Source organism: Tenrec ecaudatus, chromosome 1 (assembly GCF_050624435.1).
Source record: "Tenrec ecaudatus isolate mTenEca1 chromosome 1, mTenEca1.hap1, whole genome shotgun sequence".
In the NCBI taxonomy this organism is placed as follows: Eukaryota; Metazoa; Chordata; class Mammalia; order Afrosoricida; family Tenrecidae; genus Tenrec; species Tenrec ecaudatus.
Genome location: NC_134530.1, coordinates 208171607 through 208243695, shown reverse-complemented (window position 1 = coordinate 208243695; position 72089 = coordinate 208171607). Strand labels below are relative to the sequence as shown.

Sequence of the window (72089 nt, the reverse complement as noted above, 5' to 3'; positions counted from 1 at the left end):
AGAGGAAGATCTAATTTATAGCTTTCAGATGAAATCTGTTGAGTGTGATCATTAACAAGCCAAAACATTCTCCATCATCACAAATATTTGTACAGATAAATTGTCCCAGAGACAGATAACTAAATACTTAAATGTATAAATTAGATGTTGGTAAGCTTTAGTCTTACTTGAGACTACAGACATTATTATCTTGGTATCAAACAATAATTTTCAGATTTATTAAATTTACTGAGACTTTGGCTGAGTATTTTTAGCTCTTCTTAGACTTTTTGTTCACTCTAGTTTAGTAACTGTTATTACAAAGGCATTTGATAATCTGCAGCTGTGTAATTTTCTGGATACCAAACTCAAGAATTGATTGCAATATTGTCACAGTCTGGGAAAATCTACTCAGCCGAAATCCTTTTTGGTAAAAAGTCTTAGTTAGGTTAGCTTTTAGCTGTCTGTCTTTTAACTAACTAAGGGCGTGGAGAGCTGTGTGTTTTTCAGAGTAGTCTGTTGCTCAGCAACCGAGCCTTCCATCCTAGGAAACAAGTCAGGAAATAGGAAGAGAGATGAGTGGGTGATTAAATGTTTGCCCGGCATCTATGATAAAGCAGAGATCCTGTGAAAAGAAATCATTTTGGACGGATATTTCCAAGCCATATGAGAACAAATTAGTGTCATTAGGAAAAGGATTAATATGTGAATGTTAGAGATGTTTTCTCCATCACCTTAGGGGAGTTTTCCTGCTGTTTCTAAGGGCAATAACATCAGATTCAGTAAAGTTAGACATTTTAGTACCAGCATCTCCACATTCATTCTTGGAACATAAGGAAGAATATTGCCTTGATATACTTATCTTTTTATTCATTTCCAAATGGAGAGTTATGAAATAAAAATATAGTCTTTAAAAAATTCTTTCGTGATATTAAATAATCTGACTTTCTGATTATTATGTCATTTGCTATATATACAACTTAGAAGAATTAAAAATTAGAACTGCAAACATATGGTAAAACAGAGACATTTAAGTTAGCAATTGTAGGTAGAAAACCAAAATCATATTCTTTAAAAATCTACTCTTTTCATTCCTCTTAAATCAAACTTTCTTTTTCTTACATATTTTTCTCAGTTGGCAAAATTATACATGTGAAAATCATAAAAAATTTATATTGCTTGACCTATATTTAAAAGGGAAAAATGCGACTTCAAGTAATGTTTCAGTTATAATCTTTAGTGCTCTCAGAAAGTAAGACGTTTTCATTGTAAGGGGGTCCAGTTCCGAAAGCCTACACTGATACTACAACGAATAGCAGCAGAACATCAACAGAGGGCACTGCGCATGTGCTCCCAGAATCTGAGCCCAGGTCTCTCAATTTCCTACGCATCCATTTGCTTATAATTCAATCATTTAGTCATTACTTCACTTATTATTCAGCTTTTACAAGGCCAATAAAATATGAATAAAGTAATTTGACAATAATTTAATGTCTTTAATTTTGTTTTCTCCGAATAGAATCTATCAGTCTTGATAATTGAAGGCAACCAAACATATTTATAAATCAGAGAAAACACAGTGTAATGTAACCCTTCCCTATGAACGCACTATGTTGCACACTCAGCTCAGTCACTACTTTGGCTTCTGTACAACAGGGTTTACACTTCCTTCATCCTATAGCTTTGTTGGTATATTGGAATGTCATGTGAGATCTTATTTTTGAAAGTGTTTATGATAACGTAAGTTTTGTGTCCGCGTGGTTGGACCAGAATTCAATGCTTTGGCACTTAAGATGTAGTCTCCCCCATGATGTGACCTAAGATAACCACTTCCACAATAAGACCTGCTATGAAGAGTCCCTCAGTTGTAAGAAGATTAGGGTGGGACACAATACCACTAATCAGGTCATGGTCCTGATGCTGTCAATTGAAAGGAGGATTCATTGAGGGTGTGTTCAGCTTCCACTGTAAGTGGACTCTGGAAAGGTATATGTGCTTTGTACTGCGTCTGGATCATGCTTCTGTCTCGTTGACCTCCATTTCTTTTGCCGTGAGCCAATGGTCTTCATATTGCCTGTGAGTTGTGAGCAGCCTGTCATCTGACCTGCTGACCTTAGATTCCCTCATCTCTGTAGCCATCAGTCTGCCATCTTCCTGTTGAACTTGGGTTCATCAGACCCTGCAACTATACAAATCAAGTTTCTAGCCCAATATTTGTCTCACAGATTTGGAAACCACCCGAACTTGGACTTGTCTATCTGTACAACTTTGTTAGTTATTTTATTGATATACATTTTTCTCATGTTCTCTCTATATATGTAAGTTTCATTGGTTTTACTTCTCTGGAAAACCCAGCCTAATACAATGTTTTAGATCTTAGTGATTGCTAAAGTCTTAATTAAGAATAATGTAGCTATATGACTAGTAATAAATATTTTTTACCTATAGGTAATAGATATATTTATATTTGAATTGGCCCATTTGAATTTTGATCAACTGGTTCTCATTTTTCTGTGATTTTCATAGAATTACCTGATGAGTAATAAAAAATTGGTACCACATGTATTTATATATTTGATCCTGGTCCTATAAAAACAATGGGCAATTATGATTTTGCTGCATGTATGTGTGCATCTATTTCAATATTTCAATATCTGTAGAACTGGAACATTTTCGGCCACACTCTTTCCTCATTCTCTCTTTTCACTTCTCACACTGTTAAACCCCTGAGAAGGAGGGAGCAGAGGAATTCTGCCTCCTTCCAGGACCATTTTTGGACTTCTTGTGTTATCTCCTCAGCTCTGATCACAGCAAGATAGATAAATCTCATTATATGGGAGGGAGAGAGTTCTCAAGACACAAATTAAGACTAATTTCTCATTAAGCACACACACACACACACACACACACACACACACAAAACGACAAACCCATTGTCATCAAGTCAAACTGATTAACGACTCATAAGTGACCACATAGAACAGTACAGCACTACTTCACAGAGTTCCTAAGGCAGGAATTCTTTATGGAAGAAAAGAGCCTAATCTTCTCCCTGTACACCATCAAACAGCCAACCTTCGGGTGAGCTGCTGCGGAACTGCCATGGATTCTTTATTTCCCCAAGGATATATGCATTTTAACAAGTTCTGGTTGAGGTTAGTTGGGAGAAAAGTTGACTTTAATGTATGCATATGTTATTTATAAGAAACTAGCACAAGCTTAGATAAGTTTTGCAGACATACTTTACCTAAGAAATCTCTTTCTTTATAAGATTTCCTCACAACTGTAACAGTCTAGCAGTGTATCAAACAATTTGCATTTAAACGTGATAATCAGAGGGGGGAAAAGATGCTTTAACGTATAAAGCTCAGATCAAGAATATATTGTACATGCAAATGTGCTGATTTAGATGCAGAGGGTGAATTCTAACAGTGGGGCAACTATAGAAATTAAGACTAACGCTTTCTTGAGTGCCCAGTAATGTCAAATTGCAATTGAACACCTATAGAAATAAATGTGACAGCCAAATGGTGATCAAATGAATATATTATGCTCTGTGATGTTTCGCTGCATTCTAAATGAATTCAGAATGATGACATTCCAAGAGGTGCTGAAGTGCTTTAGACACACACTCTTAGTCAACCGCATGTGGTTAAATAAAACTCCATGGAGTGTTCCTTATATAAAATTAGTTTTTTTCTATTCAGAAGGAGAACAAATTTATTTTTTCCTTATACAGTCTCATCACAGTGATGAGTTGTCTTCAATGTCCTTGGTTTGTTTTATTTTAAAGGAACTCTGGCAATTTGAAATCTATTGCACAGTGTTCTTGTAGCCCTAGTGTGCTAAACTTGTGACCTCGTCTTTATTGTGCCCAGTAGCATTTATTAAGCTGCATTCTCTGTGTTTAATATGGAAAGGAGTGATGACCTAGTTAAGTGAACTTAGAGACAGGAGATTTTATGTTACCAATTGATTTTCCAGTAAACTGAGGATGTGGGACACTTTGATGAGCCAAACAGAATTTAATTAAATTGTAACACTCTTTATAGAAGAGATACAAATAATCATAGAAATAACTTAGAGAAGTAAATTACAAAATAAACATAGAAATAAATTACAGTAAATTCTACTTATATTTCAAGTTGTTATTTTTTTGTGAAAGATGTGAGTTCAAAACTATGGAGCAAATTTCAAAGTGTAAAGTTAGAAATAGTGGCCCCCCAGAGGGTGATTTACCAGGGGTGGTAAGTATGCTTTTACCATAGTTTGAAGAAGCAGGCATTGAACGAGGGCACCCAGTGAGTCACAGTGCAAGAAATGAGGCTGGGTCCACGGAGATAGCAGGAAAGAGTATGGAACTGGAATAGGACACTAATTCTGGTGTCAATAGAGGGGGGACCAAATGAAGCAGGAAATGCAATGTTTTTGTCGCCCAAGTGTGCTAAACTTGTGACCTTACCTTTATTGTCCCCAGTAGAATTTATTAAACCTCTCTCATGTTTTCCCCGCGTTGACTACCAAGGAATTAGAACCAGCAATATCATCCAAGATTTTAAAATTCTGAATCTGTCATTTACTCAATATGAGATGACATGGCTGGGGTTGCAAAACCCCTCTCAAAGAAAGTTTTCCATGCTGAAATGTAAAGATGCCACTACGAGATGAAACAGGAAATGTACATGGTCCTTCTAGTCATAATTCAGGACTCGGTGCCTGTGTCTATTATCCCATTTGGAGGGAGTTCTCCATTACAGGTTTCCCAAACTCAACCAAGCCCACTCCCAGCATTTCAGTTCTGACTCACAGTGACTCTTTAGGACAGGGTAGAACTTTCCCTGTGGGGTACCAAGGTTGTAACTCTTTTTTATTATTTTTTTTTTTGTGGCTTGCAGTCTTTATTGATCGGTAATGGCGAGACAAGGGGGGTATGACCGCTCCCGCTTCCGAGGCGGCGTCCAGAACCCTGAAATCAGAGAGGGTGAAGTGAGCAGCCCGGAGCGGAACCTCGCTTCCGGCCTGCTCTCCCGGGTCCTTGTCCTGGCGCTTGAGGATAGAACCCGTGGATGGGCAGCCGCCGGCACCGAAGACATGACGCCGAGGGGACCGGAGTCCGCTCCCTCTGCCTCCGTACATAACGGGGACCGGGACTGCACACCCGGCCCCCGCCAAGAAAAGGAGGGTGCCAAGGTTGTAACTCTTTATAGAAATTGAACACTTCATCTTTCTCCTGGTTACAGGATTAAGGAGGTGAGGCTAAATTCAGACCTTAGTAGAAACAGTGTGTCCTGATACCACCTTTGCTTCCTTGTGGACATCCTTAAGGCTAGTTGATTAACTCATAGGACTTTAGGCATCATCTCCATCAAAGTCATTCCTAGGTATAACACAGCCTCTGGGACACAAAGAGACATGTCAGCAGCATTGGTAGACCATGCCAAGATCTCTGTCTGAAGTGGTGGGGGCTGCCAAGAACAGGCACACCAGAGACAGTGGCACAGAGACTAAGACGATGGATGCTAAGATATGAAATACCTGCTCTTCATCTGGCCCAAGATTACAAGGCTATAAGACAGAGCCACTGGTGTTCTGCTCTCCTGGTTTACAGGGCAGAGCCAAGGGATCACTTGGTTGAGAGGATGAGGACCAGAGAAGGCCTTGGTTGCTGGTTAAGGAGAGGTGTAGTTGTGCATCATTGATTATATCCTTATTGTTCACTAAACCTGAGTGATTGTAAACTATTAACCCTCCCAAGAGACTCCCTTATTTTGTTTGTTTGTTAATCGTTTTATTAGGGGCTCATACACCTCTTATCGCAATCCATACATACATCAATTGTGTAAAGCACATTTGTACATTCATTGCCCTCATCATTCTCAAAACATCTGCTCCCCACTCAATCCCCTGGCATCAGCTCCTCATTTTTTGCTCTCCCTTCCCGCTCCCCCCTCTCTCATGAACCCTTAATCATTTACACGTTATTATTTTGTCATATCTTGCCCTGTCCAAGGTCTCCCTTCACCTACTTTTCTGTTGTCCAGCCCACAAGAAGGAGGTTATATGTAGATCCTTGTAATCGGTTCGCCTTTTCCATCCCACCCTCTCTCTACCCTCTCAGTGTTGCCACTCACATCACTGGTCCCGAAGGGATCATCTGCCCTGGATTTCCTGTGTTTCCAGTTCCTTATCTGTACCAGTGTCCATCCTCTGGTCTAGCCAGATTTGTGAGGTAGAATTGAGATCATGATAGTGGCAGGGAAGAAGCATTTAGGAACTAGAGGAAAGTTGTATGTTTCTTCATTGCTACAACACATCCTGACTGACTTGTCTGCTTCCGGAGACCCTTCTGTAAGGTGCTGTCCAGTGGCCTACAAATGGGATTTGGGTCTCCACTCCGCACTACCCCCCCATTCACAATGATATGATTTTTTTGTTCTGATGATGCCTGATACCTGATCCCTTCGACACCTCGTGATAACACAGGATGGTGTGCTTCTTCCATGTGGACTTTGTTGCTTCAGAGCTAGATGGCTGCTTGTTTACCATCAAGCCTTTAAGACCCCAGATGCTATATCTTTTGATAGCCGGGCACCATCAGCTTACTTCGCTACATTTGCTTATGCACCCATTGGTCTTCAGCGATTGTATCAGGGAGGTGAGCACACAATGAGTATTTTCTGTGAGTTATGTGTGGCCATTGCAAGGAATCATGAAGTCCAGCATAGCTGTAGAGTGGTGTGAGAGGAACGATCCCTGTGAGAATAGGTAAAGAATGATGGAGCATGGTGGCATGGCTGATAATTGCCTCGTGGCAATAGGGTATCCACCCCCTTCCTCTCCTCCCCGAACACTGTTTACTGCACACTAAGGTGTTGAATTTTTTAAAGTTTAGCAAGGTAAACACTTGTAAGTTAAGTTGTCTAGATATTACATAGCTATGGTTGTTGTACCCATTATTTTAATGGGTTTCCCCAAACCTAGGTATTCAACAGCTAACTATCTCTGCAGGCTGAATTGCTTTAGAATTTGGACCCCTTGAATCATGGTTTCTCCCCTGTTTTGAATTTCCCAATACTCTTACAGACCCCGTTTCATTCAAGGGTGTTCTAAAAAGTGTATGGAAAAATTAACTTACAATGTGGTGATATTTTTTCACGAACATTTTAAGGCCCTGTCACACAAACAGGAGCAATATGTTTATCAAGAAAGCCCACCAGCACAGAGGTCTAAGCATTGGGCTGCTAACAAGGCCAGTGTTCCAAATCTACCCACTTGCTCAAAGGAAGGAAAAACGCTGTCTGTTTTCCTGAAGATTTACCACCTCAAAAACCCTACGAAGCAGCATTTTCTGTCCTATATGTTAAACCCTATACCACTGCTATCAAATTGATTCTGACTCATGATGACCTTACATGGGCTTTTTGAGGTTGCAAATCTTGAGAAAGGAGAGTCTCATCTTTCTCCTACCGAAGGCTAGTGGATTTGAACCACTCATCTTGTAGTTACCAACCCAATCCTTACTGACCAGTGCTACCAGGTCTTCTTTTGAGTTTCTATAAGTGGTAATATTTTTACTGCATGTACTTATCTCTGAAAAAGACACTAATTATTCCATGTACCTTATCTACTTATTTTCCAGATTTTCCTTTGTATCTTTAATATTTACTTTTACAAAGAATATCTGTGCCCCAGTGGCATAGAAAATTCTCATATTTCCCTGAGCCCTCTAAATCCATAGATAGACATATACCCCATATCATAAACTACACTGTAATAATGGTTTTGATAAGCATGGCTGATACCTTTAAAAGAATGCAACCCAGCATTAAGAGATTATTCTAGAATGCCGAGGCTGTTCATAGAAATTAATTTTGTCAGGATTATCTCCTATGATTCCAATCAGGCAGAGAAAAGCCCAGAGAGGACAGGGTTTTCCCACCAACTTTTTGAAGCCCCTACCTCCCTCTTAATCTATAAATCTATACATATACTTTTCCTACACACACGGCATTGATAATGTCTGCTGTTTCAATCTTTAAAATGATTCCTTGTCCTTTTAGCTTAAAAAGCTACCTTTTGGTTAATTGTTCCATGAGCAGCATATCTAATAATAAAAATATGAGAGTTTCTGGGGTTTTCCCCCCCAAATTACTTGGTTCGGTCTTTCTCCAGAACCGTTTTCTGACGCCTTAGCTTAACTACTCATCAGCTATCCGAACACTCAAGAGAGGTCAATTTCTGTGTGAGAAACTGCATTGAGAGTCACACAGCTCCAGACGTATTTCCCATGGGATGGATTCTAGCAATTTTTATTTTCTCACATTTTCTTGTTTGTTTTATTGATCGACCAGTTTACTAACTAGAACATAAGATCCATGAGAGCAGGGCCTGCATCAGTCTTGTTTACTTTCAGCTCCCTTCTAACTCCTCTGATAGTGGACATACCTGTTGTGCTCTTAATATCGACTGTATGAAATAAATATATGCTGTAAGCTGGGTGTGGAGGGTAATAAACACATTTGCGAAGTGTGGGGCAGCCCACTCCTTTGGGCAGTCATTATTTTCACAGCTGCGTAGATGGAGAGTTTAAGATCTTTTTAGGATATTCTGAGGGCTTTAGTTTCCCTAACAAAAGTTCAATGCTAGCAGAACTTTCCTGTCTTCTGAAGAACAGGTACAGACTCAACTGTATGTCAGGAGACCCAATTTCAATTTTGCCTGTGCAGTCAGTGTAGCAAGCAGCATCTTGGTATTCTAGTTGACAAGGAATGCATTCAAAATAAAATGCTTGCGAACTCAGGTTTCCATTCAGGACTCTTAAAATAAAGTATAGAACTATGAATCGCCCTGTACCCACTAAAGAAGACAGCCTCCTTTGGTAGAAAGAAGAAAATTGTATTTATCAGATTCGACCTCTGTTTTTCAAGCTACACATAGAAGTACGCTAGAAAAAGGACTAGGTCTCTCACCAGCCCAAGACAAGTTGGCTGATAACCCGCCTGAAGACAGTAGAAGAAGTCCACTGAATTTCTAAAACAGAACAGAGCTTAAGAAGTGTTGCTTACCTGGAAGACATAATTTATTATTTAAATCAGCAACATTCTGACTTGTGAGAACTCTCATTTAATCCAGAGAACCACAGTGTATTAATTTCTTATAAGGAACATAAATAAATATGCAATATTGGTAAGCAGCAAAATAACAATCCACGCTCTTCCCCTGATTAATAAAATGAATAGATGCCATAGTATTAACCTGCCCCGATGCTGATCTTGCTCCCTCGCTGCTGCTTCCCTGCCTTTCTTTCAGAATTTACTTTCCTAGTGAATGAAACTCTGTTCCTGTTCTCTCTGGTGCTCCTTTGTCTCTCCTGTTTAAATCCTCTTACTTTGGGTTGTGCTTCCAACATAGACAATGAAGATGAAATACTTTCCAGAATTACACAAGTGGAACATTTTCAGCCACATTCATCCCACACTCCCTCTTTCTCAGTCCTAATGCTGGCAGTTAATACCCTGAAAATCATGCAGTCTAGTGTGCTTCTTCCATGTGGGCTTTGTTGCTTCTGAGCTAGTTGGCCACTTGTTTACCTTCAAGTCTTTAAGACCCTAGATGCTATATCTTTTGGTAGCCAGGCACCATCAGCTTTCTTCTCCACATTTGCTTATGCACCCGCTTTGTCTTCAGCTATTGTTTCAGGAAGGTGAGCATCTTGGAAGGCCAGTTTAATAGAACAAAGTTTTCTTTCATTGAGGTAGCAAGTGAGTTGAGGCCCAATGTCCATCTGCTACCTTAATACTAAACATATATATATATATATATAAGCACATAGATCTATTTCCACATCCTCATATATAAATATATTTCCATATGTACATGCCTTTCATGAGGTGTTGAAGGGCTCAGTTATCAGGTATCAAAGAACAAAAAATCATATCATTGCGTGCTCACCTCCTAGATATGATCACTGAAGACAAATGGGTGCATAAGCAAATGTGGTGAAGAAAGCTGATGGTACCCAGCTATCAAAAAATATAGCATCTGGGGTTTTAAAGGCTTGAAGATAAACAAGTGACCATCCACCTGAGAAGCAACAAAGCCCACATAGAAGAAGCACACTAGCCTGTGTGATCATGACGTATCAAAGGGATCAGGTATCATCAGAACAAAAAACGATATCATTGTGAATGAGGGGGATTGTGGAGGGGAGACCAAAACCCATCTGCCTATCTGTAGGCAATCAGAAATCCCCTTATGGAAGGGTCTCGGGGAGGAGAGGAGCCAGTTAGGGTGCAGTGTAGCAACGAAGAAACACACAACATTCCTCTAGTTCCTAAATTCTCTCCACTCCCCCCACCCCGCCCCAACTATCTTGATCCTAATTCTATCTTACAAATCTGGCTAGACCAGAGGATGTACACTTGTACAGATAGGAACTGGAAACACAGGGAATCCAGGGTGAATGATCCCTTCAGGACCAGTGGTGAGAGTGGCGATACCTGGAGGGTGGAGGGTAGGTGGGGTGGAAAGGGGAAACCGATTACAAGGATCTATATATAACCTCCTCCCTGGGGGATGGACAACAGAAAAGTGGGTGAAGGGAGATGTCAGACATTGTAAGATATGACAAAATAATAATTTATAAATTATCAAGGGTTTATGAGGGAGGGGCGAGTGGGGAGGGATGGGAAAAATGAGGACATGATGCCAGGGACTTAAGTGGAGAGCAAATGTTTTGAGAATGATGAGGGCAATGAATATACAAATGTACTTTACACAATTGATGTATGTATGGATTGTGATAAGAGTTGTATGAGCCCCTACTAAAATGATTTTTTTTAATTATGAAAATCAGAGACCAGAGCCCTTCTACCGTCTTTCTGATCCGTTTTCTGATCCCTTGTGTGCAGGGCTTTGTTGCACTGTTCCAGTACCGAGAGAGCCTCCTGTGTGTGGAATCACAGTCCTTAAACCTTCACTGAGCTTTAGAGCCAATGTCCCTCAAGACTAAGCCTAGGGCATCTTGTAACTGGAGGCTAATTTTGTAACCATGTTGCCCAAATTTTGCTTTTGTTTTCTCCCTTTTTACTTGCCTGACGTGAAGATTTGGGCTAACTTAGAGGTGTGTCTGACTTAATGGCATATTTATTTTCTTTGCTCTCTCTAAAATATCACAGAGTGCACTTTCCCAAATTAACAGCGCAGTAAATTGTGTTGTTCATGACAGTCCTCATAGTGGTTTTCCATATTATCTTGCGTTTTACTGTGATTAATTTTAAGCACTTTTGCTAACACTATCATTGTCACTTGATGAATGCCTATATAACATTACCCTCTATATATAGTATTGCTATTTATGGTAAATAATACCCTGTTGGTAGCCAAAGTCATCTGTATAAGTTTGTATATATATAAACAACAGCTTGGATCATAAAATACCGTCAACGTTTAGAAATGTATATTTCCCAGCAAACATACTGCCTCTATGGGTGTGAGCAGGGTTCTAAGCTTAAGCCAGTTTTATGATTCATTTGACCTGCCAACTTTGTGATTTTGCCATTCTCAACTGAACTTTGAAATCATTTTGAGTTTTCTACTCTTGAAATTTTGCACAGAAAGTGAGAACATATTCTAAACTTTGCACAGAAAGTGAGGCAGGGTATTTTAGAATGTCTTAGTGTCAATTTGCTAAATCTCATTTCCATGAAATAGGCTGATCTACGGCAATTGTGGCTCCACATTTTAATTTACAAATCACATATCTATACCTGAGTTAGAGGTGATCACAATTAGTTACAACTTCAAAGAACAGAAAAAAAGTCTCTAATTTCCTAGGCTCCAGTGCAGAAATGCCGACAGCATGTATTTGAGGTGGTTGATAACAGTTCTCTTTCTGAGTACCACAGTACTAATGATGCTGATTCCTGGGCATTAGCTAGGGACATACTTGCCTTCGTTTACCTGACATGTTCAGTGAAGATGTCTGTCCTTTGCATAGCTCTTTATTTGCACAGCTGTTAATTATTTCATTTTATTGTTCATTACATATTTACAAGTTGTGGTCACTCTTTTATTTCATATGGTTTCTTATTTGAATTATCGAATGACAATCAGGGAAGTATGAGGCTGTATGCATTATATATATATATATAAATATATATGAATCATGGTGAAAATATACATCACTAGCAAAACATACACTATCTCAATAACTGCAGCAAGTATGATTTGGTGACAGGGATTGTGTTCCCCAAGTTATCCTTTTAACTTTAAAAGGATCCTTCTCCGATCTTTCAACTATCATTAGCAAATCAGTCCATTATCACCAACATTCACTCAGTCACGCCCGGTAACTATAATCTTTGGTTTCCATATATTTGCTTACTTTATATAAGAGAACTTGTACATTTTCATCTGTTTGTGATTGACTTAATCCACTGGATATAATGTTGTTTTCAAGGTTCATCCATATTGCTGAATGGCTGATTTTAATGACTATCTAACTTCATTTAACTGATCTTTTCATTGCCGTTGGATTAATTACTCAGATGACTAATAATTATAATTAATAAGTCTTTATATTAAACTTTTTTCTCTGTAGGTCTCTCTTACCTGTGTGGATGCAGGCTCACAATGTAGGTTCTCCGTACAACTATATTCTCTTTTGTCAGAGAGGAAGACATTAGGGAGAGGGTATCATCTGTGATGCATTCAGAAATCAAAAGACTACTGTAGTTGTCAGATGCATGTTCAGATTCTGAATGGTGGAGAAAATAATCATCCTTATTATGACCAATTTGTGTTGCTAATTTAAATTTAATATTTTTATGCTTATGTGATTTTAAGTTTAGTTTGATTCTTTAGTGTGGTAGTCAGCTAACCTGGTGTCAATATAAGGATTAAGAGTGAAGGGGTGGAGTCTAGGTTTTCAATCTGGAGATAGCCATAGACTTCTGTGTGGGCATGACCTTCTGAGAATTCTGGGAAGTCTGGTACTTCCTCCTTGGAGGCGGAAGACACTTCTCTCTGCTACTTCCTGGGAGACATTGCAGAAGACAAGTCACAGGGATGCAACTGGACCTCAGAAGCTGGAGAAGCCACAGAGAGACCCCTGCCAGCACTGAGATGCTTACAATGCCATTGGACCCAAAGACTTTCTACCCACTGGTTTGTGATCGTCCTGCATTTTGCTTCATTGCATGTGTTTCATGAGTCTGAAGGGGGCTTTATAGATTGGTATCAGACATATGGGCTAAATCAGATGTGTGGCCTTGGACTAGACTGGGTTGGGATATTTTCTCCATATTCAATTCCTCTTGTATATAAACCTCTCCCTGATATACATATGCATGCTTTTTAAATTTGTTTCTCTAATCTACCCAGACTAACACATTTAGTATTTTGTGAATTATGAAAACAAGACACAAATGTACACTTTGCTTTGTTTCTTTCAGGTAACATGAAAATTAAAAGATAATTTGTCAATGTTGGTTTTCTTAGGCACTCCCTTGTCCATGCTCATTCACAGTAACTCTACCTATCAGAGTAGGTTCTTCATCATAGTTTCGAAGCTGCAATATTGTAGAGAGTGAGCCAGGAGGCACAATGAGGGAAACACTGCGCTGCAAAGTGAGAGGTCCGTGGCATACACTCATCACGGGTTCTGTGGGCGAAAATGAGACTGTATGCTCCCATCCTGAGTTCAAGCCTCAGATGCCCGAAGGAGCAGCTCTGTCCCATTCTATGGCATCCCCAAGAGTTGGAATTAGCCAAATGGCCGTGGGTTCCATTGGGTTACTCTTTCGAGAAACAGATCACAGTGTATTTCTCCCATGGAGCTGCTGGAGCTGCTACGTTGGTTTGGACAACCAAGCTTTCATTTAGCAGCTGAGGTCTTACCCATTGTGCACCAGGGCTCCCTTAGTGTTATGTTCCTGGGAGTCAATTTTCCTTTGAAAAGAAGTTCATTCATGATTGGCTTTCATAACAATCTTATTTTTTAATTTCCCCATGTGAATTTGCTCAATGTTCTTGAAGTTGTCTGAGACAACTGATGCTTAGCTAGATAAAATCGCATGAATTTGCTTAATCCCCAGTTGTCCCATCCACGACCCATTTGTCAATTTGTCTCCCTGTGGTGGCTTCTCTGTTTCTATGGTACTCGATGCTTTCCCAAGGGGATTTCAAATACTATCAGGGTCAACCAAGGCACAGGTTTCAGCAGAGCTTCCAGATCTCTGTGAACTGAATTGTGTCACCTAAAAGATATGCTGTAAATTCTAACTTTGTGTAGTAATTATGGGTCAAGGCGCCCTTGTGGTGCAATGGTATCAGGGTCGGGGGCTAACCAAAAGGTAGACAGTTCTCACCTGCCAAGGGCTCTGTGGCTGAAAATAACTTGTAACTGCTTTGATAATGACCCCTTGCCATCAAATTCCTTGTGAGTAGAAACAAGGTAATATATGGCTTCTTAGACCAGAAGTCTTCCCCAGAGCAGGTCACAGCATCTTCCTCCAAGGGCAGTGACGACAGGGTTGGCAGCACCAGCCTTGTCGTTAGCAGCCCATGTCTATCCCCATGCCACCGATGGTACTGCGTGTGGCCACATCTCAAAGAGCCCTTGTGTCAGAATCAAGTCTCCCGGGGCAGATGAAAGGGTTGCTATGAGTTGGAATAAATGTCAGGGCACATGGCAGCAATACACTCTGGGGATCCCATTTGGAAATAGAATTTTCTCATGTTGACAAAATCACATCAGTGTAGGATGTGTCTTAACTTTATCACTTTTGAAGAATAACATGAATGGATTAGATTCAGGGCTCGGGTGGGGGTGGGGTGAGGAGGAGGGGGAACTAATCACTGAAACAGGAAGATAGATACCATGCCACCTGAAGCTCATCAAGAAAACAGAAGCCAAAAAAGAGATGTATCTTTTGACAAAACTTAGCCAACAGAGTGGGGAAATCTTCCTCTAGACCTGGTACCCTGAATTTGGACAGCTAGCCTCTGAAACAATGAGAATACCAATTTCTGTTTGTTAAACCATCTACTTGCGGTATTTATGCTGTGGTAGCACTAAGTAACCAAGACACAGAGTAATGCAAACTAGGATACAGATCTGGGGTTCAATTTTTGAAAATCAGCCAATGAAAGTCTTAAGGATGACAAGAGAACATTTCTTGATAAAGGGTCAACTGACGAGCACCTGAGATTGGAAAGCACTCAGAAATACAGCGTAACACCTACATCAATGAACTCAAACAAACCAAGGAACATGAAGGTGACTCCAGACCCAGAAACAGTTCAGTTTGTTATACATAAAGTTGTCATGGGAAAGAGATAACTCAAAGGGAAATAATAACAACAGCTGGCCTGTGAATTTTCTCGTAACATTATTGTTTATTCAATTTAAAGTTTGAAAGGATCTGATCTACAGTAGTCTTCATGGTGCTATCTTCTTTTCTGCCCAGGTTTCCTTTTTAACACTTTCAAGTGATTTTAGAGAGTCAAGCACTTTGGCACCAGGGGATTAGCAGATAGCAACATCAATGTGTAGTGTGTCTGCCTAGGCTCTGTCACCAAGAACAATAGCACGTCTACAAAGAATGCAAAGTAGGGTGCATTGCATGCATTCTGTCATCATAATTGGGAGAGTACTTACATCACAGGCCATGCCCTTTTTGGCCTCTTCCTTTCTTATCCTTTCTCGTCATCTCTGCATCGATACATCAGAACATTGGTATCTTCTTTTCCCTGCATGGGTTCTCATGTGTATGCCCTCTTTTCATGTAGAACTCATAAATAAATCTGATCATTTCATTATATTTCAGCAAGCATCATGCTGATCATTTATGTTTTTAGAACTAAGGAAAAAGAGGAAGGAGGTCACGGAATCAATAATACCACAAGAAAGAAAGAAATTTGCCTCTTGATTCAATCATTTCCTATGAATCATATTTGCTTGTTACCATGACTAATGAATGCGGTATGGAAATTATTCACACTCTAGTAGCAAACTGGATGCAAAGCCATTTGGTGAGAGCCTTGAATAAGAATAAAATTCAGCATTCATTTATTTTAAATGCAAATTGTAGAATCTGAGTTGGACCAGAGTGTCAGGGTAAAAGGGCGTGTTTTCAAGCATTGCAGAAAGCTGTCATGGTGACGAGAGGGCATAGCAACTTACTTCATACAAATAAATCTGAAAAAGACAGTGAGTCTGGCATAGGGATATGATTTTCCTCCTGTCGATGGTAGATGGAAAATATATCCTTATCTTCTTTTAGTTATCAGGATCTGAGTAGAAAAGCATTTACAGACTAAGATAATAACAAAATCATACCTTACAGTGGTACAGATGAAAATAGGATTCATATAGCTGTTTATTTTTTTTGAATATTTTACAATTTACAGGTTAGGACTAATTTTTTTAGTGTCAAAATTTCTTTCTTTCCCTCCCACCCATAATAAATCTAGTGAATTCTGACTTTCATTTATTTGAATGTCGTGGGTTCTGTAATGAAAATTTTGCATGCTACCTCCCCCGCCCCCCGGGGGTATTTTTTAATAACGCTTCTCTTGATTATAATACACTTGAATAAGTAGCAAAGGCAAAGGGATATGTTGGAACTTAGAGAAGAAAATTAATTGGAAATCAATCCTAAATAATAGGGCAATAGTCTAAAGGTGGGTTATGCCCTCTCTAGGTTTGAACGCATTAGAGTAAACTGTCGCTGAGATTCGTTTGAGAAGCCTGGGGTTGGAACTCTGCTCTGGGCAACGAAGTTCCTGCAGCTACTGCTTTGATTTCTGTAGGGGCCAGACCCCAAGGCCCTAGTGCTCAGCAATTAAGCTTAATTGGCTAGCAAGTATCCTTGGGGGAATTTAGAGGCGTCTAATTAGCAGCAAACAGTTGATATTCAATCAGTGTGTTCTTTCACTTTCACCCATAGTTAGACTTTGAACTGGGTGGAAGTCTAAAGGTCATTTTCCTCATCATGGTCTGAATTTTGATGTGAAATGACCAGGTAGACAGGCAGTGTCCTCTCCACGATGGAAATATTGGTTTCCACTCTCAAATAACAGAGGTGGATTCCACTCGGAATCTTATGTGCCCCTTAGTGGGACAATTAGACTTAAAAATTTATTCTGTCATACATTTTTTGTGATGACTGATTTGATTCTTCACCCAAAACTTTACCCTTGTATTAAAAAAACAGTTGTCACAATGTAAAATTCTAATTGTAGAAATACACACACATTGAAGTAGAAATGCAGTCCATGGAGACTTGAAAGGCTGACTCTTCCTCAGAAGTCGAACACCAGGCCTTTCTTTGGAGGGATCTAGGAAGTGGAGTAGAGGATATAAACTTCCAGCCTTTATGGAAGGGGTCCAGCATGTTAAGCATTTACACACTTTCAGCAGGCTTGATTGATAAGCTTTGGAGTGCTAAGCTCAAAGTCCACAGTTCAAACCCCTGAGGGGCTCTGTGGGAAGAGAGTATTTGTTCTGATGAGGATTTACAACCTCAAAAACCTGAGTCAGGATTGACTCAATGACAGCGAGAAAAAGGATTCTTTCTAGGATATTTTTATTTGTTTGTTTGTTAACTGCTCTCAGGATGACCCCAACATATGGTGATTACATGCCAACAGAAGGAAACCCTGCCGGGTCATACACTATCCTCATGAGAGTTTGAGGCTTGGACCATTATGATGAATACATGATCCATTGATAAATGTTAGGAAGTTGATTGGTAGGCTTTTCTTTCTCGTCAGCCTTAATTTGGGTGCTTCACTGAAACTTGTTCAACAATATGTTCTTCACCATTGACTGACAGGCCATTGTTGCACAAGAGGTTCTTTGACTGAGAAGAGAAGCCAGATCGCCTGAATGAAAAGGGAGAATCCCGCCACTGCCAGCCTCCATCAGGGTACAAAGAAGACCGAACTAACTGCCATTGAGTCCGTTCCAACTCATGTGCAGAAGAGAACTGTGGGTGGGTTTGAACTACAGTCCTCAAGGTAATGGTGCTGTTCTTTACTGCGTGCACAATCTAGTACTAAGGGGAAAAGATAAAAGAGATGCTTGTTACTATTTCCAAGGAATTGATCATGGACTTTTAGTCCAGCGTTGATCTAATTTTAAGCCAATGGCATATGGAACATGGACGGTTTACAAAACCCAGGTGTTTTTAATCATGGCAATGCCACATGCAACCATGTTCAGGGTTGTGATCCACTTATGTATCATTTTCAAGAAAGCAAATGTATATCCTATGTTCAATTTGTGGTTTATAGGTTGAACCTTCCCTGAACATTTTGAACGTACTTGCTGTGTATGCAGCACTGTCACACTGCTTTGGAAAAGAGAGTAGCTTTCTTTGGAGGAGGCTGCCATTTGTATGTATGCCATTTGTCAAAGTGAAAGAAGAATGTTTCGCTGATTATTTGTACATTTACAAGATCGTATGTAAAATTTGATGGAAAGTCTAGAAGGAGCACATTGTTAATGTCCAAGACATTTCAACACTGCAGGCATGTATCTTTCTGAAATAACAGTTTGCTTTTTCCCTTCCATTGCTTCAAACCCTTCAGCAGATTATTTTACACTCGGACACATAGAACTTTAGATACCCTTTACAAAGCTTTATCTGAGCACTTCATCCCTGCCCAAGGCCTCACTATGCCCTTCCTTGAATCCTGCCCTTTCCCTTAACAGAACATCTCTTGGGCTTGAATCATTTTCTCTCCACACTGAATTTCCAAAGAGTCATGTAGTCTGTATACTTTTTAAAATGTTCTTTTACTAGAAACTAGCTTTTTAAGCCTTATTCTAAGTATTCAATGGAAATATCTGGAATACTTGAATATTAACACCTGCAGCTGGTGACAAAGCAGAACCATGGGCATGTTTATTTCTCTTGTCTGTGGACACTGACCCTCTTGCTTTGATCAGGGTTTTGTTGTGGAGGGGAGTGGGTGTATTTTTAGGAGCCCTATATGTCTCTACTTTCACATTTATCTGTCAAAAAGAAGAAGTTGATGCCGATAACAGGTCTAACAAGACTAAGAATTCATTCAGCCATAGAGTTGACTGGACATTAGGCTTTCCTAAATCCATATGCTTTCTTCTTTTTTATATTTTTCACATTCTCTCTTACTGTCCTGGTGGCATAGTGGTTCTATGTTGGTCTGATAACAGAAACCACCAGCTGCTCCTCAGGAGAAATATGGGGCTCTCCAGTTCTGTGAAGAATTACAGTCTTGGAAACCCACAGGGGCAGTTCTACCCTGTCCTACAGGGTTGCTATGAATTAATATCAACTCGAAGGCAATGCGTTTGGTTTTTGATTATCTGGTATGTTATTAGGAATGGGCATCAGCCTAATTGCTTCAGATGCATTTCTTAAATTAGATTCTTCCTGTTCCAGAAAAGCACACCCATAATTAGTGTCTTTTTAACTCACTGTTCTTACTCCAGCAGATGCACACCAACACGGTTTTCTATGACTGTATTCTTGAAATGCTTTTCCTGTAATGTTGTCTGTCAAAGTGGAATACACTATTTAACTCTTAGAAAAGGTTCCTTATCTACTTTCTATGAAGCACACCAATCAAACAGTCTGACAGTTAATCCTTTTCTAAGTTAATTAATGATTGAAAGGGTCATATAGATAACTGGCTAAATGGATGGGTGAATGGATGAATAAATAAATGGATCAAAGTAGTAGCTTCTCTTTTATGTTATCAATTTGAGTTTTTATCTTGCCCTGACAATAGAATAGTGGGTGAGTATGAAAACCCTTTAGGAAGCAATTAGTAGAGAAATGGTAAACAATAAACTACATAAAAGAAAAACTCATTAGAAACATTCTGATTATTATTTTGAGACATTCATATTGCACAAGAGTGCTTATAATTGCTTAAAACATTTCTCTACATTATGGAGAATTTTGCAAGGCTTGAAGTGAAAAATAACATAACATTTTAAGAAGAGAACTAGAAGCAAAACAAACTCAGTTAATGTATTCTTTTGCTTATGGTCTTCCTTAGAGCTTAATATGCTAGTTTATTTTAGTGCATACAACAATTGTATCTGTGCACTTGATGAATTAACGAAGTAAAAAGGAACTATCCTGTGCCAGACACTTACAGTGGACATGTATTTAATTTTTAAAAAAACATGTATTATCCTCAACAAACACAAACTAAGTTCATCGAAATTGAATGATAGTTTGGTATCCTATTACCTAGGATTTACAAGACTATATAACAATGCAGTAAATACAGCTGACGCTCAGGTTAGCAACATAGTTCAACTGTGATAGCGCATAACTAACATATGAAGCCACAAATGGTCCAGCACAAAACATTTGCATGGTAAATTTAGGACGTGCAATGGTGTTTCTTGTGTATGTGTGTGTGTGTGTGTGTGCGCGTGTGTGTGAAGACAGAAAACAGCAGATCTGGGCATAGAGAAGTTATAGTTGAGTCATCTCACTTGTAACGTTTAATAAAATTCAATCTGTTTGATACATAGTAATATCATCTTTATAAAATGTAGGGCATTTTTAATACATCTATGGGCTGCTTTTAAAAGAATTCCTAAGGAGAAAAGAAAGTCTCACTTCATACAAATCAATGTATTTTTTAACTTATTTACAGAGAGTACCTTCATAGCAAAAAGGGTGATTGCTATTTTTCTTTGTTGACTATTCCCTCCTGGCTTTAGGGGGTTATTTTCTGCAAGTCCAATGCAATTGCACATTAACAGCACCCAGAGCAAAAATGCTAAACAGGCTTCCTCTGGTTTTTTGAAATAAGGCTAGTTTTCACTCTTTGGATGTTTATTGGGAGACTATTTTCGATAGGTGTTCTTCACATAATGTCCACTGTCTCAGATTCAGGAGACTTCTGTCTTCTGCCAGCTTTCATGAAATTGTAGTAAACTAATTTGTTAGTTGGAAAATAGGGTAATATGCTTCACACCAATGGAGAGCAAACTCAAACCAATGCCACAGCATAGAGTCTCTTCTGCCTCACAGTGAGCCTGTAGAACAACAAAGAACTGGCCCCAGAGGGCTTCAAGGATATACTCGTTACAAAAGAAGACTGTCATGTGCACAAGGGGGTACTCCCCCCAAACAGGAATTGTTATTATTTTTCATTAAAATTTCCCCCAAAACAGTCTTATCATCTTCAAAGTACTTTCCATTGCACTTACTACATTTGTCAAATCTGTGATTCCATTCTTGGAAACATTTTTCAAACTCGTCGATTTGGATGGCTGACAGCACCTCCCACGCTTTTATCTTCACTTCTAGGTTGTCAAATTGCTGTCCTTTCAGGTTCTTCTTCACTCATGGAAGCCAAAAGAAGCTTCACGGCATGACGTCAGGTGAGTAAGGCGCATGGGGCAAGGGAGACAGGCTGTTTTTGCCACAAACTGGCTCACTGAGACGGCTGCGTGACGAGTAGGTTCAATGTCGTGGTGGCAAACCAAGTCTTCTGTCTGCCACCAATCAGGCCGTTTTTGTAGCACGCTGCTACACAGTCTTTTCAGAAATTCTAAATAGAAAGCTTGATGGATAGTTTGAACTGGTGAAATGAACTCGAAATACACTATCCCCTCACATCACCAAAAAAACAAATGAGCATAAGGTCTTCTTGTCTTCTTGTGTACCTCTTCGTGTGTGTGTGTGTGTGAATAGACTGATGCATATACATATGCAGACACAGACACATACACACACGCACATGCATGCACACATACTCACATAAACATAGACACGTACATACACATCTACATACACACATGGGTAGGTTAAGCATTGAGCTGCTAATCCTCAGGTCAGCAGTTCATATCCACTAACGACTTGGCGAGACAAAAAGCAGACTATCTGCCTGCAGAAAGATTTACATCTTGGAAACCTTAGAGAGAGTTCCTATGATTCAGAATCGAATAAGTGGCTTTTAGAGAGAGAGACATCAATTTATTTCAAGAAAGTGACTGAAACGGTTGTAAAGACAAGTAAGTTACAAGCCCTTGGATCAGACATCAGGCTGAATGCTCCTCCCCACTCACACATCTGCAGGGACTGCTGACCCCCAACTCAGTATGTCAGATAGCAGGCTCACAGCTAATGTCACTGATGGTTCAGGTTGCAGGTCTGAAGGTAAGCTGCATGACCAGCTACATACAGGATCCAAAATAAGCAAGAGCCAGAGAGCATTGCCAGAAACAATCACACATTATTGGCTACTTCCAAGAGATCTCCTCCTATAAATGTTTACATTATATTAGCTCTGAACAAGGGAGTCAACTGCAACGCAAGTAAGTGACAAACTACTGAGAATCATAGCCTGGCCAAATTGACACACAATGTTAACCATCATAGCAGCCAAGGGCTTTAACCACTCTGCCACCAGGACTCTTTAATTTTGAGTATATTCTTTTTAGTATTGTGATGCAGAATAAATTAATTCCTGCTTTGATTCTAACAAATTCTCATCATATGTTGACAAGCCTTTTATTGATGACTGAGCTGTTTTATAGTAAGTTTAAAATAGTGCTAAAAAGAAATGCTTTATTATGATATGGTATGTACATTTATTCAGCGTTGCAATGAGGGTAAATTCATTTACATAATGTATTGCATAGCGCCTAAAAGTCAGTACATTGTATCTTTTAAAAAAACATGGTGCTATTTTTTGGTTTAACATTTTATGTTGAACTAAAAGTAATCTTAAAGTAGAACAATTCCAGATTTTAAAAAAATGTTAAAGTTTTGAGACTTTCTACTAAAAGGAAACCAAAATCAGCCTATTGCTTTCCTGTCAGTTCCCACTCAAAGTTATTCTATGGAGCAGATTACAATTGCCCTCTGGGGCGTTCAAGGCTATAATCTGTGTGGAAACAGCCTGACATGTGTTTCTGTGAAGCAGCTGGAGTACTTGAACTCCAGACCTCTCAGGTAAATACATTAGCATGTAACCACTGTACCATCAGTTATCTTCTATAAAATTCTTCAAATTTTTTTATTTTTCATTACCCCCAAATCATCATTTTCACAAGACTATGGTTGAAATAATGTGTACAAAATGATCTCACTATTAAAATCTTGATGTTGGATCACATTCAAATGTGATTATATATTCAAAGTTAAAGTGTGTATGTTCTATTCCTGATAAATATTGATGGTAAATTTATGAAATAGCAATATTTCTTCATAACTTTGAGGATAATTGTTTAACATTGTCATATTGGTAACACTTTAATATTCCTCCAAATACAATTTTAAAACATATACATTGGTTAAAAAATCTTTCCTTAAGGATTTAAATAAAGACATAATTATCTTTTTATTTAATCTATGGATTTCAGTAATTAAGCATGACAATTTTGTTATTATACTATCTGCTTCATTGTGTTTTCTCCTCACTTGCTTCTCTTTGGTTCTTGTTACATTTTTCACTTCTAAATTCCTAGTTAATTTAATTTCCTCTCCTATTTTTTTCCAGAAAAACTCTTTCTTTTACTTGTGTGTTAATACTTGAAAATTAGAAATCCATTGATGTACGGGTGGTTTTTTTCAGTATGCGAGTTGGGATTTTAGCGTTAATGTTGGTAACTGCTATCATGCTGGTGGTTATTGCCTCAGCTATTTTGGGCTGCTTTAAGAGAAATACCACAAGTGAATGTCTTAACATACATTTATTAGTTCACAGTTTAGGAGATTAGAGATCTGAATTCAGCATGTCACTTCTAAAGGAAGCTTTTCCCCTCTGTCATCTCTGGAAAAAGATCCTTGTCCGATTTCAACAGCCATAAATCTGGTGTTGCATGAATTTCTCCTTATTTCTAGACATTAATCTTGCCTTTGGTTTAAGAGGTTCTCAGCAGAGGGACAGATGGTCCCCAAGGACATGCTGCCTGTTTGTGTGTATGTATGATGAAGAGAAATGAGAGCAAATGGTATAATGAAATAAAAGTGCAGGATATTTGAAATCACACTCAAGTCGCCTCTATGTATCTCTCTTTGGATCTATGATCTAAAGAGTCTTTTGGCTTCTGTTTTTAACATTTGGACAATTAAACATTATAACAAATTTTGGATAAAAAACAAGGCTACACCACTTTTCAAAGTTACTCTAGAAAGTTGTATAAAAGACTAACTCAAAGATTATTTTTATATTGTAGGCCAGGACTTGAAAATAACCCACAGTGGGAATTGGCCTAACATATGTGTTTTTGTGACCCCTGAACTAAGATTAGAATTTAAATTTAAGTAAAAAATAAGAACGATTTAAAAAAGCAACTAAGAATATATGAAAGTGATTTATATAGTCTACTAAGTCTGAAATTTTTTTCCTATCCCTCTATAGGAGAAGTTTGCCAATCTTCCTCTAGGGCACTACACTATTGTCTGATTTACTATTTACTTTTTATTTATTTTCAGGATTCCGACACAATGAAGGTAATGATAGCTTACAGACTGAAGCAGGAAAATTACTTCTGCCCATTGGAGAGGCACTGGATTTTTGCCTGGTAGAAAAGATAATGCTAAAGGTTATAGCCGTATTGCTCTCTAGGACATTGACCAATTTCTTCCATGATTTGTGATAATATTTCAGCATTTTCAAGTGGCTGCAAATACTTCAGTCTCTTCCACTAACAGCTTTCCAGCCCTGCTGTTTCTTTATTAATAAGTCAAATAACATGGTTGACATGTATTAATTTTATATTTATAACAGGATCATATATATAGCTTTTAGAAAATAAAGGCTTGACAGTAAACAGACCACTTTCAGTTCCACATTTAGCTGTAAGCTGATTCGTATTTTCAATACAATATTGTATTGGCTGATTGAACATAGATTTTCCTTTTATTGCTCTATATAACAATCTTTAGAAATATGGTGTAGCATTCCAGTTAAGAACCTTTCTGGTCTAATTTTCTTTCTTCTCTCTCTCTCTCTCTCTCTCTCTCTCTCTCAGGCAGTGGCACAGACTGGCATTTGGGTGATAGCAACCCCCCGCTCATTTTGAAAACCAGTGTGTTGCAGACAGTCCCTCTGTGCCATCGGAAATGTCTACTTTGAAAACAGCTTGGAAGCTTACTACCTTTTGTCTGATGTGGTACTCAGAGGACAGTTACATTTTTATCTTAGGAGGGGCTTGGGGGCTAATTGGGGTTATTTGGGGTAAAAAACCCATTGACAGAGAAACTGCTCTCTTGTACCACATCAGCCCACAGATCCAGAGTGAGAAATATGCTGAAGGCGTGAAGGGGCAGGTGGCCCTTTTGCCTAAATAGTTCTGTTCATTCCCTTCTCTCAGTTAAGAAAATCTAGGGAGCTACCATAAGTAGTCAGAGTGTTGAGCCCACAGCTGCAAAATAAGATTGGACTCCTACATGTGGAAAATAAAATCCTGGAAAAATTATTACTTTTAGTTCTTATTCACTTTAAAGAAACTCCAACTGTAAATTGTGAAGTTTTAGTATGGGTATAATGTTAAAAGGCAGAAGGGATGAAGATGGAATCAGAAAAAAGTCTTTATCATATATTAAGTTTAAAAATCATTAGGTCATACATATATATTTAATTATCTTTATGATTCCCTACTTTAACTGGTTTGATTATGTTCAACAAAACAAATTGCAAGCCAACAAGCCCACTAGTTCTTAAAATGTACAATGGTATTAGAGTTGACAGTTTGTGATCCCTTTATTAAATTCAGTTTTCATGATGATTCCACAAATACCTTCTGCTTTCATAGGAAAATTATCTTATCACTTCTCAAGGAATCATTAACTAAATATCAATATGTTATTATGTGCAATTATGACCAAGACATCACAATTTCCTTTTATTGTTAGAGAATTGCTCAATATTGTAATGGATTTTTAAAAATGTAAGCATAGATAGTAGTCAGTATTGAGTTTTACCTGAATCCCATAATATCGGAAAAACTGCTGTGGTTAAAGAACTCCTCCCACCTTTGTGTACAGAGAGATGTTATTATCTTACTGCCAATAACCACATTTTCTCTATAACTTAGATCAGACTCATGGGTGCCCTGTGTTTATTTCTGTGAGGGCAGACACAGACCCTCCGAATTCCTATTCATTGTCTCATAAATTAATAACTGAGTCACTTGTTGCTATCGATCAATCAGAAACAAAAGGCATAATGACCTGACAGGAGTTAAGCTTCTCTTCTTCAATCAAACTCCTGAATTTGGGTCTACCCTAAGACTGAACCAATGCATTTCCCCCTTAAAAGTCAGTTCCCAGAAAGGAGGTTCAAAGGACTGCAGGAATTGAACCCAGTTAAATTTCAGGTATTGATATTTTAGTTAGAAAGATCGATTAGTGAAACACTTGTGTTTTTGAGAATTACACAGCTTGAATATTGGGATGTAGGATGGCACATGCACAGTCAGAGGACTGAGGATAGATGAGAGAAGAGACCGAAGAGATACACAGGAACTCTGTTTGGAAAGGTTTTATGTGCCAGACAGAGGTGTGGAATTGATGCTGAGTATAATGAGGGGCCACTAAAAAGTTTAGGTAAGGGAGTGACAGCACTCGATCCAGTAGAGATAGCTTTCTGGCAAAATAAAAAGTGTATCATAGTGTGGTGTCCAAAACAGAGCTTATTTGGCTATCGGGTTGGCACAAGAAATGATGAAACTAGGAAATATACAAGGGGTTACCTACCCCCCAAAAAATATCCCAGAACTTTTTCCCCAAGCTATGTATTTTTTGTTGTTGTTACAAAACAACCTTATCACCGTCAAAATATTCTCCATCGCACTTAATACATTTTTAAAATCTGTGATTCTGTTCTTGGAAATATTTTTCAAACTTATCTATTTGGAAGGTTGTAGCAATTGCATAACCTCCTGTCAACTTGAGGGTAAGGGTGGAGTCTAGCTTGTCAACCAGGTCATAACCTATGGTATCTCTGTGTGGGCATGGCCCTCTCTGGAAGATTCTGGGAGCTCCTGTTTTCTTCCCTGGAGGCAGACACACTCACTCTTTGCTATATTTTATTGCTGACAGGACATATAGAGCCACACTGATCCCAGCTAGATCTCTGCAGCTGGAGGAGCCACATGGAGACCCAACCCAGTAGAGAGGCTTCCACTGCCCTTGGATCCATGACTTTCCACCCATAGATCTGCGATCTTCCTGCATTTGGAGTCATTGCATGTGTTGTATGAGTCTGCAGAGGAATTTGTAAATTGGTATTGGACATCTGAGCTAATATCGGACTTATGGACCTGATCTGGACTGGATTGGGGTGTTTTCTTGATATTAAGTTCTCTCTTCTATACATATTGTTTCTCTAGTCAACCTGGACTAACACAATGGCTGACAGCACCTCCCTCTTTTTTTCTTCCCTCTTCCCTTTATGTCACTCTTCTGCAAAAACAAAACAAAGTCACACAGAGTGAGGTCAGGTAAGTAAGCTATGTGAGGCAAGAGAGGTATGCTGCTTTCTTGCCCAAAACTGACACACTGAGATGGCTGCGTGAGCTGGTGCATTGTCATGGTGGCAAATCCAGTCTCCTGTCTGCCACAAATCAGGGATTTTTTTTGGTCACACACTGCTACACAATCTCTTCAGAACCTCTAAAGAGAAAGCTTTATTAGAAGTCTGACCCAGTGTAACGAACTCCAAACTCACAATCCCCTCCCATCCCAAAATCCAAATGAGCATCATCTTGATCATTGATTTCACTTGATGAGCTTTTGTTGGGTGAGGTGATGATGGTGTTTTCCACTGACTTCATTGATGCTTGCTTTTGGGGTCCTAAGAATAGCACCATGTCTCCTCGCCAGTAATGACCTTGGGAAAATAGCTGGGGCACTTCAGAGCTGTGCTTTCAAAGCAAAGCGTGTTTCCCCTCAGTGCTCTTCCCTGGTCAGTCAGAACGTGAGGCACAAAATTCACAGAAACTCTTCTTATTCCCAAATCTTCTCTTAAGATTGACTGATAACTTCTCCATCTCTTTACTGGTCTGTTGACAGTCTTCAAGCACAAGCGTACAAATTTTGTTGATATTTTCATCCATTTGGGCATCCATAAGGTTTGTCATCAACCAACATTTCATATTTTTGGAAATGAGGAAATCACTCATACGCTTGAGTTTTTCCCGTAGAGCTATCCTTGTAAGCTGTATTCAACATTACATCAGTTTCTGTGGCAATTTTCTTGAGCAAGTAGCACAATTTCACAGCTGCACACTGTTATCTTCAATCAGCCATCACAAAAATGAGGTTCAAGCAAAACTGCTTTAACCAAGAAATTCACAATGGCCAGAGAGAACCTTCCCAGGCAATGCCACTGGGTGCACAAACTCAGGGCGAGTTGCTCCAAACTTGCCTAGCAGGAAGAATTCACACTAAAAAAGCTTCACCCAGTGGAACTTTTTTCTGGTTTTGGTTTTGTTTGTTTTGGGTGGGGGCCTGGGAGGGTACCACTTCATATAGTTACAATGCTGGTGGAAATGAATTGGAGAGTCAATGGTGGTGCTGTTAAGTGTCATTGAGTCAGTTCCGACTCCTAGTGATCCTATATGTACCACAGAATGAAACACCACCCAGTCCTGTGCATTTTCATAATTGTTCCTATGTTTGAGTCCATTGCAGCAGCCTCTGTGTCAATCCACCTTGTGGAGGCCCTTTGTCTTTTTCTATGCTCCTCTTCTGTACCAAGCATGATGCCCTTCTCCAGTGACTGGCCCTTCCTGATAACACGCAGAATCAATAGAAATTAGCAATTAATTTGTCATATGCTAAAGGAGAAATATTAAGAATAATGTTCTACTTTTTCCTTGGGCATCTGGGTGATAAATGACTCGACACAGGGAATACAGGGTATTATCAAAGAAATATCAGATGGTTGCCTGGGTGATCATCGAGCCATTTTTTAATAAATAGTATTTAAAGTGTATGTGTAAAGACCAGGTCAAGATGTACATTTTAAACGTAATTGTCTAAGTACATTGCCTCTTTGCACTTCCTCCCACCACACATTGCCTTTTGATTGCATTGAAGTAACCTGGCTAAATGGGTTTCACATTAATCCACCAGCTGCTCCAAAGGGAAAGTGTGAGGCTGTTTTGTTCCCACAAAGGCATATAGTGCCACGCAACAGAATGGGGTAACGAGGCAGTTCTACTTTTCCTGTAAGGTTACTCTGAGTTGAAATTGGCTATGTGGCAGTGAGTTTGGGTTTACTTTTGAAATGAGGTAGTGGGTAATAGGTTTAGGATGACATATTTATGGACCTTTAGTCACATTTCTGATTTATTGCTAGGCTTTCTGGCTCTAAAAAGTCTTTCGGGAACAAGTCTACTACCTGGGAAAATCTTGAAAATAATAGAATTTTTTGTTCCAAGATGCAAACCTGGTTGACCTTGTTTCATTTGTTAATTTCAGATGATCTTTTCCCCTTCTGCTTCCTTCTTTCCTCAGACAGTGTTCTTCGTATGCAGTGTGGTAGTTACATAATCTGGGCATCAATGTGTGATTTGAGAGGATTAAGAGAGAAGGGGCAGAGTCTAGTCTGTCAATCAGGTCATAGCCAATGAGGCCTCTGTTTGAGCATGGCCTTCACCTGAGGATTCTGGGAACTCCTGGAGGGGACGCACCCTTTCTTAGCTCATTCCCTGAGTGACTCTCAGCTGATAAGATACATGGAGCTATGCTAGACCTCTGGAGCTGGAGAGGCCACATGGAGACCTGTGTCGAAGCTGAAATGCTTATGCCACCACTGGATCCACAAGACTTTCCACCACTAGCCTGTGATTTTCCTGCAATCAGTGTCATTGCATTTGTTTCGTGAGTCAGAAGAGGACTATTGATTACTTTTGGACACATGGGCTAATATAGAACTTATGGACCTGATCTGTACAGGGCTGGGATGTTTTCTCAATATTCAATTGCTCTTGTATATAAACCTCTTTCTTATACACATGTGTGTCCATCCATTTGTTTCTCTAGTCCACCCAAACTAATACATGTGGTTTCCTGCTTTCATAGTGGTTTTTTCTCTAGAAGATGGCCTTAGTGTTTTCTTAACATTGGCTCACAAGTCCTCTTCTTGTAGTATCAGCCAAACCCATTTTAACTGGCCTATATCTTTATTTCTCCACGTTGATTATCAATATTTATATTCATATAGTTATCTTCCAAAGATTCATTATATATTATATATTAGATAAGATGACTTGTTCCCTATTAAAATATTTTAAACTATTACCTGCTACATAAAAGCTGACTTTAATATTACAGTGCTTCTAGTTTATGTCATACTTTTTGAAGGATTTTTTTTCTTTCTTTTTTCTACACTGCTTTCCAAATTATTGATTTAGTGAGTAATTCTTATTTGTAAAACTAACTACTGAGGAAATAGTTAATAAATAGTTATGCTGTAAAAACTCTTCCAATATTGATTTAAGAAATACCCATTCATTTATTTAGGGCTAATACTTGCATTTTAATTAATCACAGTGATCAAAGAATCATATTTGGCTTATATTTAACATCTATTTTTCAAAGTTTATTGATTTAGAAAATAGATTCTATTTGATTAACCCCGCCTTTGATTTTTTTAAACATTTTATTAGGGGCTCATAAAACTCTTATCACAGTCCATACATACATCAATTGTAAAAAGCACATCTGTACAGTCTTTGCCCTAATCATTTTCTTTTTTTAAATTTTCTCTTTTTACATTTTATTAGGGGCTCATACAACTCTCATCACAATCCACACATATAAATACATCAATTGTATAAAGCACATCCATACATTCTTTGCCCTAATCACTCTCAAAGCATTTGCTCTCCACTTAAGCCCTCTGCATCAGGTCCTCTTTTTTTTCCCCTCCCTCCCCGCTCCCCCCTCCCTCATGAGCCCTTGATAATCCACAGATTGTTATTTTGTCATATCTTGCCCTATCCGGAGTCTCCCTTCCACCCCTTCTCTGCCGTCTATCTCTCAGGGAGGAGGTCACATGCGGATCCTTATAATCAGTTCCCCCTTTTCAACCCACTCACCCTCCTCTCTCCCAGCATCGCCCCTCACACCTCTGGTCCTGAAGGTATCGTCCACCCTGGATTCCCTGTGCCTCCAGCTCCCATATGCATCAGTGTACAACCTCTGCCCTATCTAGTCCTGCAAGGTAGAATTTGGATCATGGTAGTTGGGGGAGGAAGAATCCAGGATCTGGGGGAAAGCTGTGTTCTTCATCGGTACTACATAGCACCCTAATTAACCCATCTCTCCTAAACCCCTCTGTGAGTGGATCTCCAGTGGTCGACACTTGGGCCTGATGCCTTATACCTGGTCCCTTTGGCACTTTGTGATCGCACCGGCTGGTGTGCTTCTTCCATGTGGGCTTTATTGCTTCTGAGCTAGATGGCCGCTTGTTTTTGTAAGGCTTTATTCTTATTTGAAAGAGGCAGTAGAACACACAATTAATATTTACTTAAAAGTAGCCCACTGAAATATCATGAATACTTTAAAAATGAAAAACTGCCTTAAGGGAAAAGTAATAGGTTCCCTCCCAGCAGAATTCCGTAGATGGAATCACTGCCTGCATGTCTTTCCTTAGACTTCAGAATAAAGTCCTGACTTTACTTAAAGTCACTATGCAGTGATACTTTCTACTGTCTCCTGGCTTATACCATTTATTTTAACTGTTGGTGCCCCACAAGGTTTCTAGATTGTAATCTCTATAAGAGTGAATTATCTCCATTGAACTACTGGGTGAGTTAGAACTGCCGACCTCTTGTCAGAGCAGAACACTTAACCACACAGGGTCACTGTGAGTGTAAAATCAACATGACTACAAAATAAAAGTGATTTTTTTTTCAGTCATTACAACCAGGTAAATGACCTTGATTTTGAATGAAATGTAGTTAGGGTAAATGATTTGAAGTTTCCAATCAATCTTTAATTTTCAGGTTTAGGAGTTACTTATATATTTTTTCAAGCACTGCTTCTAGCAAAAAGATGGAAAAAAAACTACAGAAGAATCTACAGAATTGTTGGACAAGAAATAAGCCTATAAAAGCAAAATTTATGTACATCAATCAAATTCAACAGTCTAAATCTCCCTTGAAATGCTTTTGGTTTTTAATAATGGATTATGGTATGGTCCCATAAATGATTTATGTCCAGATATTAAACAAACACTGCTTTGGATGATTAATTTTAAAACAGAATTTTTTCCTGTACCACAGAATAGACATTCCCCCTGTATTTTTACTTTATATGGAGGAAGCAATATCAGCCTTATGGTTTTGAATTCATGATTTTGTCTTTGTGGGATCTTCTTTGGAAAGGAAAGCAAAAATAATAATTCAAAGACATCATGCACAAAGTTATTTACTTTTTAAAGGCCTACCTGAATTTAAGCAATAAAATATTTCAATTAAAATCTGTATGAAGTGAATGTCAAGAATAATCAATATATTCACATTGAAACATTACACATTTTTAATTGTAAGTTTTACAAAAAATGTCAGCTCTTTATTATGTTTTATTTCTAAGTAATTATGATTTACAATATTGGTGATCCTATTATTACAACATATTTTTCTACATGTACAAAACCAATACAAATATTAAAATAAATGACCCACACCATATTCATAAGGAATTTACAACTTCTAAATTTATTTATAAAAATATTAACAATAAAATGGTATTTCACTTGATATTCCTAGACATAGTTCAAACAGTCATAATAGCAGAAAAAATGAATCGCTAAGATTTTATTTCTAAAGATACTCATAATCGAATTTAACTTGGGTGTTACATAAAACATACATGTTTAATGACTAAAGAGTAAATTGTTTAAGATCACTGCACTTTTTCTTTTTCTGCTACGTACCTAGTCCTGTTTCATACTTTAACAAACAAAATGGGGGGAAAAAATGAAAACAAATCCCGAGTAAGTGTTGTTTCAGAAAGTAAATGAGGTCTTTAAAAATTTTTTTTCCAACCTCTGTTACCCTTAGAAACAAACTATCTGCTACTATCAGAAATCATTATGCAAAGATATTACATATTCAAATACAAACTCTAATTATACAAATACACCAAATAGTAAAAACAAATTATAAGTAATTATTATAATGTATAACAAAATATTTCTGTTTTTATATAACATCTAAAGTAAACAGCTATTAAGCTGAATTCCTGATGACTCCCCATTAAATTGTAATTGCAAACTAACAAAATGAGAGGATCAGTGACTGTGTAACTCTTTATTCTTATGATAATTGATTATTTCAGTGACACATCCTCACTTTTTTTTAAGCACAGTTATGAAAAGAGTTCTCTTTAAATTAATTGGTATCACCATGAAATAAGTTGCATGAGCGTGCCGTTGGAATGTAAATCAGTTCCGCATTAGATATAATTGTGGAAAATTGTTTTGTAGAGTTTGCATAGATGAGGGCTATAGAAGAGAATTATGTAAGTAATAAATGTGTGAAATCTATGATACAAAGACTGAGTTATCTGATTTTCTTTTTAAATACACACCCTCATGCACCATATATGGCTTAAAAGGCTAAGATGACACTAAATTTTATTAGAAGGGATATTGAAAATTTAACAGAAAACACTTTAATCTATTCCATTATATCAACATGTGCCTTCATCAATACTATTGGTAGATATCGATATCACATTACAAAAACTCCACAGAAAATTCACTAAATGAAAGAGTGTGCACTAGATGGTGCATATCAACAGACAAAACCAACAACAACAAAAAGGTTTAGTAAACAAAGATTGAGAGTAGACCGTGCTTGAAATGGCCTAAAGAGTTTACAGTTTTAGATATATTATTACAAAAGAAATCAGTTATATCTTGAAACTTAATTATATATGTTGCAGAGAAACATAAGAAATATTTTCATAAATGTGTAGGGATCATCATTGTTAAAATCGTTAATATCTGAAATATATAAAAATTCCAGAAGGGTTTCTAGAAGTTTATGGATTGTACCTTTATATGAAATTATAAAGAAGCTGGGATTTTAAAATAAATATATCATTTAACTCCTTCAGTTTTGATATAATAGATTATGAGTATCAATTACCTAAAAAAATGACAGAAAATGGTGACCAGTGTGCATCGGAAAACTCTTCTTGTAATTTGAAGATAATTTCTACTTAATTGCCTTGTAATTTTAATTACTGTTTAGCTTAGTTTTTAACATAAACACTTCTTAAATTCAATGTCCATGTTGTTTAGAAAAATATATTACCCAATCATTTAACATTTAAATAATCAAGAATATTTAGGTCTCTATTTTTGAAAATTATTTTTTTAAGTTTTATGATTCCACTCATAAAATCATTGAATAAAGAACTGATAAATAAAACATTGTATATAAAGAGTTTGCATATGAATACTGCCAAGTATTCAAAAAAACATGAAATTATTTTCCTTTCTTTCCTGTTAAATCAGAAGACCTAGAAAAATCATTTGAGGGGTGGACAGCCTTGAGGTGTGGAGTGGTGGTGCCTGCTTAGTGAGTGTCTTCGGTTGGGGTCCTACTAAAGGTAACGTACATTCTTTTGACCACCGTTGCTGCCCAGGTACTCGCCAGCATCTCCTGCTTCTAGGTGGGGAAGGCCTCACTTGTGGGGACTTTAAACCAGATAGAGAAGAAAAAAAGTTGAGAGGCAATTACTGATGAACATAACATCTTGCTGTGTGCTACCAAGACAGACAATTATTGAACATGAAGTCTTGTGCTATAGTACAAGACAGATGTTGAATATTGTCAAGCAGGAAATAGCGAGAACATCGACAGAAGCTTGGGTATTGGAGATTAATAAAACTTCAGATTTCCAGGGCTCAGCACAGCGGTGAGTTGCTGAGAGAGCTACATTGCTTCAAAGGGACCAAGGAGCTTTTGTGGCACCTGGAGAGAACCATTGTCCTCACCAGCTCTGTGCCTTAAGACCTCTCTGAGCCTAGATGTAACTGAGTAGTCTTTATTTTCATGTCTGAAAAGAGAGATATAATTTTAATTATAAGCTTCTCCTAGCTTGAGTCTTTTCATTTCCTGGAGCAATTTAAAATGTTCCATTTGATAGACTAAATTAAAGCTGGGGCCCTCCAGAATAAACATGGAGAAGAATATAGCTATTTTCCCCTATGTGACTAATATACCTTATGATGCATTGCTTCAGGACCAGCTTTGTATTGTGCTTCCTTGAGCAGGCACTATGCCGCTTGCATGTGTTAAATGCTCAATACACTCGATTAAAAATGAGGCAATTTTCTCGCTTTTAAATGAATGGTTTGTGGACATATAAGTAAGTCATGCAATGAAGGGGCTTCATAAAGTTTGTAGGAACAATGGGATTGAAAAATAATGAAACCTGTCATGATGTTTTTGAAGCGCCCTCATATTTTTTCTCCAGTTTTTAATGTTCAAATAATCTCCAAGATAGGGATATCAATAAGAAAAATAAAATAAAATGGAAATATGGAAGAATTGTTGAATATTTATAGTTTCTAACATAAACAATTTGATATTTAAATATCCATACTAATCATAGGACATTTAAATACAGATACAAACAATTTTGGAGATATTATAAAATAAATACATCAAACATTTTTTCAAACATCAATCACTATTAGGCACCAGAGCATCACCATGTGACAGAATAGATGTGCCCTGCAAGGTTCACTCGGCCGTGTCTGAGCAGATTGCCAGGTCTAGGGTTCTACGGGTCCCCTGCCGTGCCACGGTGCGTGTTCACATCGCCAACCTAGCACTTAGCAAACAAACATTTCATCTTTGCACTACCAGGCTTCCTTTACAGACAGTACCAGTACTTCCTAAGTGACTAGGATAGCAATTTAACTACACAATTATTTTAAATAGATCATGCTGCCGTACTTTGGATTTTTGGAACTATTCAGACTTTTCTATGTTCCATATTCTTCTTTATTACTGTACATATTTTTTGAGACGAAATTCTTCTACAAACTCAAGACCCTTTACTTACTTACATGTGCCTATGGTGATGCCATTGAATTGAGCCAAGTGATTTGTTGTTGTTGTTGTTAAAGTTTGACTCATGATGTTTTAAGGCCTACATAAAGATGTACATGTGTGCTGGTGATTTCTACTTAATTAATGTGAGTCCTTAGTCAGTTATATAACCAACACTTTATAACACAGTTTATCTTGTTTGTTGAGGAATAGTTAAATAAATTAAATGGAAGGTTGTGTTTCAGCTCAGAATTTCTCTTTTCACAGAAGTAAGGTTTTGAATAATGCAAATGGTGCTTAAACTCACGTATATGATGCTAAGCAGTCTCCCACACTGCAACATAACAATATATAGTTCTTTGAATTTTTAATGCCATAAGAAATCAACGTATGGCTTATGAGTGTATTATATCTCTATAAACCCCTTCTGTCTACTTCAAGTAGGAGATGCATAAGTACCTGGGGAAAATGAATAAATTCTAAACAAACGACTTAGAAATTCAAGTTTGATACACAAAAATTTTATTTTTTGTTTCATTAAAATGTTTTGTAAACTCTAAAAAGTGTATGTTGTCACAGAAATTTTTTAATAGCCTGGAAATATAGTGCTTTAGAGTTGATCTCTTCCATTACTTATTTCCCCCAAAATTATACCCTGGTATTTAGCTTATATTTTACCTTCTTCACAAGAAAGGAAGCCATTTTTTATTATTTCCAACCTGTCGACTATTTACCAGTTTCTTATAAATCTCTGACTTTAGAAATCGAGGGAAAGAATCCTTGGCCATGAGACTATAGATTAATTTCTGAGCCTCATCAAAACATTTGAGTGTTGGTTCTGCAATATTCTTTGAGATGAGGTCCCTGGTGCTGAAGTCAATGTTAATCTGTAGAAAAGAAGGTTGTATATTATAGGATTAGTTTAATCAACGAGTATGGTTTACACAGGTGAGAAACACACATGCTATTGGCATTTTTTTTCAAACACAAAGCTGATCTGATGCAAAACAGCTAAAAGGTCATTCATCCACTCATTGTACAGCCTGTAGAGTACATGCTATTTAATTATGTCCTAGGTGGTTGAAAGGTCTGGCAATGACAGAGGAAAGAGTTAAAGCATGGTTTTTGAATTTTTTAATGGCAAAGTTAAAAAAGAACTTTGATCTTTATAGCTACCATGTACTTTCCATAGGTCGAATTTTAATTTGAATTTACTAGGCTGATTTCTAGCACCCTATAGATACTCTCTATACCTCCACCTATGTTTTTCCAACTTTGTGCTACTTTGTGTTTCTTCTGTTCACAAAATAGTATGTATATGTATGCATGCATGTAGACATCCATCCACCCATCCATACACACACACACACACACACACACACACACATCCTTGCCCCCTTGCTACCATCATGCCATATTTCGTATGCTCTGGAAACCACTACCTGCAATTATGTTAAATGTCCAAGACATTCCTATGGGACAGTATCTCTGAAATTGACTAATTCTATCTACCTTCTCAAATGTTTTCTGAAAAGCCTAAAAGTTTCTATTCAGGATATCTAAGTTAAACTGAAAATATTGATGTACAAAAGAGATGTGAATCTTAAGTTCACTGAGGCAGGTGCTCCATTTGTCTTATTCATCATTCTGTTTTCCAACACTTAGCAGAATGCCTGGTATTATAATAGGCAGGAGGTACATATTTGTTGAATCGAATTAAAAGAATGTCAGAAAAGATGCTAGAATGTTGAGTGGTAAAAGAAACACCAGTTCAACTGCATTGAAATGAGGCTAGAAGATATGCCAGCAGAGCTGCAGTTAAATCTCTCTTCAATATTTTGTTCACGTGTATATGACTCAACCAAATTCATCTTCAATTCCCTCCTTACACAGGTGAACAGTAATAGCTGCTCTCTAAAAGTGTTATTGTAAGGATTTAATAAGATAAGGAATTTTAAGTATTATTAGTTTTGATTTAGGAATAATAATAGAAAAAGGAAACTTTTTTTAGAAATAGGAAGCAAAGAAGCTTCAAAAGACCAATATTGCTCACAAATATTTTCTTTCTTTAGTAAGTCGGTGATTTCAGACTATACATGGAAATTTTATTATTTTGATCACCTTCTTTGTTCCCTTTTTAAAAACTGAGGCCATAACTCTTTTATAAAAATTTAAGATTATAAATTAAGTGTGAATTGATAATTCAGGTGTTAAAAAGATGTCACTTCCTTTAGACGTCAGACAATGCTGGAAAATAGAAAGACTTTGGGGTTGTATGCATTTCAAACCTGTGCTCTATCACTTGTGGCCTTGGCGGATTCACCTTACCTGTCTGTTTTTCCATCTTTAAACTTCTGATAGGTCTTGACTCAGAGTTGTTAGAATGAAAACGAGATCATCCATAGGAGCCTCTATTGTGAGCCAACGTGTTGCTGAGTAGTGCAAATGGCTAAGAGGACTACTACTAACCCACACAGCTTTCTATCCAGCCAGAATTGCTTTGAAGACAGGACTGAAGGTCTGCTTCTGAGAGATCACACCTGTGAAAGCCTTTGTTTGGGGCAGTTGTACTCTGGACCAGTGCTGTGATTGTTCGGTGCTGACCAGGGACTTTGAAGTCATAGTGTCCATGCGGTCACAGACAAGCAGCATCTTGGGTCCTGCAGCATCTCACAATTGTTAGGTTTGAACCCATTGTTGCAGTACTGTGCAAATACAGCTCCTTGAGGGTCTTCTCTGTTTGCTAACCCTCTACCAATTAGGGACCAGTCTCTCCTGAAAACCTATCCAAAGTTCACAAGATGAAGTCTTGACATCCCACTTTTAAGGAGCATTCTGGGTAGAATTCTGAGAAAAACGTGTTTGAATTCTGGCAGTTCGTGGGGCTTTCTATATTCTTCAGCAGCACCATCTTTCCCGGCATGGAGTGGGGAACCAGTGGAGAGGTCTGGGAGGCTGGCCCCAGCACCATAAATTAAATGGATTCCTGCCCCTCCCCCCAAAAGAATATGTTCCAAAGGACGACATTGACTCTGCAGCTCCGGGAGATGAACATGTCTGATCAGAGCACAAGGGAGCGATGAAGGGGCAGGAGGAGAGAGTGGAGCACAGCCTGGGCCACCGGGCCATGATGATGGTGTTCCTGGGTGGAGCAGTCAGTCCACGGAGAGAACAGCATGGCTGGCCCCACTATGAGAGATGGTGCCAATCGGTGACTGAGGGCGATGCAGGGGACTGCACCGGAGACACAGTATGGGAATTGCACCTGACCTGATCCCACCACACCGAGGCAAATCACTGGGGGAGTGCAGTGGAACAGCACAGGAAATGCTGAAAGTAGACTTTGGGGCCAGGGCGTGGTGCCCCAACAGACTGGACTGGAAAATGCTCCTAAGGGCCAGCAAACGATCCCTGAACTAACTACAAGCTTTTCTCTTGTGAACTGTTTTGTTCTGTTCTTTGTCAGTGATTTGTTTTTGTTGTTTTTTTGTCTGGTTGTATACTGTTGCTTTGTTTTCCTCTGTCTTGTTTTCGTGCATGTTAGTGTCTCCACAGGTCCGTCTGAACAGGACAGGCTGGATGAACTATCTGGAGGAAAAACAACGGGACAGACAGTTCCGGGGGGACTTGGGGTGGGGGGGTTGGGGGGTAAGGAAGTGGTGTTAACAAACACAGGGACAAGGGAAAAACATGGGACCCCAAATGGTAGAGAGGGGGGAGTGCCAGGCCTGGTGGGAAATGATCAAGGGTAAGGTTGCTTAGAGAAGAGGTATACTCTAGCCCAGGTGGCGACGAAGCATGGTAGTAGAGCAGGAGGAAAGTCAAGGGAGATGGAGGAAAGAGCTAGGAGTCAAAGGGCATTCATGGAGGTCTAGACAAAGACATGTACATGCAAATATATATAGGAGGATGGGGAAATAGATCTATGTGTCTATATTTATAGGTCAAGTATTAAGGTGGCGGAAGGATCTTGGGCCTCTACTCAAACACTCCCTCAATGCATGAATACCTTCTTTTATTAAATTGGAACTCTATGATGCTCACTCTCCAGACACAACGGCTGGAGCCAAAGTGGGTGAACAAGTAAATGTGGTGAAGAAAGCTGATGGTGCCAGCTATCAAAAGAGATAGTGACTGGGGTCTTAAAGGCTTGAAGATAAACAAGCGGCCATCTAGCTCAGAAGCAACAAAGTCCACATGGAAGAACACACCAGCCTGTGTGATCGAGTGGTCCCAAAGGGATCAGTTACCAGGCATCAAAGAACAAAAAATCATATCATTGACTGCACACCTCCATGATAGGATCGCTGAAGACAAATGGGTGCATAAGCAAATGTGGTGAAGAAAGCTGATGGTACCCGGCTATCAAAAGAGATAGTGTTTGGGGTCTTAAAGGCTTGAAGGTGAACAAGCGGCCATCTAGCTCAGAAGCAAAAAAGCCCACATGAAAGAAACCCACCGGCCATTGCGATCACGAGGTGCCAAGGGACCAGGTATAAGGCATCATGCAAAAAAATAAGATATAAGTGTGTGTATGTATGTGTATATGTGTGTATATGTATATATGTTATATGTATATATATATATACCATATTAAATGAAGGGGGAAGTGCAGAGTGGACACCCAAGGCCCAAGTGTCGGCCAATGGAGATCCCCTCACAGAGGGGTTTAGGAGAGGAGATGAGTTAATTAGGGTGCGAGGTAGTACCGATGAAGAACACAGCTTTTCCCCAGATCCTGGATGCTTCCTCCTCCCAACTACCGTGATCCGAATTCTACCTTGCAGGGCTGGATAGGGCAGAGGCTGTATACTGGTACATATGAGGGCTGGAGACACAGGGAATCCAGGGTAGATGATACCTTCAGGACCAGGGGTGTGAGGGGCGATGCTGGGAGAGTGGAGGGTGAGTGGGTTGGAAAGGAGGAACTGATTACAAGGATCCACATGTGACCTCTTCCCTGGGAGAGGGACAGCAGAGAAGGGGGGGAAGGGAGACTCCGGATAGGGCAAGATATGACAAAATAACGATGTATAAATTACCAAGGGCATATGAGAGAGGGGGAAAGGGGAGGGAGGGGAAAAAAAAAGAGCACCTGATGCAAGGGGCTTAAGTGGAGAGCAAATGCTTTGAGAATGATTGGGGCAGGGAATGTATGGATGTGCTTTATACAATTGATGTATGTATATGTATGGATTGTGATAAGAGATGTATGAGTCCCTAATAAAATGTAAAAAAAGAAAAGAGAAAAAAATGATTAGGGCAAAGACTGTACAGATGTGCTTTATACAATTGATGTATGTATATGTATGATCTGTGATAAGAATTGTATGAGCCCCAATAAATTGTTTAAAATAAATAAATAAACACTGAAAAAAAACCATGGATTCTCCTCATCTTACTTTTTAATTGTCCACCTTTCATGTGCATATTACGTGATTGAAAATATGATTACTTGGGTCAGAACACCTTGTGCAGCTGATCTGTGATAGGTCATTGGAATCCTTAAGAGTTGCTTTGATGAACATTGAATGTGGATCCAAGGAAAGAAAACCCCTGTCATTTCTCCATCCATTGTGATATCATCTATTGGTCTAATTGTGAGACTTTTGTTACATTGAGTTATCATTCATGCTGAAGGTGGCAGTCTGATTTTCATCAGTAAACACTTGAAGACCCTCATTTTCCAGTACGCAAGACTGTGTCATCTGTATATGTCACAAGTTGTTAATAAGCCTTCATCAGATCTTGATCAGACAGCCCAGCTCTTGGATTATGTCTTCAACATACAAATTGATTAAGTATGGTGAAAGGATGCAAACCTGGTACATATCTTTTCATCTAATCATATCTCCTTGTTTTATTTGGATGACTGCCACTTGGTCCATGTGCAGGTTCCACATGAACACAGGTGATCTTGAATTCCCATTTTCTGCAGGAAGATCCATAATTTGTTATGATCCACACATTTGAATATGTTTACACAGTAAATAAAACAGAAATAAGCATCTGTCTGGTATTCTCTGTTTTTCAGCCAAGTTCCATCTGACATTTGCAAAGATAATCCTTGTTCTGTGTCTTTTTCTAGCAACTCTTTGGTGACATCCTACAGCAATGCTTTTTAAAATTTGTCTTGCATGTGTAGTAATCGCGTTTGATAACTCCCACATTCTTTTGGATCACTTTTCTTTGGAAAGAACACATTTAGGAATCTCTTCGAGCTTGTTGGAACTTTAAAGTCGACATTTCCTCAGCTCCTGGGGCCTTGTTTTTGGCGAATGCCTTTCACTGCAGCTTCGGATTCTTTCTTCAAGCTCCTTGGTTCGCAATCACGTGCTACCTCTCGAGATGGTTGCATGTCTGCCAGTTCTTTTCGGCACAGAGCCTCTGTGCATTCTTCCTGTCTTCTTTTGGTGTTTCATGCATTATTCATTATTTTGCTGATAGAATCCTTCAACATGGAAATTTGAGGCTTGATTTTTTTTCTTTATATCTTCCAGCTAGAGAGATGCTGAGCCTCCTTTTTTTATAAAAGAAAATGGATTTTTAACTGTTTACACAGAGTCACCATGAATCAGAATGGCAACTAACAGCAACATTTGCAGCCAAATGTCACCTATGTTTGCGACATATGTCCAACAAATAAAGAAATAATATTAGGATAAATTTAAACTAGAAAGATGAGAAACAATTCCTTCTTGTCAGAAAAACATTCGGACAGAAGAAACAAACATGTCGAATCTCTGGGCCAAGTCAGACTCTGCTGGCAAGTTGGAAGAGAAGTTTTGATGGGAGATAAAAGATTAAAAGGTTTGGGAGGCAGGGTCTGCGATGGGGTTGGAAAAGAAAGTATAGTACAGTTCCTGTAGATCTCATATGCTATTGTAAAGACTTCCTATTTTTCAAGAACACACAAATGAAAGACAATGAAGACGTTAAGAAGGAAATGGCACAGTTCAGTTAATGGATCTATTGCCATAGTGTGTGGGGCGTCTTAGTAGGAATCAATGAACAGCCAGCTGTGATCACCAAATCTCAGAGCTCTTTTTGTACATCTACTACAGCGTTTCTCACAAAACCTTCTGTGTTGTCATGATTTGATAACACAGGAGTCTTAGTTCCCACCTTAACTGCACTTTTAGCTTTGTAACAACATCATTAGTCATCTATCTAACTTTGTATCCCCCTTAACAGTAATTATAGTGATTGACTTTTTCATGCATTCATTGGATAAACTTTCCTTGGCAATAAAGAGCACGTGTTCTTTGTTCATGATGATGGACTAACATTAGTAGAGGGAGTAAGAGGATAAATGTGTGATTGACCTGAGCACCCGTGATAATTATTTTGCCCTATTTTAAGTCCAAAACCCTGGTTTTGCTACACAATGTACCCTGCCCCTACTCCTTTCTCCCTCTTCCTGTGCACTGGATTCTCATCATGCTGTGTTTCTTTACCTCAAACTCCTTGTATTTGCCCACCTGTGACCATCTTGTTATGCCATTAGTTTAACTGAAAGTCATTACCTAAGTCTTTCATAGTCCTTCAGGCTCCACTCAAATAATATATATCACATGAAGTTTATTTGTGGAATTTTTTAAGACTCTCAGTGGATTTTGCACTACTGATGTAACATTTACAGTCTGGGCATCCCTCACTGCCTTCCACAATATAAAAGCTCAATAAATAATAATTGTACAAATAAAGTGCAAAGACTTTTCTGGGTTTAATCAAAACAATGTTAAAACTTTAATGATAATTAACTCTTCTACTTCAGCATCTTAATATTGTTATTGAAGTATAATAAATTTGTATTTCTGATTTATCCCTCTCATTTTTCTGATTTGCTTTGTATTCTTACTCAGGAACTGTCAACAGCAGCTATTGATAGCTATTGATGAGCAGATACACCGCTGCCAGGAGAAAACCAAGAGTTTTATGATGTGCCTTATCAATTCTGCTTAATATCAGGGGGAAAATATCACACCCACATGTTTGTATAAATCTCATTATTTTTCTCCAAATTGCTCAGCTCAAACATGTGAATCGTCTGTGACACCTCTGTTCACCCCTGATCTCTTAATGTGCGTATGTCTTGAATGCTGCTCTTCACTGGCAATTGCACAGTGTCCTTTTCCATTCTCGTGCTTCCTCTTCAGGAGAGGCTTTTACAAGCCCTTACTATCACCACCTTTGATTCTGACTCAGCGTGACCCTGTGGGACATTATGATTCTGACGCAGCATGACCCAGTGGAACATGATAGAACTGTCCCCTCACTTTCTAACAATACAATATTTACAGAAGTAAATAGTCCCATTGTTCTGCCACACAGAATCTAAGGTTTCAACTGCCAACCTTTTATATAACCGCTGAGCACTTTAATGACTGTGCCACCAGGACTCCCTTATAACCCCTTAATGATACTCACTTCATTTTCAAAAGGTCATGATACCTGAGAACAATACGAAAAATGTAAGCAAGATATTGATATAAATCTACTTTTAAATGTACCCCAACCTGTCGTGTGGTGAAATGGCCAGATGTGAATAAAGATCATTTATAAGATCTGCTCAGAGGGTTACAGTTGAAAACGATATGAGTTAGGCTGGGTAACATTGAGGAGAATTAAAGAATGTTGATAAATTTCCAAGATCGTCAAGAGATAGAATAGATGGAGCTCATGATTTATTAATTATGAACTATGGTGAGAGAGGAAATCTCTAAGAATGGCTGAATTTTAGATACATTCTGAATAAAGAGGTGACAGAAAGAGATGATAGCTTTGGATGTGGAGTAGAAGATAGAAGGAATTAAAGATGATCGACAAGTATTTAGCGAAGGCAAGTGGAAACATGGAGTTACCATGAACTGAGCCGGAGAGAAGGTGAGGGGAAGGAAGTCTGGTGAGAAGCAGGGCTCAGTGGTGCCTTGTTAATTTGGGAAGCCTTTTTAAAGCCACGGGATGGAATGAAGTCAGTATCCCATGAGAGCAAACAAAAGTCAAACGAGGGCCCCTGCCTTTGACTGCCGCGCGAATCGTATGGTGATTTTATCTGTTATTGAATCAATTCCGACCCTTGGAGAATCCTGTATTACAGAGTAGGACTACTTCACAGCCCTTTCTTGGCTGTAATCTTAAGGCAGATCACCAGGTCTGATTTTTTCCCAATACCTCTAGGTGCATACTGATAGTCAACCTTTGGGTTAGCAATCCAAAGCGAACCACTTGTACTTTTGGAATCTTTGAGTTATGAGTATAAACTACAAAATGAATTGTTAAAGAGCAATCTATGAAGTAGGAGGATACCTAGTCCATGAATATGATTAATTTCTCCCCAATTATTTAAATGAAGAATGAGTGATCAATTCTCTTAAATATTCCCAACTCTCTTACATGTTCGTGAGAACTCAATTCAGATGAGGTGTTAGAATATCCTTTCAAGAGTATCTTGTCTTTTCTTCTGGATTCCATTGCATGTCTAGTAACAGGGGGAAAACAGCTAAACCATTAAGCCTAATATACATCCCCATAAATAAATTCACCGCATATAATCAATCATGGGAGCATATCTATAAGCTGGGCCCCGAAGTTTGCACTTATCTTAAATTTGCTTTTTGTTTGCATTTTAGCAAAGACACTTCTGTAAATGTCTGCCTCAAAAATTCAGACGGAGGGGATGGGCCACGCTCGAGTAAGCGGCAGCAGATCCCTTTCAGGTGGTGAGGTTCGAGAGAGATTCATACATTTGTAAGTGCATTTAACTGCTGGGCAGCTTCAGAGAAGTTCAGACTTTGTTGAGCATTTCAATGTCTTTTAGGTAGAAGATAAAGGATGGGCATGGTATCAATTAATTACATAAACATCAGTTATAAATGCATGATTTGCTGATATAAATCAATACTCAAACTCGTGCCATTGGATCAGTTCTGACCCCCAGGTACCCTCTGGGACAGAGTAGAACTACCACCCACTGCAGGTTCCCAGCGCGGCACATCTCTCTCAGGGCGGACCTGCATGCTCAAACTACTGACCTGGTGGTTAGCAGCTCAGCACATAACTCATCGTGCCACTAGGGCTCCTTTTTTAAAATTGATGTAGTCAAATTTAATTTTAATTTTCTGCTTCAGGATATCTGAGAAACAAAATATTTTAATGCCTAATTTTTAAAAGTCATGAATTATCTTAGATAGTTAATATTTCAACTCTGCCAACCATCAAAGCCAACCCCCTCCCACTCCCCACACAAGACTTGTAGTAAGTGTCTTAAAAATAAGAACGATGACAACTGTAGGATCATCACAGGCTTTAGCATCCTGTCAATTCGGAAAGGGGCTTGACATGGCCGACACTGACATCCTTTCTATTAACATGATTGATTCCTGAATTACATTGGAGTCACTATCAAATAAAATCTTGTAATAACACTATACGCTAACTTAATATCCAGGTGATTTTGTTAACTAGAGGGCATGCAGGCCTAATTCCTATTTGCTGTCCCAGAAGTTTAGAATCGTTCTAGACTTTCAATCAGTGGCATCATCAAGGTTGATGTGACCCCACACAGTAACTCATGGTGCCAAACCCAAGTCCCACTCCCGTTCGCCCTCCTCATGGGCATCCTAGACCTTAAAGAATCTTTACTAATGTTTAGTGTCCGTTTTAAACAGAAAACAATATGCAAATCGTTTCAAATTGCTTAGCTGTACTATTTATTAGGTAACATGAATACTAACAAAATAATTTTGTAAAGGTTTTCTACATTGAACTACAGCGTTAGCAGTTACAAATTTCTTAGTAAATAAATGGAAAAGATGAATCGGTTTTTCTCCTGTCCCTATTCTCACCACAGACTGAACTCATTTTATGGTGCTTTGCTTTACTGCCCCCGGCGGGGCAAGAACTGCCATCTGCAAATCAAACCTTAGTGGCGGCCTTGTGGGAAGCAACTCCGTTGTCATCCTTATAAAACAGCACGTGCTCAGTCCAGATCTGCATCACATTTTGTTAATAGTCCTAAAACTTTAAACATTTTTTAATGTCATTGACCACTCATCACATGGAAATAGAGTGCAAGCACAGCTTTCTTTTTTTAAAAAAAACATTTTATTAGGGACTCATGCAACACTTATCACAATCCATACATACATCTGTACATGCTTTGCCCTCATCATTTTCAAAGCATTTGCTCTCTACTTAAGCCCTTTGCATCAACTCCTCTTTTTCCCCTCCCTCCCCACTCCCCTCTCCCTCATGAGCCCTTGATAATTTATAAATTATTATTTTGTCATATCTTGCCCTATCCGGTGTCTTCCTTCACCCCCTTTTTCTGTTGTCCGTCCCTCAGGGTGGAGGTCACATGTAGATCCTTGTAATCGGTTCCCTCTTTCCAACCCACTCTCCCTCTACCCTCCCAGTATCGCCCCTCACACCCCTGGTGATGAAGGTATCATCCACCCTGGATTTCCTGTGCCTCCAGATCCTGTGTGCACCAGTGTACATCCTCTGCTCTACCCAGACTTGCAAGGTAGAATGCGGATCATGGTAGTTGGGGGGCGGGGGGAAGCATTTAAAGGCTGTATTCTTCATCGGTGCTACATCGCACCCTGACTGACTCATCTCCTCCCATAGCCCCTCTACGAGGGGATCTCCAGTGGCCAACAAATGAGCTTTGGGTCTCCACTCTGCATTTCCCCCTTCATTCACTATGCTAAGATTTTTTTTTTGGATGATGCCTTATACCTGATCCCGTCGACAACACGTGATCGCACAGGCGGGTGTGCTTCTTCCATGTGGGCTTTGTTGCTTCTGAGCTAGATGGCCGCTTGTTTACCTTCAAGCCTTTAAGACCGCAGACACTATCTCTTTTGATAGCCAGGCACCATCAGCTTTCTTGGCCTTATTTGCTTATGCACCCGTTTGTCCTCAGCAATCATATCATGGAGGTGTGCACCCAATGATATGATTTTTTTGTTCTTTGATGCCTGATAACTGATCCCATCGGGACCTCGTGATCACACAGGCTGGTGTGTTCTTCCTTGTGGGCTTTGTTGCTTCTGAGCTAGATGGCCACTTGTTTATCTCAAGTCTTTAAGACCCCAGATGCTATTTCTTTTGATAGCTGGGCACCATCAGCTTTCTTCACCACATTTGCTTGTTTACCCGCTTTGGCTTCAGCGGTTGTGTCAGGAGGGTGAGCATCACAGAATGCCAATTTAATAGAAGAAAGTATTCATGCATTGAGGGAGTGCTTGAGTAGAGGCCCAATGTACTCTGCCACCTTAATACTAAGCCTATAAATATAGGCACATAGATCTATTTCCCCATCCCCATATATATATATTTGCATATGTACATGTCTTTGTCTAGACCTCTATAAATGCCCTTTGCCTCCTAGCTCTTTCCTCAATTTCCCTTGGCTTTCCTCCTGTCCCACTATCATGCTCCATCCCTGCCTGGGTTACAGCTATACCTCTTCATTACCTTACCCTTGATCATTCCCTAACACAAGTTTCACAAGAACTTGGAAATGAAAAAAATATTATGTGATTCATTTTTTGAGATTTCAATTTATTGCAGCAGTCCTACGTACACCTGCTCTTCACTACCAAAAAGTTACTGATAAAGATTTAGAAACACTAATTGCTACAATATTATTACTGAAACACTGGGAAAATAGGCAATACCAACATGCATGAACACAATGGCCATAATAAAACCAACCGAGGATGCTTGTAAGTGAACGAAGACAAAACCAAGGGATTTGACATGTCCTTGTAACTGAATCATAGTGACAGCTCTGACCAAAGCACACGAGACAGTTCAAAAAGTACATTAGGTACTTTCATCCTTGTAGGTATTTTGATACATGAACGTGGGGCCTCTTACACTTATTTTTTAATAGCATTCAAATGTTATTGTAGTTCAGTACCCGTATATTTTTATATGAAAATATTGTACAAAATTGTACAAAAATTGTGTAGACCCAGGATTCTAAGCTTAGTTGCCCTAAATGTTTCAGGAAAAAAACATTACTCAGTGCACCCCTAGCAATTAAAAATGTTGTACTATCACCCATTGTTTAGGATAAAGTGTAGGTATCTACTTTGTGCAGTCGCACCCCTAAGAGGCAGCTTCCCCCACTCTGAGGGACGTTGGCATATATAAAGAGTCATTTTATGTGAGTAGGCATTGACTCCATAGCAATGGGTTTTGATTTTGATAATTTACACCTTCCTTGTGATGTCAGTGCTTTCAATCAACTAGTTTAGCATGAAGCATTCATTTTAAAGTGTACTTGTTGCCTCTCTTGTTAACCTAAACCGGGCCTTATATATTTTCACATAATTTGAATGAAAATTTCCAATTTTGCTCTGAAATTCAAATTAAATAGCCTTTCTTAATTTAGAATGGATAGTGTAGCAGGCGACTGTCATTATCCAAAGGACGTGTGCATGCATATGAAAGAAATGCCTTACTTAAAATGCTGTAGGCAGCATCTGAGGGCTCATTCACGACAGTGCTGAAATATTATTCAAATTAAAGCCGCCTATAATCATCGCTTTCATTGCAGGAAAAATGTATTTAATTGCTATTAACGCCTTCAGTATTGCTTCATTTTTGACATAATGAAATGCAAACAAATATTCTCTAACCTATTCTTGAGGGCTGGCTGTTAAAATTGAGAACTGCAAAGTTTGAAGCCCCTAGAAGCACCCACTCGCACAGAGGGCTATATCTTTCTGTTATCATTAGCTCTGGAAACAGAAATCGATGACAGAGTTGGAAGGCAGTATTAACACCTTGAATTGGACATGAGAAATGGATGCTATAGAATTCAAAACCAGCTTGATTGATTAGACAAGTAGTCAAAGGAAGATGCAATTGAATAGAAACCCGGTTCCCTCCTGTTTCTGTGGTGATAAAGAAGATGACACATATAAATTCATAATATATATGGATGGTTAAAAACAGGTGTACAAAAGCTGAAGCCATGCTGAAGCAGCTGAAAAAGACTAAGATTGACTGGTTTCTTTCACCAACTCCAACATGTTAATGCAAGGCTATTTTAAATAGTGTTAGGAAAGGGGATAGTTTTCCAAAAACAGTAGACCTCCTTGTTTATGTTTTGATATGCTGCATTTCCCCCCCAAATATGACTTCAGAGTGTTAGAAGAAATATTCCTGTCACCTTTTCCCTTCTAGTACAATATATTTGGATCTGGGCTTCATAGTTTATGAAGTTATAAAAATAGAGAGAGTGTGGTACTAGAGGGTAACAGAAGTGATTCCTTGTTGGCTATGAACTGAAAAATGTGAACTTAACCATGGCACTGCCAAAGAAAGACCTGGCAATCTGCTGACGTAGTAAAGAACGCAGCCAAGAAAATCACATAGTGCTTAGTTCTTCTCCATAACATACAGGATCAGTATGAGCATGAATTGCCTCTTGGGCAATGATATCTTCTTTTGTTTGCTCATATTTTGTTATGAAAGGAGAGAGAAAATTCTGGAAAATAACAGGCTATGTCAAGATGATTATAAGCTTTTCTCTTTATTATAAGCATCAAAATTCCCTGGCTATGTTGAAAACACTTAGAATAATTCATAGATCAAGGGAAAGGAATTAAAGATGGAAGAGTCGACATTATAACAGATCCAAATGAAATTAAAAAGAATAACTAATACTATAAATGACTATACTCTAATGAGTTTGAAAGCCCAGAAGCAATGGACAAATATCTAGAAATACACCATCTACCCAAGTTATTACAGACAGACGTAGCAAACCAAAACAGATCCATAACAGAAGGAAAAATAGAACAGGTGGTCAGAAAATGTTCAAGCAAGGGAAGCTCTAGACCAGGTGGCTCCACAGAGGCATTCTACTGAATGTTTGGAGAAGAGCTGCCACCAGTTCTACACAGACTCTTTCAGGACAGAGAAAAGACAGCAAACTTCCACACTAATTTTGTGAAGTGCACCATCTAAGTGAGCATAATCCTGATACCAAAGTCAGGCAGGAAAGTCAGACCAATTCCCTCATAAAAATGCATGGGCTGTTGCTCAACAAAATCTGGGCTTGCAGAATCCAACAGCATGTCAAAACAATAATACACTATGATCAAGTAGGATTCATGACAAGTAAACCAAGGATTGTTCTACATGAGAAAAAACAATTAATGTAATATTCCATTTAAACAATACAAAGAAGAAGAACCACATATTCACATCAGCATACACAAAGAAGGAACTTGACACTGTCCAACACTCTTTCTAATAAGAAGATTTAACAATATAAAGGCAGAAGGAAAATTTCTCAACACAATAAAGGCTGTTTATGAAAAACCAAAAGGTGACATCATGCTCAAAGGGGAAAACTGAAAACCCTTTCCCTGAGATTGGGAATGAGGCAGAGATCATCCTGTCACCACTCTTATTCAATATCATGCAGGAAGTCTCAGCAAGTACCACTAGATAAGAAGCAGAAATAAACAAAATACAACTGGAAAAGAAAAAGTGAAACTCACTATTTACAGATGACATTATTTTATCCATGTAAAACCGCAAAGAATTTACACAAAGATTGGTGGGAACAATTGTGAGATTCAGTAATGTGAGAGGATATAAGAATAACACACAGAAAGCAATCGGATTCCTGTATAGCAGCAAAGAGAGCTAGGAAAAAGATCAAGAAAACAATGCAATTTACAAATGCCACACAAATCATGAAATGCTTAGGAATAAACCTCACCAAAGAAACAAATAACTGACACAAACAACAACCCCCCCCAACTATAGATCATTATTATAAGAAATAAAAAAAAACCTGAAAAAATTGAAGAAAATCCCATGTTTATGGATAAACTCACTGTCATCAAATCAATTCTGATTCCAGTCACCCTGTAGGACAGGGTAGAACTGCCCCATGGGTTTTGCAAAGAGTAATTCTTCACAGGAATAGAAAGTTTCATATGTCTTGTGAAAAGCTGGTAGTTTTGGACTGCAGACCTGACAGTTAGTAGTTCAGCACATCATCCCCTAGGCCACCAGGGTTCTTAGGCTAATGCGCAGTAAGGGTTATTATTGTGAAGCTATCAGAACTACCAAAAATAACCTATGAATGCATTGTAACTTTGGTCTAAATCCTAAAGTCATTAAGAATATTAAAATAGGTTGTCTCGTGTTATCACACCTTATAACTTATTACACAGCCACAGTAGTCAAAGGAACCTGGTCTAGTATAAGGATAGATACATAGACCAATGAAACATAGTAGAAAATGCATAAATAAATCCATCCATCTACAGATAATTGTTTTTTGACAACATAACAAAAATTATTAAATGGGAAAGACCCTCTTCAATAAATTTTGGTAGCAAAATTGATATCCTATTCAGAAGGATGAAACAAGAAAAAAACCACCTCATGTACAGAAATAAACTCAAGATGCATTGAAGAACTAAATATAAATCCCAGAGTTACAAAGATCATCCATGGGAACATAGATACACACTAAGTGCCCTGGTGCAGGGCTTAGACATACCACTAGATGTAATGAAGGAAACGTACACAGTAGGAGACAAAACAGACGATTCTAACTTGCTAAAAATAGGACATTCATATGCACAAAAACTTCACTAGAAGAGTAAAAAAGAGAACAAACTGAGGGAAAAAGTATTTAACAGTGACACAAAGGACAAGAAACTAATATTAAAATCTAGAACTAAAAAAAAAATCCCATTAAAAATGGGCAGAACAGTCTGATCACACCATACTAAAGCTCAGCATTAAGGTAGTGCAACAGAGCAGCAAGAGGAGAAAGCAATGAATCCCAAGGAATCCCAAAAATGGACTTCAGAGACAGGGCTTGGCATCTTATCGAATTCGACTAGAAAAGAGTCATAAAGGTCAACAGACAGATTTGGAACTATTTATAGGTTTTTCTCTTCTTTTTGCCACCATAACTATCTATATAAGATAGGCAGCATAAACAACCCAGAGGAGAAAATAACGGGACCGATGGTTCTGGGGGGACATAGGAAAGTGGGAGGTGGTGGAAAGGAAGGGGAGAGCCAACAAATCCAGGGACAAGGGAACAACAAGTGACCTAAAATCAATGGCGAGGAGGGTGTCGAATGCCTTGTTGGGCTTGAGCAAGTGCAAGGTAGCTGAGAGGAATTACTGAGAGCTGAATAATGATTGAACATGATGGTTGGACAAGAGGCAAGTAAAAGGAAATAGAGGAAAGAACTAGAAATCAAATGACATTTATAGAGGTATAAATACAGGCACATACATATGCAAATATATTTACATGTAATTACAGGCACATAGATCTATGTACATATAGGTATGTTAAATATCAAGGTAGCTGACAGACATTGGGCCTGTACTGAAGTATTTCCTGTATGCAAGAAAACTTTGTTCTCATACCTGGCATTCTGTGATGCTCACTTTCCCAACATGATCACTGAAGACAAAATAGGTGTATAAGCAAATGCGATGAAGAAAGCTGATGGTGCCTGACTATCAAAAGCTATAGTGTCTGGAGTCTTAGATGGCTGAAGGTAAACAAGTGGCCATCTAGCTGGGAAGCAGCAAAGCCCACATGAAAGAAGTACATCAGTCTCTGTGATCATGAAATGTCAATGGGGTCAGGTATCCGGCATTAGAAAACCCTAATAAAATAATCATATTAATATGAACATTGGGGGGGTATGGAAACCCCAAACTCTTCTGTAGACAATTGGATATCCTGTCACAGAAGGGTGAAAGGAAGGGATGCATCAGCTACGGTGCAGTATAACATCGACAAAACATACATTTTTCAGTTCTTTAATGCTACACCCCCACACACACACTATCATGACCCCAGTTCTAACTTAAATATCTGGCTAAACCAGAGCATGTACACTGGTACAGATAAGAGCTCTCTAGAAACCCACAGGCTTGCTCTGAGTTGGATCAACCCCATGGCGGTGAATGTTTATTTATTTTGTTTTTGTGGTTTTATTTGTCTTGAAGATATAGTTTTGTTTAGTGAATGTGTGTTATTGAAATTTTTGCCTTGTGTCCAATATTCATTACTTTCATAAACAATGTTCATGTTTAAATCTGTACAAGTCAACAATCCATGCTTTTACTTTTAAAAGTTTTCTGATATATATATATTTCTTATCTCAATAGTGTTCTAAATTCTATATCATTGGCTAAATTACTTATATTATTGATAGGATGACCAAATACTCTGTGGGGTTACTTATATTATTTCTTAAGAAACTGATAATGTTGTGTCTAAAGTGGGTTGGGACATACATAACCTGTAGATACAGGAATGAATGTTGAGCTCACACTTAATTTTAAGCCCTAACCAAAGAACAATTAGTTTCTATGTTTTCGCCTTGCTGGATACCTGCTCCATGAAGTGATCACTGAAAACACAGTGCTATTGCAAAGTGTGGTGAAGAAATCAGATCGTGCCAGACTCTCAGAAAAAATAGTGTTTGGAGATTGAAAAGTTTATCTGAAAGAGGCCATTTAAATGTGATGTCAGCTAAATCTTCCCTGAGAAACCAAAGTGATCTAAGAATTATTGACAATAAAATTCAAGATCAGAAGGGGAGAATCTATTAAAGCTTAAATTTTGAGCACTTGTTTTGCACAAGGCTATGGGTGGAAGTGTAGACCCCAAATCATTTACATAGCCCTCACATGGATTAAGCCTTTACTGAACTTTCTCAGTACATTGACCAAGGATGTGAATAGTCTTCTCTCCAAATAGAGTACATTATAAAACAGAGTATCACAGATATAGGTTTATCACAGATATAGAGTATCACAGATATAGGTTTATCAAAATTTAACACCTTACCATTTGATTTTTCTTTTGACCCATTTTTTAACTTTTCTTAGTTTTAATTGCCTCTGCTATCTCTTGAAGTTTTTCTGTTTTGTTGTTGCTGGGTGTTTTTAAAAAGTAATTTTCTTTATTTGAAACTCAGAGTAAGTAAAGGTATTAAAAACAGTAATTAGTTTAATAGTCTCTTAGGGTTATATTAGGTGAGAATGGGGTAAATGGGTAGCTAACGATAATGGATACGAGTTAAGGAAAATGTTCTAAAATTGACTGTGGTGACATATGCAAACTCTCTAATATATTTTAACTATTGAATTGTATAAGACATGAATTATGTGTTGATAAATCTATTTTAAAAACAGTTAATAAATAGCATTTTGCTGCATTAATAAAAACAAGCAGAAATACATATTAAAATTTTGCATAAAGGTAGTCTTATTGAAATTTCTTTTCCTTATGACTAAATTTCTTTATTGTTTCATGAATTATGTTCTCACATTTAGTTAACAAATTTAGGAATTTAATATTTTGTACTGATATTTTAAACTAATTGCCAATATATTTGTTCCTGAATTGGTAATAAAATGAAGTGTAAATTCTATAATGCAAAACTTTTATGGTTTTTAGTGTTACACTGGAATTAATTTTCTAATCTCAAGAATGACAGTTGATATAAACAAATTTCTCTGTTATGTCTTAGTTCCCATTCTGTCTTGAGTTTTACTCTTTAAAAGAAAAATGTTGTAATGTGTTTTAAAATATGTCAATGTGTTAGATAGATATGAACTTATATTTAAATTTTAAGTGAGAAATATTTTCCTGAAGTCACATAATATAATTTAATTGAAGGTTGTCCAATATTATGAAGCATGTGGTCTATGTTGAAGAAAAATAAATATCAGTTTAAGAATTTTTATTATTTGCCAAATTTTTCAATGTGTACAAAGCAGAGACACTTTAAAACACTATATTGTTTGGTTAATAATTTTCTCATTTTCAACTTAGTCAAAATATCTGGCTTACACGCCCACAAACACACACACACACACACACACACACACACACACACACACACTGACTCACATACAAATAATCAAAAACAAGCCACAGTCATCAAGTTAATTCTGATTCATGACAACCTAATATAGGATTTCCCAGACTGTAAATCTTTACAGTAACCAACAGCCTCAATGTTCTCCATGAAGTGACTGGTGGGTTTGTCTGTCTGTCTGTCTGTCTGTCTCTCTCACTTTGTTGTTCTCCTGCATTATTTGCTACTGACCCTAACTGGATGCACTTTGTTCTGTGAGTAGCTCTTTTAGGAGCTTGATGTTATATGACACGTGCTGAAGTTCACAAATTTATCAAGTCGTTCAGAGTTGCTTGTTTTCAAATGTAGCAGTTGCTTTCAGGTAGATTTAGTAAAATTTGACAGTAATTTGTTTAAAGAATGGTAGAGGTTAAGATTTTAAAAGATCATTCTGCATTATCTGTAACTAGACACATTATCTCCTTATCATTGTCTGTTCTGTGTACTTAGTGTTACTGTGCCCTCTTTATGGAGGAGAAAACTGAGGCTCAGAGAGATGAAATAGCTCCCCACATAGTCAGAGTCCGAATTAAAACCCAAATGTTTGGCTTTCCATTATATCTAACTAACTCCCTATTAAAGTAGGAACCAAAAAAAAGATAACAAACACATTAACAGAGAGAGAATCAAGGTTTGGTGAAATGATTATAACTTCTCATAGAGATATGTAACCTTAATTTTGTATTTATTCTTTGTCTAACAGAGGAGAAAATTGACAAACATTAGTAATGCCAATTTATAGACAAATAATTTTATAAACTTAATATTATTAACCATAAAATATCTAATTACATTGATTTAAATATTGTCATCCTCTCAATTTTATAGATCCGATAAAATAAAGTAAATGGAAATTAATAGGCATCTAGATAACATGGCTGTTATCATTGTTCTTTGTTTTTAGTCCATCTGCCAAGAAAATTGGTTAATTTTGATTATTTATGAATGTCAATTACACAACTATAATTGTATATTAAAATGAAGAACATATTCATGTAAATCTCATTAATTTTTGAATTCGTTTTTACTTAGGAAAATTACTGAGTTTTCTGATCTCCACATTAAATCAGTCACTCATCAACACGTCTTACTAGATAAATATAGAGCACTTCTGCCCTCTCTTTCTCTATACTGCTGGGCTTGAGAATTCTCAAAACTGTTTTTCTAATTTCTCCTCTTTTCTTTCTGCTCACTTTAATAAGACTAAAGATTTCAATCTCTTCAAAACCGAGGGAGATTTGTATCTCTATATCTCACCCCTGTGACTACTCTAAAATACTCTTTCATTTGTTCTCTATATAATATATGGCTAATTTTTCAAAACCTACATCATTTGTCAAGTAGGTTTGGGGAATCTCCCAAGACAAAACCAAATCCTCTGCTGTGGAATTGATTCTAATTCACAATTGTCTCTGAGAATTCTCAAGACTATATATCCCGATGGCAGCAGAATACCTCTTTTTCCCAGGCATGGTCCCTGGATAAGAACCAGTCTTGCAGTTAGTAGTCTAGTGCTTAACCCATAGCATCACCACATCTGTGAATCCAGGTTGAATTAACCATTCTCTCCAGTGTACTAATAACAAACTTTAAATGTGGTTTGTTATTACGTTTCTTACTATATATTTGACATTTTGTTATATGTTAACCACTTCTGCAAAGTATCAGTCAAATCACACAGTGACGAGCATGGAGCACACCTGCTCCATAGCCCTGACCTGTTTAAAGTGTTCAAGAGCAAGGATGTCACTTTGAAGACTGATACACTTGTGATAGTTACATAATCTTGTGTCAGTTGGGGACTCGAGAAGATTAAGAGTGAAGGGGTGGAGTCTAGTCTGTCCATCGAGTCATAGCCAATGAGGCCTATGTATGGGCCTGGCCTTCTCCTGAGGATTCTGGGAACTCCTGACTTCCTTCTTGGAGGTAGGACAGACTCTCTCTCTGATCACTTGCTGAGCTACATCCCTGAGGAGAAGCCACATGGACCTACCCTGATGTAGCCAGAACCCCGAACCTGGAGAATCCAGGTGGAGACTCCTGCCAGCACTGAGATGCTTACAATGCCACTGGATCTACAAGACTTCCCACTCACTGGTCTGTGATCTTCCTATATTCACATCATTGAATGTGTTTTATGAGTCCAAAGAGGACTTTATAGATTGGGATTGGACATATGGGTTAATATCAGACTTATGGACTTGATCTGGATTGTTGCTGGGAAGTTTGTGAAAGATAGGGCTAGGGAGCATGTGAAAGATGGACAATGAATGAGAGACTAAAGACGAATGGATGCATTTGAACTATGGTGTCGTCAAAGAATGTTGAAAAGGACCACTCAGTCCTAGGGAAGAACAAACCTCTTTTGGAAGAAATACAACCTAAATGCTCCTTAGAAATGAGGATGGTATGGATTGTGATTAGAGCTGGAAGAGGCTCCAATAAAATGATTTTTTAAAGATGAGGATGGTGACATTTGTCTTAGGTACTTTGGATATGTTATCAGGAGGGATCAGTCCCTGTAAAAGGATATTATGCTTGATGAAATGTAAAGCCAAGGCAAAAAGATGCAGACTGCCAAGGAGATGGATTGCCCCAGTAGCAAAGGTCTGGCAGAGTTCAGTACTGTTCTTAAAAGGGTTGCTAAGGGTCAGAAACAACCAGACAGCACCTGACAACAACAACATCACGCCCAGTCTGCAACTACATTGTGGTCAGAGACAACCAAAAAGGCAGCTTAATGAATCAATATATCAATAGTTGTATTATATATAAAGCATATAACAGATAAGCTATGAAGGAATACCTTGAAGACAGCAATTCATAAAGAGTATGAGACAACAGTGCTCATTAATAATCCAAATGTTAAAAATGTTCAAAGAAATTATCATTTCCAACATAAACACATATATTTATTATTTATATTCCAACATAAATGTATGCATACATATATATTGTTTACTTGTTTTCATTGAACTCACCATATCTAACAAAAACATTATTAGAGATGATAGAGATAACATAACAATTACTTTGGAAAATATTTATAATCTCATTTATATTTGAGTTAGTAAAAGTTAATTAGATTAGTATATTATAAAATCACTCAGAGACTTTATTTCCTAAAATAAAATTACACTATTTAGCTGAAATTTCATATAGTTATTACTTTAGAAAGTTTAGGAAGTAATAGTGTTTTGTCAAAAATGATAGATTAAAAATGTTTGTATTATAACTTTGCATTCAGAAATAATTAAAGATTAGATATCTGAGTAGACTTTTTATACAAATGTTTGATAATACTAATCTAAAGCAACTGCAGTTAATTAGATGAATTCAAAAAGAAGAAAATCTGGCTTTCAGAAGAGTAGCACAATAAAATTAGGGTTAATTTCAAAACCTTTTAGGGAATGACACATTAATCAATTTGACAATCCTATATATTACATTTAAATTTTTCTGGAATTATTTACTGATTCTCAGATGTTGACTATGAAGTGTATATTGAAACCACTCCAGAGGAGTTAACATTCTTTGACTTTTCCTCAATGAATTACAGAGCATGCTTCAGTAGCTCATGCCTATTCCACTATGCTAGACCAATAAATGCGGCGGTAATTAATGCTTATACTGATCTGGCAATTTTATGGGTTAGATCTTCTCAAAGTGTTTGCATTTCTTCTGTCCTCTCCATTTCCCCCTGAGTCAAATCATCCTTCTCATACCACGCATCTAGTTTGGGGGTTATAGATTGTGGTCCAGGTTACCTATGACGATATCTGATTTACCCCTATAGAATTTGGGTTTGGAATCCGTACTGGGAAAGAACACTGGGGATGCAGTGTTCCTTGGCTCAACTCCGCCAGCTCCCCTGAGGGGGAAACACGGTAGTCAGCTGCCGGGCAGTTCACAGGCTCAGCGACCCACACAGGCCGTTCTCTTCTGCACAACACAGTTGCTGGAGTCGGAATTGCCTTGACATGAGTTTTATTTTGGTTTGCTCTTTTGGATGCCAATACTTTGAAGTTCTTGGCATAGGCAAATTGTTCATATATTTGGCAACTGAAAGCTTGGTTAAGGTTTATGCTTGTAGTTTAACATAACTTCTTATTTAAAACTTAGTGCTTTAAACAGTTTGCATGCATGATATACTAGATGAGGATTACAGAGCAGGCTCAAAGTAGAATGTTTAAAGTTGAGCATTCAAGAGGTATGTGGAGATTATCATGAAGTTGGCTATGGGATTTTATTAAATACAAATGAGATGGTCCATGTGCTGGGTTTCTCTCTGAGGTCCTTTGTCTGTCCCTTATATTAAAGCAGCATTGGGGGGGGGGGTTCTAAGTATGTGAGACAATGTCTCAAACGTTTGGCTTATTTTCATCATCAAACAGAACTCCTCTTTGTAATACAAGGGCTCATTATATGTCATAATTTGTCTAGCTAGCACATTAAAAATAAAGAGTCTTTACTTTTATGGTTTAGTTTTATTTGCTCCCCCCATATTGATGTTTTAATATGTATTTATGAATTCTACTCCCTAGTGACCTTACTTAATTTAACAGTTTAGTAAAGGAAAAATGTAACTGAACTTTATCCCAACTGCATATTTAAGTGGAATTTTGTGGTTTACAATTCTTAATTTTCAGATAGTAGAATATTTTCCTAAGAGTCTACATGACAGACTAAGAAGCCTGAAATATTGATCATATCTTGAGCATTGCAGGAGTCATAAATATATACTGAATTAGTGACAAATGATTCATCAGTAAATAAGCAAAGGAAGATAAGATGGTTATCTTAATGAGGACCAATTGGAATCTACTAATACTTTCTATCTGAATATTAGAGTGGGGATTGGTTATTATTTAGAAAGATTTCATATCTTCTGATTGGTAGCAGATGTGCTAATGGTTAATTTCCACTATTTTGGAATGGCTCACTCACCTCTTTAGGGGCATCAGCTTCAATGAATTCAGAATAGATCATCTTGGCTTTGGAGACAATTATTTCTGAACTTTCTGCTTTCTTGAAGTCTTCACAGGCAAGCCAGAACTCTACATTTTCTTCACTAAACTCTGATTTTAGAAATGTTCTAAAAGCATCTAGACCAGCTTTAAAATATATAAGAAAAATGTGTAAACATCACACACAACAGTTGAATGACCAAAATGAGTGCACGATACACTTTGAGCATTTATTATTCAATGAACAAATGTTTATCAGTCCTTCTAAATACAACAAACATAAGCATGATTCCATTTCTAACTTCTGAAAATCTTAATCATGAACACGAAGGACCCCTGGGGTTCTGGGGGCCCAATGTAGGACTATGAAGGGAAAGGTCCAGGAGGCAAATTCACTGGGCACTCCCCAGAGAGAGAGGCAGTCTGCTTCTGCAACTCTTGACAGTGCCAGGATCCCTAGGGAGCAGTTCTCCTCTGTTCTCTATAGGGTTGCTATAAGTTTAAATCGACTTGATAGCCATATGTGTGGTTGTTTTTCATTATAAATATAAATTATGTATATCTGTCGTTCTATATTGGCTCCATTGACAAAGAAAACTTTCCCCCCTTGATTTGAAAAATCTGGAAGTCACATGGAAGCATAGGTCTTAATGGTCATTTTTCCCACAGAAACCCCATGGGCCTTTAGATTCATTGCACTATACTCCCAGGTCCAGTCAGTTAATTATGTGATACTAACTTCAACATAATCATTTATGTATTTGAATTATCTGTTGAAAAAACCCAACTTGATGTTAGAGTTAGAATGTGTTGGTTTTCCCTTAAAGCAAAGCAGGATTAGCTATTGACTATTGTTTTGGCTGAATAATTGTATGCTGGTATTAGCCAATTGGAATCAAGATGAAGAACGTCACTTAAGAAATTAAGGAAGGTAAAGATATTTGACATAAATGATCCCCCCCCCCCGGTGTATGTTGATAGATAATTTTAAGTTCAAAAACCAAATAAGCAAACATTTTACTTATTCTGTGCCAGTAGTTTACTTCCTGCTCCTACCATGCATTTCTTCAGTAATTTAAGACCCAGGGCTGCAAATGAGGGCGCACTTATCTGCAGATTTTTGTACTTGCTCTAATTAGTACATGCATTTTACAGGTTTATTAACTACAGGACGTGTTACTTCCAAGCTCATTTCCAGCTAAATGTGCACATCAATTGTACAGCCTTTTGAGTTTATTATCACTTATTCAGACTTTTCATTCTTTGCTTATCTCATCAGTTTGTGCTCTGAAATATTTTTCCTTTGGTAAACTAGAGCTCATTTGAGAATGCCATGCTTGTTAAAATCGGTAATACACCCCTTGGGGCTAAAAACACAAATACCTAGTCTTTTTTGATGCTTTATGGGCTATCATACAGGTTTTTAACTGTTAGTGGTAACCTGAGATGTTTTTGTTGTTGTTGTTTTTGAACTAAAGGAGAGTGGTAGACCAAGTAAGTTTGTGAAATTGTACTCTAGTTAGATAGGCGATCAGTGATGTCAGATTGGAATTCCTGTATTGAGTGGATCAATCCAATATCTTCAAACAAACAAACAAAACAAAAAAACTTCAAACTCACTGACATCAGGTCAATTCTGGCTCATAGCACCCCAATGGAACGGCCCCTGTGAATTTCTGAGACTGTAGTTCTCCTTCTGAGCAGCTGGTGGCCTCTAATGGCGGACTTGCAGCTAGTAGCCCAGCCTTTTTCCTGCAGCACCGGCCCTCCAAGTCAGTGTCTGAGGGTCACGGGAGGCAGTGTTCTGCTTGCACCCTTCTGACAGCAGGTGTCTGCACATAAGTGGGATGTGCACCCCAAGAAGGGAAGCATACGAGTGTTTGTTGTAACTTAGATTTGCCTTCCAAAATGCTCTGGCTTCCCTCCCCACCCCCCACGTGTTGTGAAGGCCCTGTTTGCATGAATTCAAAGCAGCTACACTCTGAGTGCTGTCCAGAGAGTTTTCCACTTCGGAAAAAATTAAAATAAAATTCCCCAAACAAGCCCATTGCTGTTATGTCCATTCTGATCCATAGTGACCATATAGGGTAGAGCAGAACAGCATCCTAACGTTTTCCAGGCGGAAAGTCTTAGGGCAACAGAGAGCCTCATCTTTCCCCTATGGAGCAGCTGGGGGTGGGGCTGGGGGTCAAGCTCCAATCTTGTGGGTAGTAAGATTGGGTTTACCCACATCACGAGCAGGGTCCTCCTCCATTTTAAAAGAAGGAGTGAAATAACTTTTGGATTAATAGTAGGCCAGAAAAATACTGACCGGGGACAAATAAAATGTAAATGTTTATGGAGAAGGAGCCTGTCAGGTATTTGGGAGTTGTTGGAAGTCAAGAGAAAGAATGAAATATAGCAAGGGAACGTGGAGCAAGATTAAAGTGTCTAGAGGCACTGGATTTAAAACAGATCCAATTATATGGGTGTGTGTAATTTGAAATAGGGGTCAAATAACACGTTTCTGTAAAAAGATTATCAAGTACGGTACCAATTAAGATTCCCGGTGGAAATATTTGAGAGCGAAGATGGCATTAAGTGAGCACTATATAAAAATTCAATTACTCACACATTTCCTTCATTTAAAAATGCATCCAAGAATACTCTGTGACATACATTTAGTTATAAAAACCCTCTTGGTAACAGTAGATTCCAATTTGTACTGCGCTTGTCCCAAATAATGATGAAGTGTGTGTGTGAGGGGGAGGGGGGACTCTAAACAAAATCTACGGTAAAATTAATTTTTAATAAAAAATGAAGTATGCCTTAATAAAACTGAAAAACATTGCAGATTCATGATGGGTGATATAGTAGACATATGTTAATAAACTATGCGGTATTTTTAACCTGTAAGATTTCCCTAAACACATCCTACAGTGTTGAGGAGCTAGAGATTCATGAGCCATTTTCATTTCCCTCTGTCTTTAGTTTTAGGGAGGCGCTAGCATGAATGACCAATTATCCTCGCTTTCTTCCTCTCCTTACTTGACTTAGGACCCAAGCAAACTGAATAAAATCTAATGGCAGGGTTGGTTGTCTTGGATGCACTATTTTATGGAACAATGGTTCTATACGATTTGAAAATTCAAGAGATGTAAAATGATTTTGGAATAACACCCTGTGTACATTGAGAAATCGTGATTTCTCGGGACAGCTTGCACAGCGTGGAATGGCAGCTGGCTAAATGCAGTGGGTTAGCAAGAGGAGCAAACCATGTCAATGTGCTTTGCCTAGTACATGCAAGTCCAAAAATGTTAGGTAATTTAGTGACTTGTTTAACTGTGTAAAGTATTATGATACATACATGTTGACTCCCCTATACCTAGCAAAACAGCTGTTCACATGCATCTATACTTTCTTTTCACTTTATGTGGGTTTGAAATATCAATTCCCAGGGGGATGCAGATGGCGTGTCTGTCTTCCGCTCCACCATCTCTGTACGACCTATGGTCCTGTCTTTTATTTTGTCACCAGTGGACTCACTGTGTAAAGAGACACCTTCAGGGGCTTCTAGCGAATCTGACTTGTCACAATGGGTATATGAGCTTAAGAGAAAAAGAAAACGATTCAGGCCTTATGTCACTATGCAATTCCCCATCCTTGATGTCTGTGACATATGTTGTTAGGTGAACGCTGGGAGTTAATTTATGTAGATACTTTGCGATTAGTCATCTAAAAGGCAAACAATCATTGAAATTAATCTTAGAAACAGGTACCCTTGCGACATATTGAGTTACACTTGGACTGTAAACCAAAAGGTCAGCAATTCAAAGCCACGAGCCACACCTCTGGAGAAAAAGGACACTTTCTGCTTATGCAAAGCCTGACAGCCTCAGAAGCCCACAGGGTCCGTGCTACTCTGTACTAGGTGGAATTGCCTCAATAAATCATAAACATTTCTAAAATTCTTCTGTGTGTTTTTTTTACTTTTAGAATGAAAAATATGCAAGTTGACTAGTGCAATATATTAAAAAGAAGCCTAGTCATTGCTTTGATTCTGACTCCTGGCAACCAGAATAAGACTGTAATTTGTATGGAAGCAGAACACCAGAACTACTGTGGGTGTGCTAGCTGCGGTGATAGTTATCTGTTTGGCAATTTGAGGATTAAGAGCAAAGGGGTGGAATCTAATCTGTCAATCAGTCATATCCAATGGGGCCTCTGTGTGGGAGTGGCCTTCTGCGAATTCTGGGAACTCTTGAATTTCCTTCTTGGAGGCAAGAGAGACTCTCTCTGCTCACTTCCTGCAAGACATCCCTGAGGAGAAGCCACGTGGACCTACCCTGATGCAGCCCTGGGATCTGGAGGAGCCACGTGGAGACCCTGCCAGCGCTGAGATGCTTGCAGTGTCACTGGATCCAGAAGACCTCCAACCCACTGGCCTGTGATCTTCTGCATTCAGTGTCACTGCATGTATTTCTTGAGTCTGAAGAGGGCTTTACAGATTGGTATCAGGCATATGGGCTAATATTAGACTTACAGACTTGATCTGGACTGGGCTGGGATGTTTCCTCAATATTCAGCTACTCTTGTATATAAACCTCTTTCTTATACATCTATGTGTGTCCATGACTTTGCTTCTGTAGTCCACCCGGACTAACACAGCTGCCAACATTTATGTCAATAGTTAAGTACAAACTATTTGTGCCACACAAGAGGCTGTTGTTAGATGCGATTAAGTCAATTTCGACTCATTGCTACTCTATACACTACTCTGTGTACAACAGAGGGAAACACTGCCCTAGCCTGTCCCATCCTCACAATTATTGTGCTGCTTGAATCCACTGTTTCCGCCCTTGTATCAGTACATCACCCTGAGAGTCTTCCTCTTTTCTCTGACCGTGTGCTTTGCCAAGCATGATGTCCTTTTTCAGACTGCTCTTTCCTGACAACATGTCCAAAGTACACGAGAGCACATGACAGTGTCCTCAGTCTCCTTCCTAAGGACTCTTTCAACTAACATTATATATAATTTTTCTCTTTTCATCATCCCAATATGTAATAATACAAATCAGGGTTATTTATAACCTAAACAAAAGATCTAGGTACATTTGTAAATGACATATGCTATTGGGGCTCAGTGGGCACAAATAGTTAAGTACTTGACTACAACCCAAATGGTTATTGGGACAAACCACTCTGAAGTGACTCAGAAGACAGGGCTAGCAATCTGCTCTGGAAGTGCCACAACCTCGAAACATGTGTGGCACAGTTCTGTTCTGTGCATAGGGGTAGCTTTGAGTTGGAGTTGATTTGAATGCAACTAAAAACAGCAATATTTGTGCAAATTTATTTTGTATCAAATCCTGGGATATTTTACTTGTAAGTAACCCAAATTCATTTATTATTACATCAATAAGTGTATATATACATACACCATCTGTATTTGTATACTCACAGATACAGTTAAATTTACTTTTGTACTCACTAAAATTAAGATTAACTCAGTTGAAATAAATATTTTAAAACCCTTTTATTTTACCCTACAAAGCACAAAGCAAGTCATTTATTTAAGATGTTCAATCATTTGTATGTTTCTGTCAACTCATGCTAAAGTTAAAATTGTATCCATCTAATAATGATTGGAGGAGCCTACTGGCATTGAGCTGGTAACCGCAAGGTCAGCAGTATGAGTCCACTGGCCATTCCATTAGAGAAAGATGACACTATTTTTTGCTTTAAAGATCTACAGCCTCAGAAACCCATAGGGGTAACTCTACTATTGTTTTTCAGGGATAATCAGAATATACTTTAGAGCAGTGAGTTTGGTTTTTTGAATAATAGTTGAGTCCAAGGAAATGTCAACTTCTCATTTGCTATTTGGAACTTTCTATTTGTTTGAATGTTTGGCATTTCTATAATTTGTCTTTAGCTCTAAATTAATTCCATTCACGGAATTTCATCTATAGAATGAATCAATTCTGTAGGTTGGTGTATATTTATGCAACTGTTTTGGAGGAGACCTGGTGGCATAGTGGTTACACGTTGTATTGCTAACCTTAGGGTCAGCAGTCTGAAACCATCAGTCACTCCTTGGAAGAAAGATGAGGCTTTCTACTCCCATAATGTTATAGTGCCAGGAACCCATAGGGCAGCTCTATTCTGTCCTATAGGGTCACTATGAGTAGGAATTGATTGAACCCATACCTTATAATATGCCTATGATTTTAAACTCTTACTATTGTATTTCACAACCTAGCATTTCTTGGGTCTTACCTTGGTTGGTTAAAAGTGTGTCCATGTTTTCTGACCACGCCATTACATCTGAGGTTGGCGACCTGTAGAAACAGCATCTACCCTTGACAATAGCATTGCGATCTTTTTCTTCTGTTCCCTCTAGTAATATCCGAGCATGCGTGTTTGTTGAATTACATCCTCTAGTTGAGGTTGGCCTTACTAACCAAACCACACAAAGGCCCATACAATGCTCTGTTTCCCTGCCTTGGCCACCGACACCAACACCAATAATCAGCACTCACAACTTGTGCCTGATCTAGATGACAATGTGAACGGTATTTGAAAATTCTTGTGCTATAATAAAGATACAAGGGAGTTACTTCTTATTGTTCTGTGAAACAGTAGTAAGTGTCTTCTCAATCACAGATATGTTATTATGACTGTATGTGCCATTACTCTCAGCTATTTATGCACCTTGAGAAAGTTGGAAACTATTTGATTAAGAATTTCTGACAGGTGGTGATACTGACAATGCTTGTTCCTAGTGTCTTGAGGAGTCTTTTCCACTTGGAGGCAGCCTGTAGTCCTCTCCCGGCTCGCCCACTTCTAGTTCAGGGCTGATTTATTTAAATCCAGGCATCTGTCACTACAAACTAATATCTTTTCCAAAGCAGTCAAGATTTATAGACTTAAATATTCTGAAGAAGATATTCTTTTGGTGACTCGATGCAGAAATAATAAATCAGATTTTAGATATGAATTTCTGAGATGCAAATATATTGTACATTGTTCCTCTTAATAAACAAAGATTCTGATGAAATAAGTCCTGATTCATAGAAAACACCTGCTGCCCAGAAAAAAAGGAACATTTTATATTATGCAGTTGTGGTGTGCAAGCGACATAATTATTAAAAAGGATGATCTAATTTAAGGTCTATTAAAATTGTTTTTAATAAAACAGAGAAAATCTCAATCCTAGCTATTATAAAATTTTACATTTGCATATAAAAGTGATTAATCTTAACTATGCTGGAATGAAATCATCTCTATAGTTTGATACCCCATGGCTTCTTGTAAATTGCTACAGGTTTTATTATGTCTTGTTAGGATGGAGGATCGTTCTCTCTTCTGTTGAGATTGTAGCTGTATTTTCTGGTAATTGTAGGGGTCGCCATAAAAGGTACCTGGACTATGTGACTGGCAACTCATTTTGCAAACTTTTATGACTTACAGTTCTCTTATCGATAAAATATTCTTTCCCTTTGGGTGACACAAGATTAGCTGTAATAGTTCTGAAAAAACAATTCATGGATATTTACAATATTTCTGTTGTTCAATTTCCATCTTTCATATAGGGGATAAGATCCAGTATAAGATTTAATTTTACCTTAAAAGTTTTGTGTACTATAAATCAGTCTTATGGGAAAAAATGTATGCTCTATTTCATATGATATCTGGTACAGCAGAAATTTTATCAAATAGATAGTGCTGGAATTATATTATGGCCACGTCAAGTTCATATGTTTTAAAAATGTCTCATTAAATGTTGACCTGCTAACAGGGAATTAAAAGCTACAGTAGAAGAAGGACAATAATTTTCAAACTGCTGGTAGATGACAATGATAAGAGGATTAGAGTAAGGCAGAGCTGAAGGCATGAATTTCTAGGTCCTAAAGCATGCTGGGGTGTGGGGGAAGGAAAGCAATGTGAGACATCAATTGAAAACTGTAAATCATCACTCTTCTTTTCTACCTTGAGGTCTGTGAGGTAGGGAAAAATGGACAACATTCACTCTAAAAGGCTGTAACAGATTGGATTATGTACTCCAAACACAAGTAAATACTAACTCCTGACTGCTAGCATGGAAGAAATACAGCCGAAATGCCCCTTAGATGGGAGGACGGTGAGACTTTGCCTCACGTACTTCAGGCACGATCTCAGACGAGATTCCTGAAAGAGGACATCATGCTTTGTGAAGTGGAGGACCAGCGGGAACAAGGGGGGCCCTCAATGAGAGATGGACTGACACTGTGGCTGAAAGAGTAACCCCAAACCTATCAACCACGGGGAGGATGCTTCAGAATCTGACAGGGTTTCTGTTTTTGTTCATAGGGTCTTTATTAATCTTAACTGGCTAAATAGCACCTAACAACAACCTAGTGGTTAGAAAATCCCATTTGAAAAAGGATTTTCTTGTTACATTAATGTGGCAGTGTTAGAGAAGGCCGTGTCATAAATCAATCTCTTTTGAGATAGAAGCTAGGATCCCGATTGAAGGAAGGCCACATGACATGAGATGACCAAGGAATCTGGAAACATAAGTTAACAAGAGAGAACCTTTCACCAGCGCCATCCCCTAGAGCTGGCACCCTGGAGTCAGGTTCTTAAAACTTTGAGTTTATCAAATAAAAGTAGAATATCTCCTAGGTGAGCTGTCAATGAAAAATATGATTGTGCTTTTCCGAAGATGCAATTGTAGCATGTAAGGGTCAAGAGAAACAATCCATTAATGAAATTTCGGGGGGAGAAGGGACTGGTTTGAACTGTATTGAGTGGGCTGAATTTCATCTGCCTTAAAAAAATAGACAATTTACTTCCTCATTTCTGATTTTTCATCTTTTATTTGGATTTCAATTATAACTCTAATCGGGAGTTTGTCTGACTCGTCCTATTTGTAAATTTTTAATTTTCTGTGAAATTGTTATGCATAGCCATAAATTGTTGTGTGTGTGTGTGTCTGATTTGCCATAAAAATTCACCATGTGTTAGAGGAAAAATTGCACAGTTGACATGTCACAGGGTTTTGGATGATGCTTTTTCTGCTTTCTTCCTTCAGCGAGTGTCATCAAGCCAGCAGTACTGATGTTCTGTGTCCAGAAAAGAGCCAGGACAGATGGGATCTGTGTGAAAGCTACCAGTTATCTTGCTAATGGAGCCAGCTAGAACCAGTTGTACTGCATTAACGAGTGTGGAGTGCAACAACTTTCCCGTTCACACTCAATTGGCAGTGTGCCCGAGAAAGGACGATTAGCGAGGAGTCCATGTGCTCAAGGAAGCGACAGCTGCTTCCTTAGCCGACAGTTAATATCCATTTTAAGTCCTTTGTTAGACATCGCAATAACAAAGAAGTTGTGCAAGATTTATATATATACACACATATGTAATGTATAACATGTATTTAATAATTTTGAAAATGCATCACATAACGAGTACTCAGTGAGCTTCACCATTTAATTACCTCTGTTTATCTCAGCAAGTTGAAACTGCAAGGGCAAACAGAATGTTGTATAAACATTTTAGAAAACAAGAAATCAGCAGAGGAAAAAAAATAAATCAGAAAGACAACAATTAGCATATTTATCATAAATGAAGGAAACCAAACATCAAGACTAATGAAGACTCAAGTGTTTCATTTGCACATCTTCCAAGATAAAAATAGCTTTAAACAGCAACTCACTTCACTGGCATTTTTCGTTCCACTGTCTGACTGTCACAGATGATGCCGAATTTCTCTTTCTGACTGATCTTCAAGCTGAAGATAATGTGACAGCAGGAATATTACAATTAGTATGCAAATACCGGTCCCCTGGGTTACAAATTGGCATTCCTTAAATCATACTATTCTCACCCTTTTTCATTGTGTTGTTAACTTTTCACTGGTCAAAACACTTAGAAGACTAAGTAACAAATAACTCTTGGAATAAATGTGACATTTCTCCAAGATCTGTGGCATAACTGAATTATATTCCATTTGAAGATTAGTTTCTAATGCTCAGTTATATCAACTTACAAATCAATTATAATTAATATTAAATTTAAATACATTCAGAAGTGATATTTAGATATAACTAAAATATATGTACATATCTGTATATATATGCACACATTCACACTCCCACACTTTCAAAATTTGCATTAGATCTTGATCTGTCCAAATAATAACTTTTTCTTTTAATTTTTTGCTCTTTAATTTTTAGAAAATCTGAAGAAGACATTCATTTTAATAAACTTAGATGACTGTACATGTTTAAGTAATTTTGTTATTTTTCCAAGGACTTAAATATTCTGGAACAGACCATTGTATGTTTATTTGCGAATTATACATGTTTTGAAATATAGTTTAATAAGATACATCCTTTGATTACTTTTACTGCTCTTAATAATTTCTTTATTCCTTACAGCATTTTATACCAATATTAATGTAATGCTAATGTTTAAGATGGAGCCATTGAATTGTAGTGGTTAAGGGTTCAGCTGCTAACCAAAGGTCAGCAATTCAAACCCATCAGTTGCTTTTCAGAAAAAGATTGACAGCCTTGCGGAACCTTTGGGGCAATTCTGCTGTGAGCCACACATGGTCTCTCTCTGGGGTTCAGAATTAACTTGATGGCAATGATTTTTTTTATGTTTAAGGTTAAAATGTTGGTGTGCATTTATCAAAACAAAGACCATAGGTTGCTCTTATTAGTTGTAGTTTATGTTTTTGTATGCATACCCCCATGTATGTAGCGCTAAATTTTGTACCTCAAGATAAAAGATGTGTTTGGTGGAAATCTCCTATCATCTATCTATCTATCTATCTATCTATCTATCTATCTATCTATCTATCTATCTATCTATCTATCTATCTATCTATCATCTATCTATCAATTTCACAAGCATTTTAGAAAAGCAAATAATTTCAGGGCGGCAAAAAATTGAGGCAGAAGAGGACAGATCTGTCACATGGAGTTCTCGTTGATTTAGCAAACAAACAAAAAAAAAATCTCCATTTAGTTCATTGACAGAAATGTCTGTTTCTGTAATACCGGGTTCTAGTGCGTGAGAGGCCCTGGCTAATGAGACTGACAGAAGTAGGAGTGCTGACCTAAAAGTCAGTGTATCATTAACAAGGGAGCTCATCAATTAGCACAATTCAGT

At 38.1% G+C, this 72089-nt stretch overlaps 1 protein-coding gene and 1 non-coding gene across 2 annotated transcripts; both read right to left on the bottom strand.

The window, feature by feature from the left end:
• Positions 1-5012: 5012 nt before the first annotated feature.
• On the bottom strand, positions 5013-5161 carry LOC142438407 (small nucleolar RNA SNORA57). The gene has a single exon (XR_012782784.1). It is a non-coding gene; the product is annotated as a small nucleolar RNA SNORA57 (small nucleolar RNA).
• Positions 5162-36717: 31556 nt separating this feature from the next.
• Positions 36718-70637, bottom strand: RGS21 (regulator of G protein signaling 21). Its single transcript, XM_075540511.1, has 4 exons — positions 70627-70637; positions 67209-67285; positions 60931-61097; positions 36718-36921 (listed from the first exon to the last, which is right to left on the bottom strand). Exons 1-4 carry the CDS (start codon positions 70635-70637, stop codon positions 36718-36720), a joined length of 459 nt encoding a protein of 152 aa, XP_075396626.1.
• Positions 70638-72089: the final 1452 nt, after the last annotated feature.

What these genes read in the sequence shown, in the direction of transcription:
- RGS21 (XM_075540511.1), bottom strand. An exon ending in CACACTTTTAACCAACCAAG is followed by an intron (nt 61,098 to 67,208) that starts GTAAGACCCAAG and finishes TATATTTTAAAG; the next exon opens with CTGGTCTAGATGCTTTTAGA. An exon ending in AAGCTGATGCCCCTAAAGAG is followed by an intron (nt 36,922 to 60,930) that starts GTGAGTGAGCCA and finishes TCTTTTCTACAG; the next exon opens with ATTAACATTGACTTCAGCAC.